At 50.1% G+C, this 70,565-nt stretch overlaps 1 protein-coding gene and 1 long non-coding RNA gene across 9 annotated transcripts; one reads left to right on the forward strand and one right to left on the reverse strand.

Annotated features, from left to right (window-relative positions):
- The first annotated feature begins 16,002 nt into the window (after window positions 1–16,002).
- On the forward strand, window positions 16,003–44,264 carry LOC118261295 (uncharacterized). Of its 8 annotated transcripts, none has more exons than XR_007708497.1 (6): window positions 16,022–16,241; window positions 17,118–17,379; window positions 19,061–19,169; window positions 41,699–41,802; window positions 42,085–42,433; window positions 43,637–44,264. It is a non-coding gene; the product is annotated as an uncharacterized LOC118261295 (long non-coding RNA). The 8 variants fall into 8 exon arrangements; XR_007708498.1 differs by having other exon boundaries at window positions 19,091–19,169; XR_007708500.1 differs by lacking the exon at window positions 41,699–41,802.
- Window positions 44,265–50,526: 6,262 nt separating this feature from the next.
- On the reverse strand, window positions 50,527–53,998 carry ARL4C (ADP ribosylation factor like GTPase 4C). Its single transcript, XM_035572062.2, has one exon. It carries the CDS (start codon window positions 53,784–53,786, stop codon window positions 53,208–53,210), a length of 579 nt encoding a protein of 192 aa, XP_035427955.1. The 5' UTR covers window positions 53,787–53,998; the 3' UTR covers window positions 50,527–53,207.
- Between the last annotated feature and the right edge of the window lie 16,567 nt (window positions 53,999–70,565).

Consider the following 70,565-nt stretch of genomic DNA (forward strand, 5'->3'; position numbering starts at 1 on the left):
AAAGAGGCTTCCCAGAAGATGCCTTTCACTTTAAATATTAAATAAATGGGAAAACAGCCTTCTGTCTAGCTCAGGTGGTAGCTCAAGAGGAGATCTGAGCAGAGCCAAGTGGATCAGCTAGCTGCTGGCTGTTTCCAGCCGGTTTGCTCCTTCTCTGGAGCATCCTGGTGCGTGTCTGGGAGCCCTGCTCTCTGCAGGGCTGGGGTGCTCGGAGCCACAGGGAAGGAAGCAGAAAGACAAGCCCTCATAAGGTGCATTGCTGCTGCAAGTCTTGCTGGTCCTTGGATGGAAAAAAATGGTCCTGACCGGCTGCCACTGTGGGAGACCACTGCAGGCACAAGTCACTTCAACTTGGACAGAGGTCACGACAAAAGAACAAAAGACTCACCTCCACATCCTCCAGCAATAACTCTTCACACCAGGAACAAGTACACGACTCCTGTCTGCAGGCAGAGGAGGCCAGAGCTGGGAAGTTCAACACAGAGGCTGCTGCTTAGGCAGGAGCAACGTGTCCCTGGGAGCTGGCTTTGGGCTGGAGGGGCAGCAAGAGATCCTGTACCAGGCTGGGGTGCTAGCAGGCCTCTCGCCCTCTCAGCCAGAGTCTTGTGCAATATGATGTCCCTGTCCTTCCTCGCCTGAAAAGGCTTTAGGTTTTAATCCCAAAGTTAGCATCTCAACAAAATTCCAGTTTTGAAAACATCTGAAGGATGCTGCTTTCATTTCAGACAGAAGGAACCTATTTAGAAACCTCAAGAGCTGCCATGAAATGGGATCATCATTTGCCGGAGAGCTCCAATGCCTTTTGTGCCTTTCAGCAGTCATAATGAATTCTCGTCCCAGCCTGGCATTTGTGCTATATAGTGCCATTTGTGAATATTGGGATGTTAGCTGAAATCCTCATTTAGCAGTGCAGGCTGGATTTGCAACTCTGTGATGACTCCATGGCAGTTTTAGTGCTCAGGCTTTTAACTCTAAAATCAGACAGCAATGTTTATCATATAATGCACATTCCCACCAAGGCTTGGCTCATTTTTTTCTCATCTTGCTGTGCACAAATATTGCTTTTTCTTTTTTTTACCTTTCCTTCTCCCCACACCCTGTCTCAGTCTGCATTTTGCCTCCATCCCCATGCACATGAAGGCCAGTATAACCTTATTTCCAGTATATTGTTCCACTCCACAGTCACCTTTTCATGCTTTTGGTGGGCTCCAGTGGGCCTGAAACACCCCCTTTCCACTTGCCTGCCCTCCAGGCCTCCCCTTCAAGGTCAGATGAGGAGGAGGAGAAGGGAAGCTGGAAGCTGCAGTTCTCCCAAAGATAAAATGTTGCATCTGAGCCAAGCAGCTTGTACTGGTCCAGTCTTCCAGCTTTTGAAACTATAAAAATCTAACAGAAAATGATCAGAAACCTACAGCTGCTGTAATTCATACGCTCCTTGATACCTTCAGCTTCCCGGCCTCTTTGCTCTCTGGGCTCCCAGTGGAAGCTGCAGAGATCAAAGAAATCTGACTCATGCTGAAAACAGGCCGGTTCCCAGGTAGGGAACTAGGTAATTTCAGGGTTTTGAGGTGACTGAAGGTCACAGATCATTTCCCCTTGCCCTTTCCTGTTGAAGACCACAGCCATGTTGCTGCCACTGTAGCTCACAGTTAGGGGCTGGCAGCACTGCAGGGCAGACAGCGAGTGTCCAAGCCAGATGCAGGTCACAGGTGCAAAGCAAATGGAGTTAAGCAGCACTTTTTGGAGCAGATATCCCCAAATGACAGTCTTGCAGCAGATGCATTTTACTGCTGCTGAGCTGTTCTGCACCCCCCTTCTCTGGCAGCAGCGCAGCCTGTTCAGAGAGGGAGGCGTGTGACCACCAGAAAATGCTTGTCGTGCTGGGAATTGACTCAATGCCACAAATTTAATGAAGCAGCATCAGTTGGTGAATGGAGAAAGAAATGGAAGGGAATTGAGGGGGTGGAAGGGTTGGAGGGGTTACTTTCTCTTTTTTTTTTCAAGAGGCAAACAATTATTTTGGAGTTTTAATACTTATTGACAGCTTGGTAGACAAGCAATGTCTTAGCAGTATGCTGTAAGCTATTCAACCAAGGTATGCTACCAAATAGGTTTTTTTCTCATGCTGCCTCCTTTTTTTCAGCCTTCACAGAGCAGCAAGCTATTCTCACTCCCAGCCCCGGCATTTTGTCACCACGGGTGATGTGGACTGATGCTGATGTGGACAAGGACACAGCAGTTTCGTCCACTGGCTGGACGCTGCAGAGCAGCAGCTGGCCATCGCTCAGGGACAGCGCGATGCTCTGTGTGGGTATGGCAGGTAACAACCTCTGAGAAAGGGCTTCCAGATCTGAAACCAAGATCCACAGACTCGTCTGAATGTCAGCCTGTATCACATCACGACAGATCAGACAGCATCGGGCTGGCTTACAAGGCCAGAACCCTGCCTTGGCATAATCCATCCCGCTAGCCATGCATATGAATGAGAATAGGAAATGTTATTTCTATGGTGACACATCCTTGAGAGCACCTAATCTGGATTTATTGAGGTCATAAAACTGACTTAGCGCTGCGGTACCCAGACTGTAGGATAAATAGAAGTCTTCTATTTATAATGCTACCAATCTGACTCCACTCACAAGCACTAAAAATAAAAAGTTTTTACAAAGCAAGCTGAATTAATGGGTGCTCTTTTTGCACTTTCTATGAAGAGGGAGGCCTAGCAAAAAGGGATTTTTTGCCCAACTCATGCTTCTGGTTTGCCGGCGTGAGGCCGGATTGATTCAAGCTAGCACAAGTCGCACCCTCCTCTCTTGCTCACCCTGCTCGAGCTTGAGCACTTTGCAGGGTGGCTGCTGCTGGAGGCAATCTGCTGACAGCAGAGCTGGGATAACAGCAGAGCTCAGCTTTCCCACAGCAGCCCGCTGGGCACGGCAGAAGGCTCCCAGTCCTGGTTACCCATGTGGGTTTATAATGCTGAATAGCTGCCCAGCTTTCTTCTCTTTGATAGAAAGCAGAGACCTTGATTTTATCATTAACGCCGCTGTGGACCAGATCATAAGGCAGATACCCTGCTGTTGTGATTTAGCACCAGCCTGGCTTCCTCTACGATGTTTTCTGGTTTTGTGTTTGCTTTCAAAGCAGACAGGGCTTGTCTTTCCTGTGGTTTCCACCTGTTGGAGTCTGTGCTGCTAACTGGGCTGGCAGGGTTGCGTGGAAATGTACCTGTCATGCTGGGAAGGGACCGGGAGCACTTAGTAAAGGGCTTTGCCAGAGCTCTGGTACACAGAACAAGTCCTGGTCACCAAAACCTGGCATTTGGTGCTCACTTGTCTTCTATGGACAGGACGAGAGTTTGGGGTTGGAAGAGCAGGGATCAGATCTCAAATACCTCAAACCCTCCTCATTGAGTCACAGCCATCCGTAACCCTCGTACAAGCAGCCCTCAAGCCTTCATGACTTACCCACCCTCAGGCAGAGAAAAGAGCCTTCTTGCTCCAGGAAGGGTTGTTTTCTCAAGCCACGGTTTCTTCCCACAGGAAACCTGCCTGGCAGAGCTGACACAGTTTGGAGCAGGGTGTGGGCATCGGACATGATACAACATGATGTGGAAGTAGCAGATGTTGACATGATCAGGTTTGTTGGCTTTCTGTTTTGTCTTTTCCTACCTGTGACTTCACTCTGTTTGGAGAGAGCACATGCCAGACGGATGGAGGGGAAAAACCATTCTCAAGTTTGCACTGAATTTGTCCCAAATAGGTTCTCATTCAGATCAGGAGCGGCAATTGGAAGACCTCCCAAGGAAATATCTAACCTGAAGACTGTCTCTGACTTATCCTTGCTTAGAGCTAAAAGTCAGGGAAATGGCATGGGCCCGGCTCAGCCAGGATCTCAGGCTCAGCAACGCAGATCCCATCAGCATCAGGACAGCATGGACCTGACCCCCTGTACCCACAGAGCCAGCACAGAAGCATCGCTGTGGCCCATGCAGAGGGTTGGTCCTCTGCTGTCTTTTGGCCCGGAGCTCCTCAGCAGGGTCTCATGACACTGATGGGCAGAACCTGTCGAGGTAAAGCTTGGTCATTTCCTATCTGACATTTTTTCCCCCAAAGCACTGTCCCAGCTGAAGGTGAAGGATGCTGTACCCAAAACAAGGGAGCTGCTCTTTCACTTATATTGGTATTTGACAGTGCTGTTCAAGGCATAACTTCCTTGAAACTTTCTTGTGCTGGGTCTTTGAGACCCTCCATCCCTTCCCACACACACCTGTCCTGGTGCTCAAGCTATCAACTACATACCTGCGGTGTCACCTGTCTGAGAGCCAGCCAGTGGCCACCCTAAATCCCAGGCAGAGCAGGTTGAAAAGGAGCCGTAGCCCTGTAAAACATCTCAGATTTCCAGTGATTGTCACTGTCTGCCTGTGGCTCTGTGAGGTTTCTGCCCCAGGAGCCTGAATGTCGGTGGGGTTAATGCAGAGGTGGGTGAGATCGGTAAGACCCGAGGTGAGATAAAGGCAACGCTTTTGGGTTGTTTTTATCTGGAAATGGAGTTGCCTGCAGGAGTTTCAGACCCAGCGAGCGGGGCAGTGCTTGCCAGGCTGGCAGGTGGGGGCTTGGTGGTGATTGCACAGTTGTGCAGTCTTGGAGAAGAAAGCCAGAAGGCCAATTCCAGCACAGTAAGTGCAACTAAGTGCTGCCATATGGCACCTTTTGCAGAAGAAGAAGCACACAGGGAGTGAGCCATCTCCACCGCTTCTCCTTTACAATGAACTTTCTAATTCTCCTGAAAGTACAGGAAGGACTTGATGATCTGTGGGGTCAGACCAGTTGGCAAGGTGTTGTTGGAGAGCCCTGGGAAAATGAGCAACAGGGAGTGCAATAATTCCCCACAGATAATATCTCCATGGTCTTTTACGCTGCCCCATCTACATCTGCCAGAAGGCAGGTGGTAGGAGGGCAAGAAATTTCTAAAATAAGCTCTAGTGGTAGGGAACCTGAGGTAGACCAAAGGAAAGGGTGAGTAGACTGTATCAAGGATGGGTGGTAAAACCCTGACATGCCAAATGTGCAAGAGAGAAGAAATGGCCACTGCTGGCCAAGAGGTGCTTTGACAAATACTGCTGCCAGGAAAAAAAAGAAAAGAAAAAAAAAAAAAAGGTTTGGGTGTAAGTCAGGAGGAGATAGGCAAGTATTTTCCAAAACCTTTTTTTTAAAAAAAAAATAAAAAAGCCTCAAGCTATTTCTAGCTCATGACACCCAGTCTTCCTTGGATCCATGCCTTCCACCAGCTTTCAAGGGCTTTCTGCAGACTCAGGGCTAGCAGATTTGCTGAAATACTAAAGAAATCAGCCTAAGGCTTGTCCATAGTTCCTGGGGGGAACACTGCCAGCCTCACAGGGAGCTCTTAGTCAGACCTAGGGGACTACTACAGATCCATATTCTCCTCTTTTTAAAAATGAGCCATAGCTACATGACCCAGCAGGGCAGAGCAGCATGAAGGAAGAAAGGATTAGGATTTTCTGCTGTATTTAATAAAGCCATTTTGTGCTCAGTGTTCCCATGAGTGCCTCCACGAAGCACGCTGGCACAGGAGCACCGACACACGCACAAACCTGGGTTGCTCCAGTACATCTCTGCGGACGGAGAACTAAAGGAGGAACAAAATAAGAGCCCAGAGAACAAAAGGTCCCTGATCCTCAGGGATCATTTCTTCACAGAGACAAGGAGGGTGTTTGGGGCAAGCTCTTTTGCTTCTCGTTTGCTCTTGGCTGCAGCGGGCTCGCACGAAGGGATGGAGATGTTCCAAGAGACAGCCGGCAGGTGGGCGGCGGGACGACGGGGAGCTTGCAGAAGAGCAGGGCACCAGGAAGCCAGTGTGTTTGCAGGGCTGTGTGAAGGATTTTACTGATTTCTAGCAACTGGGATCTCCCTGGCAGAGGAAGATGTCTTCTCACCCATGCTGAGCCTCTTCCAGAACCAAAAGCCAGCATTGCTAACAGCCCTTTGCAATAGTTTGTTGTCCGTTTTATTTTTCTCAAAACCTCAGCTCTGAAAGTGTGTAATTGTACTACAATACATGCTTTGGGCTTTTCAAAAGATTTTTTTTTTCCAAAAAACATTTGTGATGAACCCCATTGGTGAGAGGGAAGCTCAAAAACCATGAAAGCCCAGAAGGCAGAAGGAAACAACTGTGAACAATTAACAAACCCTCTGACAAGCCATCATCTTTTGGGGACATTCATGCTGCTTGAATGCATGTGGCTGGCAGCATCACGAATCCAAACCACAGCTGCTAGAGCTGCTGAAAGAAACATCGTCATCTCCATTGCTGCATGCACACTGGGAGAGTTAAAAGTTTGCCTCTGGTACACTTCCCCCTCTTCTCACTCCAAAACTGGCTATTTTTGGTGCAGCCTATAAAAATCACCTTTTTTTACATGAGTGCTGCATGCAGCTGGCTGTGACAGGGGGTTTGCAGGGGACAGGGGTGGTGAAGGCCACCAGCAGCTCCCACGCTGGCCGGACAGCCCTGAGACATGCAGCCAGCTCCCAACGCAGCCTGTACACCCTCTCTCCCTGTGCTTCAGTGGGACTGGGATCTCAGGTTTCCATCCCCAGGCTGTGACCTCACCCAGGCATTTTGGTGTCTCTTCTGTTTTTGCAGTCCCTGGGGACTTTGTCTGCCCTGAAGGTGTGAGAGCAGGAAGCCCACCAGCTTCTTACCGCAGTCCCAGGGTGATGTCCCAATGGGGCTGCCAGCAAAACCCAACCTTTCCCGTAGACAGGACGTGCTTTTTATCTCAGGTTATTTCCATTGGCAATATATGCTTTAACTCTTCAACCTGCAGCTGCTGTTTAGCTGTCAAAGCAAGCTGGAATGATGCAGAGGCTCTCTCTGAAACCCTGCCCCACGCATGTGGACTCTTACTGTCTCAGCAGAGGACTTGGAGGCTTTCTGTGCTGCTGACCTAGTCATTAGTGGCTGCAATAATAGCAGGGGAGCCCCCGCATGAACTGCAGGGGAGGCCTTGCTGGATCTAATTTGTGGGACTGGGCAGGTTTCTTCCTCTGAAATTGTCCTCGGTGAGGTTTGGATAAGGCCGAGGGAAGGTTGCAGTGAGGGTTTGGTAGCTGGAGCAGGAGCTCTCCTGCCTGTGTGTTTATCTTCTCCCATGCTGGGCATCCATCACCTCTGATAGGAGTCCTCAAAGCCAAAGGGCAAACTGTGCTGTTGGTAAGTTATCTGTCCACTGCATATGGTGTAAAAAAGAGCAGACGACCGGTCTGATCATCTGCAGGGGCATATCTGAAAGGGACAGAAGAGGGCCCATCTGGGAGAGGAGGAATTCAGCCCTGGATGTCGTGACATTTACTCCCCTCTCTTTTCTCCTGTCAACCATTCATTGAACCTTCTGATTCCTTTGCAAGAAGGAGGACTCCATTCATTCAGCACCACCCTGCTCAGTTTAACATTTTTATTTATTTTTTATTGATATTAAGTCTTTTTTTCTGGTGGCCTTTCAAAGGAACCCAGCCCCCATTGCTTCTAGTGAAGGCATAAGGGCTACATTTGGTTTTGGCACCGTACTTTGCGGGGTGCTAGGGGTTGTTTCTTTTGCATCACGCCCTGTTTCCAGGTGATTTAAATGCATATAAGCAAGTACATCACCCACTAAGCAAACAGAAAGGAGGAGGAAGGAGTGTCAAACACGTCTGGTATGCAGTGGATCCGTCACACAGCAAAGGTGAGGACTTCTCCCTTGGGGAAAAGGTTCTGGGGTGACAGCCCCAGGTGGACCACAATGACCGTGCAAGCAGCATCTAAGGGAGCTGCTCCTTGCCGGCAAAGAGGCACTTGATTGCCGTGTTGCTCTGAGCCACAAGTCCATCTCAGTGACCACCCACACAGGTTTGGGATGCTCGGCACCTCATTGAGCCCCTGCCCCATCCACGTGTTTTTCCTTGAACTTTCTGTCCTGTGCTTAGGGGAGGAAGGGAGACCTTCGCTGCCACCTCTGTCTGGCAGACATGAGGGAGTGCATTTTGTTTCTCGGGAGAGATCAGGTTGCAGTCAGCACAAACATAACCCCCTGTGCTCTGTGGGCATGTTATCGATATCGGCAGCCTTCAGAAGTTGCTGGATTTTGGAGCTCTTTCTCTGGCAATGGCCAGGCATCCAAGCACAACTCTTGGGTAGTTATCTTATGAATAACTATGTAATGAACAGTGCAATCACAAGAATAGATCTTGCAGATAATCTTCTTCCATGGCGGAAATATTTCACTTATTTTTATCCTTGTTTCCTGCCTGTTAGCCAGTTAATTATCCCTTACAGGACTTTCTCTAAGACTCTTTTGGGAAGGAAACTTGGCGAATGCTGCTTAAATATCATTGTCCATTTAAATGAGAACAGAGGATTCAATTTTAGTATCTTCTGGAAAAAAAAAAAAAAAAAGAAAAAAAAAGACTTTTTCTTTTGTGAAACTGTTTGGTTGTTTTTAACCCTGACTCTGATGAGCTGCCAGTAACAGAGCTCTTTCCTCTGGATCTTGATCTGCCTCTGGATCTGGATCTGCCTCAACACGTGCACAAGCAGCCATCTCTGCAGGGGGAACACGAAGAGGAGGCTCTTGCACTCCAGCATTGCCCTGCATTAAATGATGGGACTCCTGGGCTTGCTGCTGAGCTGCTTGCCCTGTGCCAAGGCCCTCAGTCCTGCCCCACATCAGCGTCGCATCCCTCTGTTCTCCCTGAGATCAGGCTCTTTAATGGATGTCCTTGCGGAAGCATTTAAAAATGCAAACCGTCTTCGTTGCCATAGTGACAACTCTTCTGGAAATGGGGAAAAAGCCCTGGGAGGTCAGAGCCACACTGTGTGCTGCTGCAGATTCGCGTTGGGTGCTGGCAGCCGGGTCACCCGTGCTCCCCACTGCTGCTGTGGGGCTGTGGGAGTCCCACTGCCAGGTCTGGGTGCCCCCCCAAGGGGCTGAATTCACAGCATCTTTGGGCTCCTGCAAGCTCAGGCTGGGGTTTCAGGTAGTAGCATGGATAGTCCTGGCCTCCCTTCTGTTTTCTGGGTGCACATATGCCCTGCAATGCGTCCCTCACCCCATTGCAACAGCGCAGTGAATCAGGCTGTCCTGGAGGAGTATGAGGAGCACCTGCCTGCATAGGATGGGAGAAGTGCTAGGAATAGCTACAACATTACCTAGGGCCATTTCTGTGGCTGTTGCAGTTCATCTAAAAGTAGAAACTGCCAGGAGGGCATCCTGCCCATCTCTGCGCAGTGCTGCTTGTATGTCTGTCCTCACAGGCCTCTGTGTGTCCTACCCCAGTGCCGGGCTGCAGGTGAGCTCATTCCTCAGCTGGAGGCAGAAAATATCACAGGGATGGCAGCTGAAGGGGTTAATGGAGGAGGCAGTAGCTCCCAGCACATAAAATCAAGCTGCTCGGTTGGAAAGAGTGTTATAAAAAGACAAATCCTTCAGGACAAAAGCAGGGCAAGTGATGCAGGGCTTCCCATCCACCAAAAAGTTTTGGAGTCCACAGTTCCCTGAATTTCCAGGAAGAAAGAAGTCCTTATGGTGGAGATCAGCTGGATTAATCTTGAGCAGCTTGTGGATATGGTTTTTGTGCAAATATGTAAGGAAAGCTGGGTTATCCTTTTAGGTTGCTGGCACCACAATAGGAAGCTCTGCTGATGGCGGATACTCAAATACTCAAATACTGACTTTTGGGGTTCTGTCCTCCACCCTGGCTCTTCTCATTGCTTCTTAGGAAGAGATAGTCTTTCCTCAGTGAGTTTATAGTCTGTGCACATAACCCAAGAGGGAATCTGAGTTGCTGCCTGAGCACAAGGACAGGGGAAAAAACACCATAACCCAGGCTGTAATTTTCCATATGTTAGGCATTTACGGTGCTTTCTGTGACAGTGATATATCAGCAGCCAGCATGCAGGTTGCTGGGATTTCACGTAAAGCTAAGGAGGACATCGGTCCTTGGCTTATTCTTTTGGCTTCTGTCTCTTATGTGGCTTCACCAGACATTGAATGCATCAAGGTTTGGCTACGCCTACTCCTTCCCTGTCTTCAGAAATTATTTCCAATGTTACTTGACACGAAGGTACAGTTAGGCAGAGCCTGGAAGCCAACCAAGTCATTGCACCTTCACGGCTTACTGAGCCTAAGTGAATCCCAGCAGTAGGAAGCGCACATGCTGCTAGGCTGTGGGATGCGTGAGGTAGAAAATGCTCATTTGAACCAATTGCATAAAGTTCATCTTATCCTGCATTGCAGAAGGGTATGGGCTCAAGCAAAGCTAGCGCTGGCAGAAGACCAGACATTTCTTTGCCACTTGGTCCTTCATCTGCACGCCAGGTCAGACTTGCACAGCAGCCCTACGTGCCCCAGGGAGCTTATACAAAATTATATGAAAAAGGATAATGTTTGCTTCTAGAGGTTCATAATCTCTTTTGTCTCCAATATGTTGAATTAGCACCTCTCTGTCTGATAGGAGCTTCTGCTGAGTTGTCATTATTTCAGTCATGGGGTGAAGGGGAATGCTGGTTCTGTTGAAACCAGCGGTGCTGTTCCAAATGGTCGAGGTCCTGCTTCTTTTCTCCCTGAAACACATGACACTGTCCTTGCCAGAGTGAGGTAGTTTTCCTGAAAACAGTAAACCGTGTTATTGCTCATCAGCGGTACACTAACCTGAGACAGATTTGGGTAAGTTTTCACTTTAGAAGCTCAGCATCTGTTTGAACCTGTTCTAATTTGGACTAGGTGACATTGGCTGTGCCAGAGATGTTCTTTGCACAAGAATATGTCACTGGCATTTGTGTCAGAGGACTGATGCCCATTAATTTCCTTTCCATTTGTAGACCCAGCTTCTTGTTCATCTTTTAAAAGCAAAGGTCGAATTAATGTAAAATTTTCTTCCCCAAATGTAAATGCATCACTGTGTCCTACATATACCTGTTCACATCATTGCTTCCACCCACTTCCACAGTCCAAGCCATGGACAGATGTCCTTTTCTAGCCCCATCTCGTTGTTTCTGTCTCCTCTGACCTACTGGCCAGACTGGTTAGATGAAAGGACCTCTTTTAATCAAGGTAAGCTAAGATAATATTTTGAGCGCAATGTGAACATCTCGGATGAACATCTAAGTTATACCGCAAGCTTGAACGGATGAAGCCAAAGTAACTCACTACCATTTTTCATAAGTTATTTTTCTTTCTGAAGAAGTGAACAAACCTGAGTATTACTACAAAAATTTCAAGCAGGTGGGAAATGAGGTAAAAGAGAGTCAACAGGATGTGTTCAGAAGTGAACAGCACTGCTCAAGGATTCACTTTGGAACCTGTCCTCGTTAACATCCTCTTTAATGAGCTGAGCATGCATGGAAGAGCGTATGGATTGCTTCTGCAGATGAGACAGTTGAGATCATTGCCAATGTGGAAGAGGATCTCAGTGTCACACAGGAAGCATGGAGTGACTTGGGGTGCCATTACAGAAGCAGTATGAGATATCACAGTGTATTTGGATCTATTAATAAAAACTTCTCCCATTAGCTGGATGCTCAAAATTACTAGAGGAAGAGGAAGTGGGGTAATAACTAATTGCAGGATAACTATAGGCACAGGCGGATGTTACTAACACAATCCTCAGAGATGTACTTAGCAGAGAGGGATGTATTTCTGCCTTTGTATGAGGCTTTGATTACACCTTGTCCTGCGTGTTGCTTATAGCTCAGGAAGAGCAAACTGCCAATGGAAATTGTGTGGAAGAGTAGGCAGTGGAGGCATCCCTGTCCTACACAGGGATGTGAAACAGTGGACATGTGAAAATAGAAAACCATATACGAGTACAGTTCTGACCCTCACCTGCATCCCTCATGGGATATCAATGAGGGAGAAAGATCCACACATTAGGACAGCGTGCCTCAGGACAGATTAACATGGGCTGGATATGGATCAGGCATGGGATGGGATCTCAGTGTGGTTCAGAGCCATATGGGGAGGAGAGAGTTTCTGGACCAACACTCAAACAGTCCCATGCCATAGGAAAATTATGAAATATAATTTCTTCCTCCATGGGTGCCTGCCTGTTTTGTTATTGCATTACTTCCAACAATAGGAGCTGTGGCAGGTGATGCACTTTTTCTCTATGTCCAGAAAAGAGAAAAGTGAGCAACGTCACAGGCTTGGCCCCTTTGGCAGTGTTTCATTGACACTGTGCCTAGAGAAGCTAGACCTGTGCTTCATGCACAGTGGAAGACACCTACTGCCCTACATGTCCTATCCTCCTTAGCATGAGTCCTACTAGCAGCACAGTGGCCAACCACAGCATTTAAAAGTTCTTGAGCCAAATAGACATTCTCCAATGATTTTTCGTGCAGTCATTTGGGGCTAGTTTTGCTAATTATATGTAATATTTCTGCTTAGAATGAATATAGTCTCTTCCCTGTCCTCCTACTGAGGTCATCGATGTTGTTCTGAAAGTGCTGTACCCATAGCACAGCTATTCCCACCCAGGCAAACTACTGTCCTAGTCCAAAGGGCATGCCTAGGGCATACTGAAAACTGGCAAGAAAGAAGATTGCATCCTAATGGTTTCACTTTACCAGTGCGACATCTACGCCCGCGTGTGTGTACTCGTCTGTCTGCATGTATATCTCCTCTAACCATCTTAGCTGGCTCCATTTCCAGCCTCCCTAACCCTGTAAATTCTCTGTTAGCTGTCTTCCCAGCTTACCACACAGGAACACCATTAAGGTTATCTAGGCAAGGAAATGATCCCACGTCTTTTGCAGATTAGGTTAATACTGGAGTATCTAACTCATGTAACCCTTAAAGGGAGTGCTCCAAGTGCCAGAAGGAAGCACTTTAGTGGTCTAACATCCCACCATCAGTGCAATGGTTGAATTGCTCTCCATAGGAGCTTCAGGCCTGGGGCTGCTCAGCAGTAGTACTCCTTGCCTTTGGGAGGGAGAGGATAGGAACAGGGTAAGAAGTGCACTCTCAGCAGGTAGCTTGCTTGGGAACTGTGTACTTGCAGCTTTGCAAGTCCCTCTGCACTGTGGGACTTGCTGAGCCCAGCCCAGGACGTGCCCTGACATAGGGCTCCCTCCAGATGCCAAGTTCTGAGCGCAGATGACCCTCTAGCAAAGCAATGAGTTTTTTGGACCCTTCAGAACACACAGAGGAAACCTTGTCTTTCGGGGAGGCTGGTCTGCCCTGGAACAAGACTTCCTAACCATCATTGCTCTTTGGCACATCTTCAGAGCTCTGTGTTTAGCACCCATACCTCACTCCAGCAACCAAGGTTAATACTGGCAAGCAAAGACATCTGTTATGTATTTGCAAAACGCCTATGGGCAGGCACTACCTAATGAATCCATAAAGAAAGATTATTTTTTTTTTCAGTAAATCTAAACGAACCCTCGCTGAGGGCCCACAAAGCGGAATTGTGGTTCCCATTGCTTTGAGAGTTTGGAGGGAGGATCTATTTTTCACAACATGCAGGCACCAGATATTGTATCCAGTTCAAAGGCGGTAACATAAATCTCGTTTTCCACTGGGGTTGTTAACATAATCAAATATTCATTTATAGCACATATTGGCAAATAAAGGCTTGACATGCTGTAATTCACCCCTAGCGTGTTCCATTTAATGTGATTTTTCTTCAGAGTAATCAAGCCTCCTTTGCTTAAGCTGAACTTCTGATACGAACCCATGCACACCTGCTGTGGCTGCTTATTTCCTGGGGAGCTGTGCCTCCAAGGGAGCACACAAAGTGGGGAGCACAGCCGGATGAGCCCTGTGGTAAATCTGCCAGCCACACTCACCTGCTAAGCACCCAGCCCTGAAAACTTGCCTTTTGGCTACATTTGCCCTGTGTTCATTTCTCTTCAGGAGCAGAGAAGCTCATAAAGATGCAGGATCTAGGGCAGGTTTTAGGAACACACTGAGCAGGCAAGTTTCTGGTGGTCTTCCTTGAGTGTACTCGTTGTTCAGCCCATCTCCCTGCTGTGGGTGCCTTTCTCCTTGAGGCAGGACCATGGGGAGCTAGCGGTATTGTGTATTCTCTGCACAACTGGGTCTTTGAGTTCTGGCTCACACCCTACAAGCTGCCCTCAATAGCTTTTGTAGGCAATTTCAGAATGAGCGTGTGGACCCTTGCTCTCTTCCACCTGCACGTCCTGGAATACGAGGGGGGCTTCCCCTCAGCAGCCCTGCTCTGGGTAACTTTTGTGGACATGCTGGGAAAAGTCCAATAGAGCACCACCGAGATGCTGAAGGGCCTGGAGCACCTCTCCTATGAGGGGACGCTGAGAGAGCTGGGGCTGCTCAACCTTGGGGAGAGGAACCTCAAGGAGGGAGCTCATCCACGTCCACAGACACCTGAGGGGAGGGCACAGAGGACAAGAGTCAGGGACATGGGGCTGGGCACCATGCTTGGGGTGTCCCTGCTGGAATGGGGCTGGGATGGGTGGGCCCAAGGGTCCCTCCCCACCTCAGCCAGTCTGGGACTCTGCAAGAAAGAACATGGGTTTTATTATAGTGACTGCAGCGCTGCAGGTGGGCTCTCATGAGAGCAGAGCAGAAGGGGAGAATCTCCTCCCTTGCCTTGCTGGCTGCACTTGTTTGGGTGCAGCCCATGACACGATCAGCTTTCTGGGCTGCAAGCGCACATTGCTGGCTCGTGCTCAGTCTTACATGCTCTCAGTCCACTTGTCAACCAGCTTGGATTCATGTTTGGGATTGCCCCGGCCCAGGTGCAGGACCTTGCACTTGGCCTTGGTGAACTCCATGAGGTTCACACGGGCCCACCTCTCAGGCCTCTCCTCTGGATGGCATCCCTTCCCTCTGGCATGTCGACCGCACCATTCAGCTTGGTGTTGTCTGCCCTCTTGCAGAGGGCGCGCTCAATCCCACTGCCCATGTCACCGACAGAGATGTTAAATAATAGCGGTCCCAGTACAGACCCCTCGGAGACACCACTCATCACTGGTCTCCTCCTGGACATTGAGCCATTGACCACAACGCAAGAGTACAACCATCCAGCCAATTCCTTACCCACAGAGTGGTCCATCTGTCAAGGGATGACGGGAAGCTCCATCTTGCACATGATGGTCCATTCTGGCCCTTGTGCCATCTGCCTCGTCAGCAAGCCTTGCTTGGGTGTGCTTGCCAGTGACAGAGCAATCGGCATGGCGAGCGATGAGATACCCAGACATACTCCATGGGCCTGTCCCCAGCTGTGGGCAGAAGGAGGTGCTGATGGAGAATACAAATATCTCAGCCAAATGTCAGGGTCCTTCCCTTACCTACCATGTCCACTCCAGCCAGCAGAGCCCCAGGGACTTCCTGAGCCTGGGGTGCACCCAGACACTTGTTGGCTGCCCAAGGCATGCACCTGACCTCTCCCGTCCTGTGAGCATTGCCAGTTTTCCCCCAGTTCTGTGGCTGTGACACGCACAGCTTCTTGTTGTGCCAAAGACCATCTTTTTCAGTTTTCCTGCCCAGTGCCCACCTCATCCTCTCAGAGATCTCATCTCCCTGCGTGCTCTGAGGCTTTGCCATGCTGCTGGCCTGCCCTCCGTCAGCAAGACACCGAAGGGCCCAGCATGTGGCAGAGCTGTGGGCAAGGCCCAGCTCTGTCTGCATTAAGGATGAGACTCCAAGGGCACGGAGGAATTTAGCTGCTGTTTCCAGACAGGCGTCTCTTTCCCTATCCATGATCCAGGCTGGCTTTGCCCATCTATTGTGCCACGTCGGCCCTACTTCTCTCCCATTTCCCCCCCGCAGGCAAAGGGTCACGCTGTCAGCTGCACAGAAGCAAGCTTGTGACTATGAGACATTTTTCGTTAGTCAGCAACAACCATCTCGGGTTTCAAACCGGCCAAAGCAATGAGTCCCAGCCTCTAAATATTTACAGGGGAGGCAGGAAATGAGGGCAAATCCAGCTAAACGGACAGGCTAACGCTGACAGCTGCTGGGGTGGGGGGGAGGGTTGTAGGTATGTTTTAGAGCTGTGCAGGGGGAGCTGAGGAGAACTGCGAGCCTGACAGTGTCTTTGAGGTCCTCCAGGAGGGGGGAGGCCTGATCCTGCCAGGGGTGCAGGCTGCCAGCTCTCCTCACACTGGTGATTATTCACCTCAAAGCACTCAGCAAGGGGCCCGGCCCCGCACCTGCGCCTCTGCGGCCTCCCAGGCTTGTGGACACAACGGAGCATGGACGGGTAAGCAATGCCCCACATGTCCCAGGGACTGGTAATTGCATTTGCATTCTTGTCTTGCTGGTCACCTCAGTGAGCATAGCTCGACCATAGATTCCTCAGCAGTTGCAGGACCAATGCCATATGTGTTCCTGTAGCCTAGTATTTTATAGTTTGTTGCTGGCTTCCCCTAAGCAGGAATCTTCTGGCCAGCTGTGCTCTCCAGTGACATTGTCCCAAGCCAAATGGTCGTGGAAGGTGCTGGAGCAGATTAGGTCAAGCTGACGGTTGGACTTGATGATCTTGAAGGTCTTTTCCTACCTAAATGATTCTCTGGCTCTCAGCAGAGCACAAAAGTCACCACAGATCTGTGCGAGTGACTGACTGAGCTGGCAGCATTTTTACCTTGTTTAAATGGTGGACGACGCGTTGTGTTCAGCGTCGTTTCCTACCAGGTTGAACAGTGTGGTCTCCATCTCTCTGTATTTTCCTCAGAGACAATCTGACCTGTCTGCAGTTTGGAGGCTACAGTCAGAGCTGGGATCAGTGTCGTGCTGCCAGCACCAGGTGCCTGAGTCCCTGTCTCCTTGCAGGGTCAAGAGGCCTGCCTGGAGGATGGCAACGCATCCAGTCCAAGCTTATCCTGATTATCCCTACCAGCATATTTCCCATGCTCTTTTTGCAAGACATTCAGTGATCAAGCCACTGTAAAACATGCAAATCATGTAAAGCGATTTAAATGACTTAAAATGTGAAAAATGTGTAAATTACTTTTCCAGCTTCTGTTTAAGAACTTGTCTGAATGAATACCCTGACATGCATAAATATGGAGAAATAGTGTCTGCAAATCCAACCCTATGTCTAATGTCTTTCAATGCAAAATTTTAACTTCCCTCAAAGGCAGCCCAAGGTCCAAGGGAGCAACAAGGCAGTTCGTTGGAAATGACTTGGCAGAGAAGGTGGGAATGTAGCAGGAAGAACTGAAATATCAAAACGTAAACTATAGAAAAGGAAGTTTGGGCTGATGCACACAAGGAGCTTCACAGTGCTTTGGGAGGACCTACTACTCGCATCCTATGTGTCATTCACTGTGGGTGAAGGTGGTTTTGCCTTTCTGGACAATAATAAAGGATCCACTCTGCGCTACAGGGCTGGATATTTGGTGAGTTTACTGTGGGTGGGTGGGAGGGGGGTGAATAATCTGTGTATTTATGCTCTTCTCTATGCTACTTCTCTCTTGAGGCTTTCAGCACTGACCAATGAACTGTGTCAAATCTTCCCTCATCATCATTTTCTTTAGTGGGATTGTAGGCAGTTTGAAGCCACGTCAGCTTCACTTGAGCTTTTGAGAGCAATGGGGGAGAGGAGGCAGTAGCAGACTTCCAGTCATTTGCTCTGTCCCATGTCTTAGATGTGCTCATGCCTCTCACCCAAGAAAGTGTGCAGAAGGCACTAATTTAGGAGACTTAACCTGCTATGTGTTCAGGGCTTGTGCCCTGGGAGATGGGAGAAAAGTGTGTATCCCTTGTAATGATGTGAGGTTGCAGGACGATAATGGAGAGCACTTGACCAATCTCTGTGAACAAGGCTGACCAGCTTCAGCTGACTGCTGAAGCCGCAGCACCCGAGACACAACAGTACAGCCAACACTACTGTTGGACCTTGTCTGATGCAAGACCTCTATCCTGCAACCCTTGCTGAGCTGCAGAGCAAGAAGAGTCTGTGCCAGGCACTTACAGCTCTCTTGTTCTAGCCCTTGGACTTGCTGTCTCCTGAGTTTTGGCTTCCAGCACAGCCTGAATTTTCTCCTGAGCAGACCTCATATCTTGAGTTTATCCAGCTGTTATCAACATATGTGCTTCCTTGGTGACTCATGCCCTGTTCCCTAACCACATCCCCTTCTTTCTTATGCCCCCACCCACCACAACTGAGTCACTTGGCCTCCCATGACAAGCCAGGAACCTCTTCCTTCAGTCATGCGTGTAGAAACTTCGAGCTGAGTCCAACGTAAGCACCTCTGGACTTCCTTTTTCAAAGCAGGCTACAGAGCAAGATCTCAATTGCTGTTAACAGGCTGGTCCTGACCTGCCTACATTCAGTGTGCAGTACCTACACCAGATCTATACCCACACTCTTTTGCTCACTGTGCTTGCAAAGGGAACACTTTAGAGCAGTGTTGTCCTCTCTACGGCTCTTCGGTTCCCCAGAAGGACCAGTCTATCCCTAACTGATGCGGAAAGAGAGGTTGCTCAACAGTCTTGGCTGGCAAGACAGAAGTAGGTGGCTCAGTGGAGGTGGGAGCAGAGAAAAGGTCATTGTGAAGTCTTAGTCTTCCTGATCCCAAACCCTTTCCCATCTTTTGACTCTTCAGTAGCTCACGGGAAGTGACTTTATGGTATTATCCCATGCCCCAGTAGCTGAAGAGCAGCTCAGTGTAATTGCCACCGAACCCGGTCTTTTACAAGCTTCACTTCCCAAGCGACGGGTTTATGCACTGTATGAAACACAGCCACTGTCAGCTCACTTTGAAGGTCTGCCACACAGCCAGAAGGGTTTGGATCTGTGGTTAACAAGCCAGACCAAGCTGGTATTCAAGCTGAGTGTATATTGGTAGCTATTTTCCTTAATGCTTCCTGTTTATGGTCAGTAGCTCCATCTATCATATTAAGCTTTTGTTAGACGTTTTCTTTGTCAATGGACAAACACACAGGGTTTTAATCACCATCTTCTCTTTATGCCAAAGACTGTTCATTTCTAACCTAAAGTAACTCATTCAGGGCTGTGATTTTAATGAGTGCAAATTTAGTGGGAGAGGAGCTGTATTCTTCATTTTTTCCCTGTAGATCTGAAACATTACCTGGCTTCTTTCCCAGTGTCATCATCTTCAATTAAAGGACATTTTCATCTGCTCGTGGAAGACATTTTAGCACAAGGGGAACACTGAAAAATGAGGTGTGTATTTCCTTTTACACACTGATGAGAGAGTTGCTGTTGGGCACCTTAATTTAGGGCTATCTCTGCCCCTCACTGCTACATAAGATGAGATGTTGGTGCAATGTCTCATCTTCACAGGACCTTTGTGAAGCAATGCAGTGTAACTTTTCAGGCTGGGAGGTGTACAGTCAAGATTAAAACATAAATTTGTCTCTATAGGAAGGTAATGGTATAAAATTAGATGAATCCTAGGAGGTATTTAAGAGATGTGTGGACGAGGCACCAAGGGATATGGTTTAGTGATGAGGCTCAGTAGGTCGGGTTGATGGTTGGACTTGGTGATCTTGAAGGTGTTTTCCAACCCAGGTGATACTGTGATTCTATTTTTACATGGGCATCACAGCTCCTGGGTGACTGTCCTTGGTTTGGGGTAAGGTGTACTGGCAAAAAACAACGCACAGAGCCTTTCCTTGGAGGAGAAATACAGTGTAGGTGCATTTCTGGGCTGCGGAAAGCTGTGTGAAATGCTAGACCTTCTGCTTTAGTCATCTTGAGTGAGCAGACTGGGCCATGCCTACCCTGAGGTCAGACACGGTGGAGGAGGAAGATGGATATCTTGTTGGCCATGATACTGATGACTAAAATGTAATAATATTCCCCCACACACCCCACCAAAGTCTTTCAGACGAACTTGGACAACTTTGGATGTTTCTCATAAAACCAGAATTGTGTTTTTTCTGCTTGGCACCAGATGAGGTGGGCTGGCTCTGTGTGCCTGTGCCCTCCTTTGAGTGAAGCAGAGCTTCCTTCAGGGAGCCGTGGCAGGACAGAGAGCTGGACCCCAGTTGCCCATCATGTCCCTGTGTTCTGGGAGCACTGGTCAGGAGCACCAACATAGACTCAGGACCAAGATGAACTCTGTCCCGTCCCAGATTTATGCCAGAAGAAGATCCTCCTGCTGTAAACACCTTTCTGCTGAGAGACCCAGGCTAATTACCATGTTGCTGCCCTCCTTTGTTCTCTCATTTTCTTTTTGACTTCCCTGCTGCTTCAAACATGCTTGTGAGCTCCCTTTCTGGCAGTCAGATCTGACAGCCTGTGGGTCTGACTTCTCTCTCAGACTGGAAGGGCTTTCCAGACGTGTGCACAAGATGTAAATACCACCTCAACACTACCACAAAACATTTCTTCATGCAGAAAAGGAAAGCAGAAATCCAGCGTTTTGGTTTCCTGCTGGAGGAAGATAGTGCTGTATCCCTCCCAAAGGCAGTTGTTCAGCTCCAGAAACTATTTAGGATGACATAGGAGTGGGATGTTCCAAAATTCTTGGAGACTTGATGGAAATGCAGTTGTGGGAAACCAATCATTGCTCAGAAATGTCTTTTGTTTTACTGGTGATATTTTTTCCTCTCTCTCCTCAGCTTGCCTTATATAATTATAAGGGTGGTGAAAGCTCAAAAGGCAAGGCTTGATTGCAGCAATTAACTTCCCCAGACACAGATGCTGAATGATTGTGAGCTTGGGCCTGTCTCTTGGCTGCTACAGGCTACTGGAGTGATTGCTGGCATTCACGAGTGAACCTCACTGCCCACCCCAGCATGTAGGGAGGGATGCTAGAGCCCCATTACCAACAGGGGACAGATATGATCACCAAGATGCACTAAGTGCCCAGGTCGCCACAGCACTTTATGGTGTTTAGAGACCCAGCTCCCCTTGGTTTCAAGGTGATTGAGTTGCTCATGATTCATCTCCATGTTTTCTCACTTTGACCAGAAGCACTCAGTAGGGTGAAAAGTAAAGACAGGTTTCCCCTTTTTTGTGCTAGGGACCTGAGCACAATTTCAATGCTAGCTAGGATCTGTGAAGAGCTTTCTTTGGAGAGCAGAGGAAGGATCAACAAAGTCTGTCTGTACCACATCAGATCTGGGAGCAGTAGTGCAGGTTTACAGCTCAGGAATTACCAGCTATATGCAGCACCAGTGGAGGGATTCATGGATGGTTTGGGCAGAGGAGGTCTGCTAGGAAAGCCAGAAATGCTGCAGCGCATGTGTGGCTGGAGGAAGCAGAGAGAAGTTGTTCATGGGAACAACACTTGCTTGCAGGCTAGATCTGGGGATTTTGGAGCAGGGAACTTTCAGCTGATCTTCTGCTTCTGCTGAGTGCACTGCACAAGCAGTTTCTCTATAAAAAAGAAAACTGGTGAGAAGAGTCCTGCCTGATGCTTTGCAGACCAACTCAGCGAGACCTGGGTTTCTCCTGGGCAACAGGACATCAGCAGGTCTTACCCAGGATTGCCTTGGGTGCCAGCAGTGGGAGTGTAAATATTTTGAGGCGGTTTCCTACAGGTACACTGGGCAGGCTGGGCTTGCTCAGCTTCCAGGATCAGGGCACTGAATTCATCGTGGCTGAGGGCCTCAGCTAAATCGGGGCAATTTTCTTCTCCTTGGGTTTTGAAGCACCACGCTTCAGCCTTTGCATAAATAATTTGAAAGTGGAGGAGGAGGGTAGTCCTTTGAGGAAGGCAGTATCAAGTGCACAGTAAATGATAATGATAAATGTCCTTCAGGAGGAACCAGCAAGGATGGCATCCAGATCCAGTTTTTTAAGCTGAGTTTTTCCATCCCCTCCAGCTTTCAGCTTCTGTCCGTGCCTGTTGTCTACCTCCTCTGAAGACATCAAATACTCGGGCCACTCCAATCCCTCCCCCAGCTGCAAGTCTGTTTGGGAACTCAACAGTGGGCTCTGTCACAGGGAAGAGCAGGATGCTCAGCCACAGACAGGCCGTGCTGAGCTCGGGGCAGTGCTGTGTCCGGGAGGCTCTTTCCTTGCCAGGGTAGCAGGATCATTCACTACACCTGCATTTATTACAGCTGGCAGACCCTTACCTGGTTAAGTGACACCAGTCCAGTGACACCTCCTGGGGTCATTTCCATGGCACGTGTCCTGTACAAGCATCCAGCAGTGGGAACTCCCCATGGCCAGGACACTCAGAGATATGTCAGAACTGCTTTCTTCCTCTTGGGACTTCCCTTGGGGCTGTGAGTTCTTGCTGAGGCTGTGAGGAGCGCAATGGGATGCCCCCGCCCTGCCTTTTTCCCTGCATCAGGACTTTGTGCATGCAGAAGCAACTGCTTGCCAGCTTTCTGCATCCCAGGGCCCCCTGTACAAAGCTCCCTTTCACCTTGGAGCATCCGGAAAACATAATGGGGCAGCAATTACTGGGGCGGGTGCAAACTCAGCTCTGGGAGATACATGGCGGGGAGCCAATTATTGTTAATTAGGCATGTTGCTGTTGGCTAGCCTGGGCTTTTGCTGCTGTGCAGGAGTGTGTTTGCACCAGGGGAGCTTTGTGGCTGGCTGAGCTGCTGCTGGGAGTCACAGTTCAGGCATGCTTGGGTCAGGGGCTGGCCAGAATGGCTCCATCCAAAACCTCACGTGGGGCAGATTTCACACCATGCTTACCCTTCGTGCTTTCTTCAAGAAGGAGATGAGGCACCAGCCAGGGCAGCCGGGAGCTCTGCAGCCCGGAGGTGATGGAAGCGCAGCTGGAGGTGGCTGACCACTGCAGCGGACATGTGCTGAGATCCTCCTGGACAGAAACATCTTGCAGCTGTTCTGCACTCTCTGCTGGACCCAAAATAGTCTGCTTTGTGGTTTCCCTGCCCTGTAGTTTCTGCACAGAGCTAGGGAAAAATCAGACTGACACGGTAAAATGAGGAGAGCTCTTATGAACCACCAGAACAATGTGTCTTCTGGTTTGGCTCCAGTTTGGCACAAAGCTGGGTATCCAACCTGTCATTTATTTCAAATAGCTGCTGAGCTGTGACAAGGACAGCCATAGCTACCAGATCTCTGAAGCCCTTGGGAAAGAGCAGGGTGGATTTCAGTGTGAGGAGGGATTGCCCCAGCCTGGCTGTGCTGCCCCTGAAGGACCTGCAAGGAGCAGAAGTGAGGTTGCTGAAGGAGCACCCCTTGAGCCTTTGCTCCTCAGTGCCCCAGGCAGGGCCTTTGCAAGAGAGACACCCGGCCACCCCTGGCCGAAGGAGGCCTGAGGATTGCACGGGGATCATCTCCTTCTCCTCCCCAGAGTGCTGTGGTCTCCAGGGTAGGCCTCCTGGGGGAGGACGAGAGGACGGCAGGCAACAAGGACACTGCCAGCCTCGCTCGGTGAATGGTGGCACTGCAGGCCGCCAGCAGCCTTCACCAGCCCTGTGGCCAAGTGGAAGAGGGATTATTGGTAGCGCTCTGAGGTGATGCCCCATGCCATCCCCACCTACACTTGCAGTGGATATGGGGGCATATATGGGGGATCCCCCCTCTCACAATTTGGGGGGCTGCTCAGCGCTGCCTCCTTCCTCAGTGCAGCTGGGGAGGTCCCAAAATCCGAGGGCAAGATCTCTGCTCATGGGATGGTGTGGGAGCAGGGTGCCAGGACCCTGCTGTCGGTACAGGGAAGGGCCTACCCACCAACAGCACAGCCCTTCAGCAGATCCCTGCCTTGGTTCAAACTTTTGCTTCGTTTCAGTTCTCCCACATGGAAGAAAATGTGGAGCTGAGGTTTCCACAGCCACCTCCTGTAGGACAAAACCAGAGCTCGGGCCCTTGTTCTCCCCACCAGACAGCACCGGGTAGCCCTTTGCTGACAAATATGAGGCCTGCAGTCTTGGAGCTGATAGTAAACCCACGAGAAGGAAAATTAAGACCTATAAGGGGTGGAAGAGCACTGTACTCCTTGCTGTAGCAGAGCAGGAGCAAGAGGGTCTGGGTTGCCAGCCCAGAGAGAGCAGCCAGACACCCAGCCCTGCGGCCAGCTCAGGAAATGGTCTTTTTGTTAAGCAGCTCTACACAGCTCTAATTAAATTACGGGATTAGAGCCATCTCATTCCTCACTCATCTGGTGCCAGGCGCTTGTTCCAAGGGAGTGCTCTCCATTAAAGGGAAAACTGCCCACGTAGCACTCTGCGCGGTCTCATCAAGGGGCCGAGCTGCCACAGAGTCGTTCCTTTGTCACACTGCATTGCAGCTCAGCTGTTTGGGGCTGTGTTACCATGTCTCGCTGCCTGGCAGTCACTTAGGCCCTGAAGCTCTTCGCTTCCTTGTTTCAGGACCTCCAAGTACTCCTTGATGGGTTTTCTGAGCAGAGCTCCCTTCGGTACTTGCAGCAAGGTAGTGCCTGGAGAGAACTAGTCAGATCGTCAGTTTCCAAAAGCAAATTTGTATGTGGCCTCCATCTTCCTCTCCACGCTCTGGTTCTTGCCTGTGGGCCTTCCAGGATGCTTATGGGATGGATAATCCTCTGCTTGCTGCTCTTAGCTGTGTGCAAGTCTGCTCAGGGTGCACAGGGTCGATCTGTGCATAGCAGCAAAATTCATGCTTTATGGGATGGTCTCACCCGAGGTTCTGAAGAGGACAAAGGCTTTGATCTGCGAGATCACAGAGTCACAGGAAGGTTTGGGTTGGCAGGAGCCTTAAAACCCACCCAATGCCTCCCCCGCCATGGGCAGAGACCCCCTCAACCAGAGCAGGAACCATCTAGCCTGGCCTTGGGCACCCACAGCTTCTCTGGGCAGCCTGGGACAGGGCCTCATTGCCCTCAGAATGAGGAATTTCTTCCACAAACTTAATCTAAATCTAGTCTCTTTTAGTTTAAAGCCATTCCCCCTTGTCCTATCACCATACTACCTGATAAAGAAGAAAATATAACTCAGAGCAGCCAGCAAAAGAGGAAGCTCCAGGATGCAAAACAGAGTTCCCTTGTGTTTGTTTTTGTTGTGTGCAGTTCTTGGTTACACAAATTTCCTGTCCAAGGGCAGACCTCTCGTTATGCTGTGCTTGGTGATGAGAGATTTGGGCACTTTTTCAGCTTACATTTTGGCACTGTTTTTCTTCTGTTGCTTCACAAAGACGTTGCCAGGGAGCCTTAGTGCTGAAGGAAAGGCTGTTCTCCTTTCACCACGCTCCTTATGACATGGCCCCAACTCTCGTGACTTACCACCATGCTTTGAGGAGCCAGTCAGACTGCAGCTTGGTGAAGAAAGATCCCTTGCCATGGCCCACGCACAGAAAAGCAGGGACTGTCCTACACAGTGGTGCCTCTGTGCCCTCCAATTTATTAAGCATAAACACAGCGATAATTAAAATTTATTCCTTTCGCCAGGGAGAGATGTGTAGGTGATTGGATAATGAAAGCCTTTTGGGATAATTGGATGATAGACAGTGAACATTGCATGGATAGGGAGGAAAGGATGAAAAGACAGATGGAGTTTACAGGGAATAAAAGATGGTAAATCTGCTCAGAGGTTTTCTAGAGAATGTTTTTTTCAGTAATTTCTAAAGAAGTTGCTGGAAAAATAAGTGTTTTATACATCAATACAGAATATTTTGTTTTGAAGGTGAAGGGAATTCAACGTCATTGGCTCTGTTTGTGGCCATGTTGACTCCAAATGAGCTCTTTTGTGGTTTTCTTTCTCAAGTTCTCCTGCATGTGCCAGGTTCACTAGCCAGATACTGCCTCCTGTAAGGTCCTGCACTCTGTCCCCAGATCTGTCCTCCTGCACCCAAACCTGGTGCAGGAGCTGCATGCACAGCCAGCACTGGGAGAGCTGGAACTTTGGCTGGGATGAGGAAGGGCCACAAGGCACCCCAACGAAGAGTCCCAGAGGCAACATGGAGGTGGACACTGGACATCTTCCAGAAGCCACAGAAATTGGCAATTTGACAAATTCCTCCTCTATTGTGATTTAGAGACAAGTAGAAACAGGACAGTGTGTCTGACTGGTGTTCTGGACAAACTTGACACTGCCCAAACAGCATGAGGACAGTACAGTTATCCTTGCCTAGCCATCGAGGGAAAGCAGGCTGCATTTGGCATGGTAGAACGGGCATCAGCATGGTCCTAGTGAGGACTAATAGGAGAACTACATCTCTTTGAAAGATTTCTGTAATATTATTTGCGAATTCCTACTTCCCAGCATTGCAGTCTGCAACAGCAAGGCCCATTGCTGCTGCAGAGAGCACACAAGCCAGCTGCAGGGAATGACTGCAGGCTTCTTCCAGCTTTAGGAACTGGCTGTTTATTTGCAAGCCAGACACTAAATTTCTCATGCCCTTTGCAATGTGGCATTTTCCCCTGCTGCTGACCGAATATGGCCATTTTGGTGGGGTCACTGGAGTAGATAAAACTCAAGTTTCTCTTGCTCATTGCCTAGCATAAAACCCCATACAAGGTCTTCTTGGCAGTGCTGTTGCCAGAGGGTCCATAGCATGAATTTTACCTCAGCTGTCTCCTTCATTCAATCACTAAGCTGCATAATTAGTTTTGGAGAAGTCATTTTTCCTATCTTGTGCCCTTTCTTGGCTGGAGGCATACCATGTCTTAGTTTTAATATGCTGCCTTCTCTCCTGGACAAACTCTCCATCTCTTCTGCTTTTGTAGAGTTAAGTAAAGCAGAGAAAATCCTGCCTGAAATGAAGCATCTTCCCACAAACTGAGTTCATCCCTCAAAATATTCAAACCTCAGCTGGATACAGCCCTGAGCAACTGGATCTGGCTGGACCTGCTTCGAGCAGGGGTTTGGACCGGTGGCCTCCAGAAGTCCTTTTAAACTAAATTACTCGAGCTCTGTCATTCCAGCCTCCTGCAGAGCCACTTTGCTCCCCTTTTTCCCCTCTCCTCTGCTCTGTCAGTCCTCAGCAGTGACCTGAATCAGGGGTGAAACCCTTTGCCCAACTGCCCGGTGTGGGTGAGGGCATCCCCCCAGTGCTGCTGAGCCTCTGATCGTGGCTGCCCTGCACACAGGGCGCAGGAGGGGAGCCTTTAGGCTTCACAGCCCGGACCAAATATTTACCCTCTGCATGGTGTGTCACAGGCAATTAAGGTAGCTGAGCCAAAAGCAGAGTGATGAGAGAAGCTGTTTGCTTTTCAAACCGGACCAGCGACTGCCTATTAAATTATCTGAATTTCAGATAATATTTAGCCGTAAATCTTGTTAACAGTGTTCCACAGTATGGAGATGTGAAGGAAGGGAAATAAAAGGAAACAAAATGAGGAGGGGATGTTTTGGGAATGGTAAAGAAGAAAAGAGGCAAATGCTGGCTGATAGCTTAGGAAGCGGTTTGCGGCTGATGGTTTTATAGGAAAGGCTTCAGCTCCACGAGGAAATCAGCTGGAACAGGCCTGGCAGGACAGCTCTCCACGTGAGAGCTCCTCTTGCAGAATACCAATGAGCTGAATCCAAAACAAAGTGGTTAGAAGAAGCTGTTTCAGGAAATTTCGCTGCACCAGGGCAGGAATGGGGAGGTGGAGGGAGCACACTCTCCTCAGAGAAGAGGAGCAATCTGGAAAGTTTAAAGCCAGCTATTCATGCTAGTTTTTCTTTGTGTCAGAATAGCTGGGGTTTCTTTTTAATTTGTTACTTTGCTTGCTCTATTGCCCTACTTATGATATAGGGACTGACCACAGTGGGTGTAAAATAATCTTAGGGTTTGGAGGGTGTACATTTTGTTAACTTGCCAATCTGTAAGGAAGAATCCAGATCAGCTACCTTATGCCCCACTTGGAAAGTGCACTGAGGAAGGCTTTGGGAAGGACTGGAAGCAATCAGAAAGAGAAAACCACTGTTTGCAGAGGGCTGCCAGTTTTGCAAGCTGTCCGTGCCTGTGCTGGGGCTCTCCCAGGTATGGCCTTTTGCTGATGCTCTCTGCTCTTACTGCTGGCAGCCAGAAACAATTAACTAGCAAATGGAGTGAGGACAGAGGCTAGCATGAATTACTGCCTCACAGGTGGATGCCCCCAGCCCTTCTGTTTCCCAGCCTGAAGGATTTGGCTCTGGGTTTATCTGGCGTGCACGCCAGCCCCTGCTACACCCCTGCTATGTGGGGTGTGAAGCAAAAGCACTGCTGCTATGGGCAGGGGTGGCTGCAAGGACGTCACACCGGCCAGCTGGCGGGTAGCAACATTGCAGACATACCCTGCTTTGCCGTCGCTTTTGTTGCTAAATTTTGCCATGAGTTCAGCTGGCTCTTTCGGGAGGAGCCCGGCCGGGTGGTTTCTGTGCTCAGCAATGGGCAGCACGCCACGCACCAAGCTGTCTCGCTGCCAGGAGCAGCAGGTCCTGGCAAGGGGCTGGGGCACGGCCACGCTTCCAGGCAGCCAGGCGCTGCGGCAGCCTCCAGCCTGCCCTCCTCACAGCATCACCTTCTGTGTGCGCCTTCTCCCTCCCCAGGCACCGGCTGATGATGAGAGAAATCACACCTCGGGCATACTGTTTCCCAAGAAGCGTGGGAAGAAGGTTTTGCAGACAGCGAGGCAGTGCCCTGAGACATGTTTCCAGCTCCCCACAGTTGCTTGCCAGCGATGCAGATTCCCTGGGCTCCTTTGCTGCCGTTGTTGCAGCAGCCTCAGAGCTGCCCTTCCCACACCTCTGCAACCTCCCAGCTGGGTCAGGGACTGTCTGCGCTTGTCCCAGGGGCAGCACATGCAAGGCACAGCTCCACCTCTCCTCTCCCCTCACCTAAATAGGGAAAGCGCTGCCCCACAAAGCTGCCGCCTCAGGTAGCGTTTTGCCCAGGTTGCAGAGGTCCCACATCATCACCCCCTTTCTCTCCATCATGCCTTCTAACAGGCAGGTTTTGAAGCCTGCAACAAGGGCGTGGGCCCCGTGCTGTCAGAACTCAGCTTGTGTTTCCCTCTCCGATGGCCCCGGGCTGAGAGATTGGGTCCTCCCCATCCATGCAATGCAAAGAGGATTTCAAAAGCCTGCTTGCAGCTCCAGCCCAGGCTTTGCAAGAGAACTGCCAGGATACATCCAGCCAGGCCAGGAGAGTACCTGGCCATGGCAGCTGGGAGTCTTTCAAACAAAGATGATGCCCACATCCATCCTGGCCATCTGTGTCATGCAGGACATGGCTATCAGTCCAGGACACTGTTAAACAGTGCCATGGCAGCCATTTGGTTCTGGTTATCAGCTGGTGACAAGGGCTGATGGCAGGAGGAAAGCCGGGATTTAGAAGCTGTGATCTGAACCCTGCACTGCTGTTTGTTTCTGGGTCACGCATGAGGCCATGCAGAGCTTATTTCCAGATTCTGGCTTAAAGATGCCTGAAATCTGATTCAGTTTATACCTGGGGAAGCCACAGATCATGGCAGTGACAGCTCCTACTCTGGAGGAATTTGGGGGAGGTAGCAGAGGAGAGAGGATGATCTTTAAGGTCCCTTCCAACCCGAGCCATTCTATGATTCTAGCTTGCACTTGATTTTTCTTTCCAGGTGTAGTGAAATTTCACAGAGATATTAGCCTTGCTTCATTAGTGAGTGCTAGGAAATATTTCTGAAAGCCTTCCTTATCACCATGCTGTTCCTTTCCAAACCTTGCCCCTGCATCAGCCAGGTGTGCATGCTGCCTGCAGTGAAGCAAATCCAAACTAAAGCCTCCTAGACATCCCAGAATAAACTGGCATGGCCCTGGTTGGCTCTTTGTCCGGGAACACAAGTGGCCCTCATGGCTGATGTGGATGACAGCTTGCTGGATGCGAGCGGCCGGCCATCAGCCGGGCTGCATGACCGCGTGCTGGTCACAGCACATTAAATAGCACGGTCCCCTGGGCATCCCCTGCTGGGGACCTTGCTGGAGCACAGCCATCGTGGTGCTGTGTACCTCAATGCTCTTCATTAGCTCAGCTTCAGAGCACAGGTAAATCTCGGTAACATATCTCCTCCTCGGGGGCAGTGGCTGTGGGCAGCAGGACCTGGACATCTCCCCACCCTGCTTGCTTGCTGAGGACCAGCTGCCTGGCTCCTCCATGAGAGGCTGCAGAGAGCCACTGGCTGAGGATGTGGGCATGCAGGGACCTTCTCCTTCCCCATCACACTCCCCAGGCTCCTATGGTACCAGGTATTTCTTCCCTGGGTAGGATTTTCCAACCTTGAAGGCTTGGAGATTAGTTGGCTCCATTGAAAGCTGCTGGGTCTGGGTAGAAAGCAAGTTAGGAAAACATCTTTTAATGTGTTTTGTTGACATGTTTACCCTAATTTTGTCAAGCCCCAGGGAGCTGGTACACAACTTAAAACAGCTTCAGTTGTTTTTAAGTTCCTCAAGGGCTGCTCTAGGCTTGCACCTTCAGGAAAGCTGGTCTGAACTGACTTCTCAGTTAGAGTAATTAAACACACTTTAATTTTATCTTTGGGGGAAGAGTCCCTGGATGGATGATGCACTCAGCTCAGGCTCGTTGTACCAGGGCAGCCCTCATGCTGTGGTCAGGACGAGATAATTTGCCACTGTCACTTGAAATTTCTCCCTGCTATCTGTTTTCTGTGAGTGGCAGTGTGTGCCTGGGAAGCTCCCTGTCATCGTGACATGCTTTCAGTTCATGCTGTAGTTTGTGACTTCTACCCATGCCTGCTTGGTCTCACCCAGAGATACCGGTGCCTGTTTGATCTAGCTTACCTCACTTTGAATCACAGCTGCATTAATCCTTCTTAAGCCTAGCCACAAAGAGACTTAAAGCAATTTAACTGGGAAGCTTTGCATTTAATTTAGGCGAACATTTCTGGGGCTCCCCGTGCAGGACGCCTCGCTGTCCTGTGGCCACAGCCAGCAGCCACATGTACAGCGCTTGTCTGCATGGGTTGCAGCCTTGGCCTGGAGCCAAAGCATGAATAATTCCTGCTGCCACATTCCCTGTGGTCCTGAGGAAGACCTGCCCCATGATGGGTCGTGGATCTGAGCCATGCTGGGTGCCAGGGCAATCCTCTGTGTGCAAGCTTGCTATTGCACGTCTCTGGATTCAGGGAGTTTGTGGGATCGTGTTCCTAGGGTCTGGGAAAGACAACAAAGAAATACCGATCTGTGCAGGTCATGCTGCAGTTGTATAACCACATCCCTTCAGAAGAGGTCTGTGTCTCCTCTGCAGAGCTTCTCAGTGGTCTGTGGACAGGTAAAAAAACAGGCTTGCAGAGAGGATATGTTTGACAAGGCATTTTGGGGCAGCATTGGCTTTCCTCCAGGCCCAGCCATCCCAGTGTTCATCCCATCCCAGTGTCTGTATCAGCAAGCTCCTGTGCCCTCAAGATCAGAGCTTGCAGGGTGTTCAGATCTCTTCACTGTCAGAAATCATGTGGATTTGCTGGCTTGGAGTGGATTTAACTGGGAAGTGGCTGAAATAGAAGCAGGTTGGTATTGATGTCAGTCTCTTCTGGCCCAAGTTCTAGATCTGCATGTTGAATGCATGAAGATGAGTGTTGCATTGCATTTGGCTTGCAAAGTGTTAGGAGGATTCAGCATTCCCCTGCACCCCTGAGGCAAGGAGTACATCTCTGGGAGCAAGGTGGGGTTTCAAGTCCTTCTGACACTGAACATTTAAAAGTGTCTGTCCCTGGGAATGTTTCTGTTCCTCTGACCTGTTCCTGATCTTTCTCAAAGAGGTCTTCAACCTCAGATAAGAGAGGAAGGGACCTTCCCGTGTCTCACTGCTTCCTCTTGCCTTTGCCACTGTTACTTTCAACATGCTCAGCTTGCAGGGACGTTCAAAGAGGGACAGGAGAAATACCCTGGCACGTGGTTGTATTGGTTTTGAAGCCTCTGGCTTTGCTGGAGGACTCTCAGTAGACCTTGTGGAGTGGTTTTGCAGAATGGACACAGGCCAGAGGCAAAGCATTTTTCTTTCTTCTCCAGCTCTCTATTTTTAAGCAGGCTCTGAAGACCTCTCCTGGGTACTCAGATTGCTGTTTTGTTGGGTTTATTTTGTGATAACTTTTCACTGCAGCTATTTTGGGGTAGAAATGTGATAAAAGGGAAGAGGAAGGAAAGATTTGTTTTCCAATTCTTTTTTTTCTTAAAGCCAGAAGTGAGAAAATGGAAAATATAAAAGAATATGAAAATGCCCCAATTCTTTCAAAATACTCCTTGCTGATTTCCACTCTCAATTACAGATTTTGTGCATCAGAAAAAAAAAAGAAAAAAAAAAGGAAAAAAAAAAGGTAAACTGTAGCTCCTGTAGAAATATTGGGGCATTTTGGTTTGTCCGCTCTGGCTAGAGTACTGACCTGGAGACACAGGGGGAATTTTCTTTGACTTCAGCTGCTTTGAAAGACCCGTTGTTCCTTAACAGTGGTCGTTTATGCTGACGTACGCATTTTGTGTGCATCTGTCAACAGGGGAGGAGGAAATTATTGAAATGGGTAATAAAGGAGATGAAAACAATCCATGCTGGTCTCCGGATAATAACCAGCTGACATTAATACTAAGCCCAGCCGATTACGGTTAATAATAAATGATCATTAATTAAAGCTAAATTACAGGGGAAGGTGAAGGCTTGACTCTCAATCCAATTAGAGGCCTGTAATTCATAACGGAGAGAATCTGTCCAGCTGGTAATAAATGATCAAAGGCTAGCAAAGTCAACAGCAGGACTGTGTAATGGTTTAGATGACGTGTCGATAGGGAAGAGGCCAGGGAAGGATTAGCAGGACTGTGGCCAGGCGTCTTGTTTGGTTTGCCATGCAGCGTGCCAGCGGGGTACGTGGCAGCGCACGCGCGTGTGCCCGCATGCGAGGGCCCAAAGACAGGCCACAGCCTGGCTCCAGAACCCCTTGCAGCAGGCCCAGAGGGATGTATAGACCTGGTAGAAGGAAGATCTTCGTTGTGAGCCCCCAGCAGGGACAGCTGGAGGGAAAAGGCCCTTGGGCAGCTGGTCGGGTCTCTGGAAGGAGGGCCAGAAGGGCGTTTAGACAACCGTCGGGGACACACCATTAAACAACAACAAACAACAAGCAAGGAGGTTTTGGCTCTGTTCAAAAGCCTCCACTGCATCTCAGAAAGTCATGGCCTCACATGCCTGAGCCTGACTGACTTCTACCTTAGCGTTTAGACAATGGCATAAGACAGGGCTGCCCCTGGAGCTGCCTTCCTCCCAGACTTGCCATTCAGCTCCCAGTCTCAAGCAGCTCCAGTCCACATAAAAGGGAGCCCAGCACAAAGCCAGGAGGATTACCCAAGCCAAATCAATTTTGAGGGCCCAGGAATCATAACTTTAAAAATGTGGATTTATCAGGGCTAAAGGGAAGTGCTTACGCTCGTCCCCTCTCCCCAGACACGGCTGGGGCCCAGCTGGCTCCCAGCCCCTCTTGCAGCACCGGAGGCTTTGTGCCACAGTGTGTGAAGTCCCCATGTCGTGTGAGAAGAAGAGGAAGATGATGACAGCCACTTGCTTTGCTTTCAGAAGCAAAACCGAAGCTGGTACAAGTTCAGACCTGACTCTGATGTGTCATGTGTGTGAGGATGGAGAGTCAGAGGAGACATTCATACCCTCAAAGTTGATGCTATCATTGGCAAGGGAGCAGTTGTTCACTGGGAGATGAGAAGATGAGTCAAGAAGAGGCTGCCAGTGGAGCAGAACATGCAACCATCCCTGGCAGCATCAGCGATGCTGACAAACCAGGGAAAACAGGTTACGTTCATTGGGGAAGCATTAGGGATAAGCAGGTAATGTGCAGAGGCACCCAGCCAGCAGTAGAGGATGTGAAGCCAAATAATTCCCATTGTATTTCCCTCTTCTGCCAATAGTCTGGGAACCAAACCCATTGCTCAGACTGTTTTGAGTAGGTGGAAGCCCTCTCTGCTTCCATGAGTGGTGATCAGGGAACTTTGCTTACCCACGGTTTACTCTCTGTGCTTCAAGTGCTACCACCTCACGTAACTCTGATGGAGTCAGAGAGCAGTAGGAGCACCATCCTAACCACAAGCCCCAAGGTCTTCACACACTTCAGGGCTTGGATTCTGGGGAGAGAAGATTCCTTGTTAAACCTCGTGGTGGTATAGAGAAGCTTTAGATCATGCCATCTTCCAAGGGCCTCAGAACTACCAGCTATGGGGAAATGCAACATTTTGAAAGACTGGTGTGTTTAAAGCACACTCAGACCTTCAGATATGTCCCTCAAATGATCCTCAAATAATTTGTAATCATGCTCTGAAAACACCGTTCTGGTCCAAAGAAACTCTACCTATGTTTTCTGCCTTTTACTTCTGTGTCTTAGCTTCACAGCAACTGATCCCCAGATGTTCTAGACTAGATTAAAGGGAATGCTCTCATTCAGGAATAAACGTGTGGGTTTGATTTTTTTGTTTTGTTTTGTTTAATGTAGTGAAGAGAAAGCCTTTTTGCATTTTGGCTCAACGCAGTTTCACACTGCCAGTATCCACATAGGTAATTCAGAAAGATGCTCTAGTTTGGACTTGTATACTGTATAATTAACCACCAGGTGTAGACCCATCCTTGTGGCACCCCTGTGAAGTGTGAGCTGGAGGATGGCTGACACAGCTGAGGCATTGGGGCTTGCTGGGACCAGATGAGTATCAGTTTGTGCCAGCACTGGGTACAAGGTAGGAGCCAGGGAAGAGAAGCTGGCAAAGTTTAGTCTCTTTGCACAGCTTTATGAGAGGAGGCAGTTACTGACTGGAGGCAGTATTTCCTAAACTGCACTGCCCATGCTTTCCAGGCCAGTATGTGCATGTACCTGCGTGCAGAGCAGCCGTGGACAAAAGAAGCTCCAGGTCTACAACATGGCAGTGGGCAAGGCTGCAACAGCTACATCATGGCTTTGTATCTTCAAGAAGAAGCAAGAGGGAACCTGATCCTGCAGCCAGCCAAACAAAAATACAATTAAGAAGAATGAGATGAGCCTGGAAATATTTGGATTACCTTTCTCCAAACAAATTCTTTTTTTTTTCTTTTTTTTTTTCTTTTTTTTTTTTTTCAGAGACTTGATCTTTCCATGTTTCTAGGCTCCAGACCTGGGTGCACAGACAGCAAGAGCAATTTTTGGGGGTGTTCACAACAGACTGCCCTACCCCACAATTCCCACAATGGATTGGCACCCACACCTGGTGTGAACGTCTGGTTTGATGCTGAAGGCAATGTTTAAAGAGCAAGCTTCTGATCTGAATTTCCTTCTAAATGAAGCTTCTAAAGGCTCCAGCACAATATAGCAGGGTACAGTTATGTAGGAAATTGCCTTCAATACATTTGACTGTATCTGAGATGATTTTTTCCCTTCCTGACCTCCAGAGGTTATTCTGGAAAACCAATCTTCAAGGTGCTATGGCAGGAAGAATAAAAATAGCCAAACAGATGAACTGATCTCTCTGAGAGTGCAAATACTTCCAAGTGCTTATAGTTCAGAGACCATGAAGCCTGTAGCAGGAAGCAGAGGGAATCCCTATACAAAAGAAGGAAATTTGGGAAGAATGACTTAATCTAAGAGAAAATTAGGTGCTGTGGCCTGTTGCTAGCAAGGCAAGAGTGTCTCAAAGCACCAAGCCCTTGTGCGTGTCATGCAGGGTGCCAGAGCACAACACCCCTGTACAGCTGAACCTTCTTCGTGGAGCAGGGCTGCTGGCATCTCACAGGGGTTTCAGAGACAGGCTCTGGGGACTCCACCATCTGAGTACTCCATCTGAAGAACAGTGTGGGATGAAATTTGAAAATACCTCTAAAATTGCCTCTCAAATGCCAGCCTGGGAACTGCTTAAAACCAAATGTCATCAAGCTGATTTAGGAGGGAAGCCCAATTTAATCTTCCAGCACTGGAAGCTATTGCTTTTGGGAAGTGCGATCATGGAGAGCTTAGGCTTAGGCTCCCAAGCTCTTCTGTGGGTGTCTGCTGGGCGATGTGATCCCCTTGTTGTGAGAAATGCCTCTCAGAGACAGCAAAGAGCACACTAAGCAAATACTCTTCTGATCCTTTTACCCCTCCCCATCCATCCATCTCCCCTTTTCTCTGTTGTGTTAGCAGCACTGCCCTCCTTTCCCAGGGCTCCCCACCCTCAGGAATTTCTGGGGAGGGGAGATGTGTGGCTTCTGCTTTGGCTTCAGCCATTAGCTACCAAGATTATGCTGGGGTACAGTTTGACCTTTTGGTGGATGAGGGCTCATACTTTAAAGATGACTTGACTACAGCACTCACAGGGGCTTGGAGAAATGAGAGAACAGATAACAGAATAAGGAGGAGTCAAAAACCAGATAAGACTCAGAAAAGCCCTCAATATCATTTCTACCTAGAGTAAAAGACCTGGTATCGTTGCTTGAGGCACGGTGGGGAGAGACTGAAAAATAAGCCACTAAGATTTTTCTTGCAAAGATGTGAACTCAGCAGGTGGAACAAATTCATAAGGATCCTCCCCCTTCCACACCTCACAGCTTTTAAAAAGCAGGGCCCCACAGATTTACTGTGTGTCACACTCCTGATTGTAGACCATGGAGGATTTGTAGAGCTATGGACACTTGCCCTCAGCCTTACACAGCACTGGTGGCCCACTACGCTCCTGTCAATATTGTCACTGCCCATGCTTCCTCTTGGCACCCTTGCCCACGTGCCATGCTGCTCTGAGTCTGTTTCACCTCTGCACACCAAAAGCTTGCTGTGACTGCCTTCAGGTGGGACCTGGCTGCTTCAGCAGAGCCCTCCAGCACAGGTCAGAGCCACAGCTTCAGACCTGGTCACCTTGCCGTATGTTGGCTCTAATTCAGTGAGGGATGGATGTGTGCCGTACCCCACACTGGGGGTTATCTCGGGTATTTAGGTTATGCTAGGCATCTGCTTTATCTCAGTGTTCAGTATCCAGCCCCTCCGGATCCTGGACAGTGAGAAACTGGAAGATAGTTTCACCCCCACTGCTTTGAATTTTTAACTTTTAGCTGTCCCTTGTCTCCTGACCATCACATGCCAATTCCCCCCAGCACACCTCACTTAATTTCACCGTAGTCACTGAAAAGTGGTGTAGGATGTTCATTTGGGCTACTAAGTTATCATGCACTCAAAATGCAATGCTCAGGGTGTTTTGTTTTTGCTTGAAAAAGCTCAGATTTGGGAATGGGCTTTGGGCAGGGTGCAGTGACAGCTGTCCTTGTAGCCACTGGCCCAGCTGGGACTTGAGGTTGTTATCCTTACCCGTCCGGCCCCTGGCTGCTTGAGTCCAGCCTATGGGGAAAAAAGAAAACAAGGCACAGTGGGAGCCCATGGAGGGAGGGAGGAGGCTGGAAAGTCCCTGCAGGCTTGTGATGCTGATTCCTCTCTTCCATTTTACACATCCTAAAGCCATTTCCCTTGAGGCTGAGGAAGGCAGATAGGCTTAAGCAGCTGCTACTCTTCAGTCTTTTAGAAGCAGAAGCCCTTGTGAGTACAGTCAGCATCTACAAAGGGAGATGTTATCGCTTTCCAAACAGAAAGAGATTTTTCCCTCTGCCCCCAGGAGATGTTTCCAAAAGGGACAGGATGCCCCCTGCGCAGCCAAAGGCAGGGGATACATGGTCCTGAGAGCTGAGGCACAAAGTTTGTCTGGGTCCTCATGGATTTCACCACCGTGGTTAGAATTTTTGATATCTCATAGGGAATGATTCATGCTTGGGCCTCTCTTTGTGGCAGGGGTTTTCATAACAGCTTTCTCTGATGCATATCAAGAGCTGAGTGAGCGATGAATTCTTCCCTCACTCGGGATATTTATAGTGTCTTTCTTTCTTCTCAGGCGAGTCACCTATTTTCGCAGAGCTTGTAGGCGCTTCGTGTCAGCGAGACTTCAACTCCTCTGCCAAATCTAGGGGAGATTGGCCAAAGGGTTCAAAAGTTTCTCAGAACTGGGATGATGGATTGGCTGAGGTTGCCCTCTCACACACTTTTACTTTAAACCCCACCACATGAGCCTTGCATCTTAAGAAACCGAGCTAAAAGCCACGAGACTACACATTTCAGCCTTTATTTTTGGAGGCACCTAGGGCTACGTTTTCCATCTGTTTCTCCACAGTTGGGCGAGCTAACATTTTGTTTCTCAGTTTGCACTGGAGCTGGGTTCTCAGTATTTTGCTGGGGAAATTGGAGTCGTGTCGGCAGCATCTCTTCCAGGGTGCATCGGCTCTGATCGGACCAGGTGGGATCAGACCCACAGCATCTGGTGTGGGTTTATTATAGCTCTGCCTGCTTACACAGAATGGATGAGGACCAATGTGTGTTTCTTTTCACCAAGGGCCTATTCTGCACTCTGGGTGGGCAAGCATAGCTGCCTGACTGCTTTTCTGTCCCCAAAAACATGTCTGAAATCATGTTTTCATCTGGAGGGCTCAAGAAGGGGGGAGAGCAGGTTGATCTGACCAGATGAGTTGCCAAGATGTCCACCCATCACCCTTAAGCCGCTGTTTTGTAGTCTCAAATAGGGAACTGGGGCTGCAGGAATGAATGTTTGCACAATGGCGATTCAAGCCTGGGGGAGGTTTCCTGTCTAAACAGAAAAAAATATATGCAGTTTTTAAAATAGTTTTTATATTTATATATATATATTTATTTATATATGTTTAGTTTTGTGCCTTCTCCTTCACCAGTGAATACAACCAACCATCTCCTCCCATTGTTGGAATAAAAAAAATAAATAAATAAAATAAAATAAAATAATGAGCAAAACAAAATTTTGAGGACTTCTTCTGTAGGTACTTATTCCACTGATTCTTTATTTTTTTCCCTATTCTATTCTATTCTATTCTATTCTATTCTATCCTACCCTATCCTATTCTCTCCCTCTCTCTCTGTAGATGTTGTCCCTATGATCCTACTGCCTGTGCCGTGTAACCCCCCAGCCCCAGGCTGCTTTGTAGCCCAGGTTAGTGTTCACGTGCCACTTCCCGCTGCCTGCGATGCCTTGCACCATCCTCCAGCAGCTCTGTGCACTTGTGCCCTCCTCCTCTTCCCACAGCCTGATTTATTGGCTTTATCTTTCCCTTTTATAGCCGCCCTTTGCTGCACCTGATTGCAGTGACCTCCAGTCCCCACATAGCTCGCATTCCTCTGGGGAGGGCTGCAGGCTCTGGAAGGGCTTTCTCCTTCCCAGAGCCCCTCCAGAAGAGATCGGTGTGTCCCTCAGCCATATTCGTTGACACTGGAACCCAGCCCTACACCATCTGTAACCTGCTGATGGTGGCTCTGTTCATGTTCACGGCCTGCCGTAGAAACATTCTGCGAATATCAGCAAAACTCGACGAGAGCCTGAGGGAGAAGAGGTGTGGGGCAGGCACCAAGTTATCCTGCAGCTGCGGTAGCTGGCAGAGGTCAAGCTGGCAGGAGCCTAGGGAAGATGGGGTGCATTTCTGAGGAGCAGGGAATGGGCGAGAGGGGAAAAAAGCTCAAAGGAACTGTCTGGGAGGTTGGCCAGACCCAGATCCTTCAGGGCCAAGGCCATGCAGCGGGGAAGCCGTCCATCCAGCTATCTTCTCTCCTCCCCTGGGGGTGCTGAGGTGCCATCAGCCACCCCTGTGGTGAGCCCCTAATCCATACAACCATAGAATCATTTAGGTTGGAGAAGAGCCTTAAGATCACCAGGCCCAACCCTCAGCCTGACACCAGGCCAGGGAGCCAGCAGGAGCCATCTCTCCCCTAAGCCTCACTGCCCAGTTGTGAGCTGAGACACGTTCCCCACAGAAAAACAACAAGGGCTGGGCTGACGCTGGGCCAGGGATGAATTAGCCCCTCCGTCCCTTCTTCCCCTTCCTTCCAGTGATCCCAGTCTGTGCTAGCAATGGGAGAAGTCACATCAGAGGCCCAGCTGATGGGCTGACACAGGGAGGGAAGCTCGTCTCTTTGCATCGTCGCTGGGAGCTGTGCCTCGATGGAGTTAAGTCTTCCCCGGGAAAGAGGCAGATGAGACAGTAAAATGGTCGCTGAAGGTTTAATTAAGTTCTGCAAGTGGAGACCTAGCAGGGTGGAAGGGTGCCCGCTATTTCCCAACACCACACTGCAACTCTTGCAACAACTGAGATAAATTAAGCTGATGGGCACTTCTGTGCTGGAGGCACAAGGCTTTTAGTGTATCGCATTTTGTCTTTGTCATTGCACAGTTCAGGGCAGAAGGAGATGAAATAGCAGCTGATTAAAACAATTACAACCCTCCTGCATCGTCACAGCCTGCCTGCCACAGACAGCCACACATTGCTGGGCTGTGACTTAGAGAGGGAGATAGCATGGGCATTAAATGGGTGCTCGCTCTCCACTTGGTGTCCTCTGTGCCAAAAACAAACAAACAAACAAAAATATTTTGTAGGTTGGCCGAGATAGGCTTTACCAGACCCTCTTCTAACAGGGGTTCACAACCAGTCTCTTGCCCTCAGTTTTGTTTGAGGGCATCTGAGGTCTTGGACTTCTTTTTTCCTTCAGAAAGGAGAACTTGTGACCTGCCGCTGTGATGTTTGACTCTGCAGCAGTAACTTGGCTCTTTTGGAGTTGCGTGGTCCTACATCCCACCCTCAGAACATACATATACAAATACAGTCACTTATTGCAGACAGTCTTGGGGTGTGTTTATGCATTTGAAAGCAAGAATAGGGACCAGGAGAGCTGGGTTTTTGTTTCACTGTGGGTGGAAAACCCCAGCCCTCTCGGGTTCGGTCCCTGCAGCCTTCCTCTATTTTCTCCTTGTGACTTCCCTAGCGTTTCTCATGTATTTGCATGAAACTTCTGCATAAATGACTGCTAAAGGGACTGCACCAACTCTAGCAGGCAGAATTAACCTCCCAGCAAGGGTTACAATCTCCCGTGTTATCCAGCCAGACAGCCTGATCCACTGTGACTGCCCTCAAAGGCACTGTGTTGTACCAGTTCTGGAAAGTCTTTGCTCTGTGAATCCTCCACAGCTTCAGGTCATTACAAGAGAGGATCTTGCTGGAGGTCTTTAAAACAGGAATTGGGCACGAGACGCTTGAAACACTGGAAGTTAAATCTGAAGATTTAGGTTTTACCTTACGTTTAGATTTAGATTACCTTAAACATTAGGATTTGAAGTTTCTTGCAGGTTATGAGATGACCCAGTCTACGTGACAGATACGCAGAGATAATTGATAGCAAACAGCATTGCCAGATCTTTTGCTGCATGTAATTACATATCAGCACATACCCCAAAGTGATTAATTACTGCCTGATGCGCTTTTGGAGCCGAGGGAGCCCCTCCCTTCCCCAGCTTCTTATTTGTTTCCTTAGGAAGGAGTCTTGCTGGCTTATAATTGGGGACATTTGAGCCAATATTAGGAGAACACCATCCATTGGGAGTTGTGCCCGCTGTCCAGCTGCGCAAGGCATGTGGTACACACACACACACACTCACACACTCACACATGTGCACACCGATCTGCATGTCCCTCCTGCCCCGTGTACGGAGCCAGAGCTGGTGATAAGAGAGAGGAGCTTGAGAGGAGGGCTGGTCAGAAACTGTCAGGTTTCCCAGACTGTCAGGCGTTTCTGCCTTTGTTTTCTTTTAATAGAGCATAATAATAATTTATTGGGATAGGAGAATCATAGGACTGATTCAAACACACCCCTGTTTTGGATGCTGATGCAACAATCCTTGAAAAAGGAATGAAGCGCCTCTGATACTGTCTATGAATCTTCCTCCTTTCTCATCTTGGGGAATGGTTGCCATGTGGCTTTCACGTATTTTTGGCTGATGTGATGATTCTTGATGTCGCAACCTTAGGCTTTCTTGGTTTCATCCACACGAACGTAAGTTCTTATTTTTTTTCAGCAGCTCGCACCCTGCACTAAGAGCATGTCTCGCAGCCAGCGTGGCATGGAAAATGTGCGTGTGATTGATTTTGTTGCCTGGAGCCAGTGTTGATTTGAGATTCTGTGAGTGTTACGTTTTGTGTATTGATATATTTTTAATTTGTCTGCAGTTAGAGCTCTCTACTTTCCCCCAAAGATGCTAAGCCTGGTACAAAGTTGGCTGAAAGGGGGCCTGAACAGGGCAGAGCTGAGCTGTGTCGCCCTCAGCCCTTGTAATAACAAGATTTTTTCACATGTTTCCCTTTCCAAAAGGGAGTGTTTTTCGTGCCTTCCAAGGATTAAAAGGAAGGTGCACTCCAAGTTTAGGACTTTTTCACCCCATCTGACTTCCATTTTCTCTTGCAGAATTTGCTGCAGCGAGCCGAGCTTGGGGACTTTGCTGCAGCCAAGCCAGGGCTCTGCAAGGACTTTGGTTTTATTTCCTGCTTTTGCTGAGCTGGGAAGCACTGGCGGAGAGAAGGATACCTTAACGCAGCAGGAAAGGAAAAGAACCCCTCTGGGTCATTGCCAGCTGAGAGCGGGGTTGCCTTTGTGCACAGGAGGGGACAAGGAGCTCTGCCCTGGCCTCCTTGCTGCTGTTTGCTGAGCACAGCTGGGAGAAAAAAAATAACATTTTCCCCATCCCAGCCACCAGCAAGCCTGCCTCTGTCCCCATCGCGAGACCCTCATATTTGACTTCAGGGGAAAATGAAGGGTAAGAGAGGCTAGGTGAGGGGTGTGAGGCTGAAGCTAGCATGCATGAGGAGGGTTTTCAGCATGTCTTTAGCCCTGTGCACATCAGAGGCTTGACACCTGGCTTGGGTGGTCCTCCAGACCTGGTCTCAGGGGGGCTGAGAGAAGGGACAGCACTGTGGGACTGCCCTATTCCTCCCGTCCTTGAGAGCCAGAGTTTGAGATATCACCCTGCAGCTGCTCTGAGTGACCTCCCAGGCCTTGATAGGAGGTGGCAGAGTCCTCACCTTGCCCTCCACACATAGTCACCAGCTGAACAAATCCTCCTGTATTTGGGGAAGTGAAGCTTGATAAATAACTTCACAGCACCCCAAAACAAGAGCTTGGGGCATCAGGTCAACCTGAAAATTGTCTGGAAAACCAACACAAACACCCTGAGAAATTCACCAGAAGCTGCATTGCTCTGACTGCTCAGGTAGACAACAAGGGAGAGCCTTGAGGTCAAACCTGCAGGGCTGGGATTTAAACGATCTGCTGACTGTCACAGCTTGTAAGTGTCCAGAGCTTGTTTGTGAGCAATTAATATGGTTGTCTTAAGCAGAGCCATGGAGAGCACAATTAAGTCATTAATAGTAATTAAAGGGACGTTATCCGTGGCCATGTTGTCCATGTTCATCCTTCACAGCCCTGCGTCAGTGACTTCCCTATGCCAGCTTCCCCAAGCAAGGGCAGAAGTCAAGGGGAAAGGGCCTGGGTGGGCACCAGCATGGGACCAGCCCCACGTGGGACCAGCTTGTCCTCTCCATCAGCCCCACAGGACAGCCGGGGTGCCACCAGAGCCCCCTCCCTGCCACCACCAGCCACCCAACAGGTGACAGTTCAAGGCACCTGGGCTCTTCAGCTGTGGTTGTTCAAGGCAGCTGGCTTAGTCTACGCTAGTCTATTTAACTGTGGTTGTTCCTAAACTTTAACTGCTCCACCCCTTTTCAATCAGTAAAGACATAACTCTCAGGGACTTTGACATTTCCACCATTAATGTGGAACTGCCTTAAGGGGAAGTTTCAAGCAGGAACAGAAAAACAGCCCCACTACCACCCTATCCCCACCAGATCTGAGCAAACTTCTGCTAGCGACGGATGTTGAGGACTGGGAGGAGAACATGTCTCCTTGTGGGCTGGTTTGTTTTGCTGTTGTTTTATTATTACCTTTATTTTATTTTTTCAAGCATCCCAATCAACAGCAAAGTCAAGACAGGACAAGAAAAAAGCAACGTTTTGGGATGAAGCGAAGAATTCAGCTTTAGGCTTAACACGCACTGCTCTTCGCTTTGAAAACCAACAGATGAATCCCCTTTTGAGATGGAGAGGGGGAAAAATAATGTTTGAGCTTTTGAAAATTTTCCCTGTGTTATTTGCTGAATTTGACTTCAAGCTGCAAATATTCCGCTGTCCATAAAGGGCATGCATCTTCTTAAGCAGGTTTACCTTTCAGCTCTAACCACCGCTTGTCCCTTGTGCTTGCAGATACGTTTCGCCGACAGGACCAGGCTTTTCAGGAACGGCCTTTAGCAGTGTCCTGGGAGCTCACATCAATAGGAGAAACGTGCTAGATTCTCTCTGTTCTACTTCTAAACACCTTCCCCTTCCTTTCAATGTTTCCCCCTGCCTCAAAGAGTAGCTGAGCTGTAGATCTTCAATTATTTTGTGTCTTTATCCTATTTATGCATTGCAGGACATTAGAAACAACTGAGAACTGAATCTGTCTCTCAAAGTCACAGCATACAATGTAAGGCCCCCAGACATTTTCCTGCAGTCAAAAATCTGATATTTCATATATTAAATCAATGTATTGAAGCTGTTCTTTTGCTGTTACATTTTTTCACAAGCTATGTATTTACCCTTGCTAGGGCTCCTCAAAATATGTGTCAGGGCTTCTGGCTCATGCCAGCAGTGTGTGGTTTCTTGAGAGTGAGTCATTGCATTTGCAAGGCTTGAGCTGGAACTGGAAGCTGGATTTCTGCGCTGTTCCTGGGGACTTGCCTACAGCCAAAAACTACTCCAAGGTATGCAGGGAAGCAAGGGAATACAGGTCTTGGGTGGATTGGAGGAGAAAAGTATTTGTTTCTTCCCCACTTAGCAATTGCATCCACAGTGGATTGCATTAAACCAGAAAAGGAGGCTCAGCTTACAGGGTCAGAGGATGGTCCCCACATGAATTAGGCCACCTGGGATAATCAGGAGTGGCTATTCTCGGTACAGCAGAGCCTCAGGAACAGCACTGAGGAGAATGAAAGACAGATTCCCTTTTCCTCTTGCTCTCTCTCTCATTATTATCTGCACATAAATTATTCACATTCTTTGCAAGCCGAGTCCTGTCTTGACTGAAGGAGTTCAGATTAGTAGAACCCAACAATTTTCTGCATATTTCATGATAAAAGAAGCTCCAACTAGGCCAGAGATTAGGAGCAGGAGGAAAAGGGATAGGATTTCTCCTGATGAGAGTTTCCTGAGATTTCTGGACTAGTGATAGCAGGGACTCCTGGATACCCAGCCAGAAAAAGGCCACGACATGGAGAGGATGGAAGGAGATTCCCACTGGGCAGCATGTGGCAGCGTGAACCCAGGAGATGGGGAAGCAAAACGGTCCTGCTTACCCCTTCCTAGAGCCTGGAGGTCCGTCCACAGCCCTTCCCTTGTCATCAGAGAAAAGGCCATTTGTGTCTTTGCCTGTCCTGTTGCCAGGACAAGCCATAAGGTGCCAGGGTGGGCTGCTCTCAGGGAGCAGTGCTGCCCGGGGAGGAGGTGAGAGCTGCCACGCAGACAGAGGTACGATGCTGTGGATCACACGCTCCCCTTCTGCCCTGCTCAGATGTTAAGGTAGATTTCATTATATACATTTAGTAACAGAACCTGCCTTAAAAATAATTCCAGATGAAGAGCCATCTCAAAGCAAACATGATCCATTTCGGCACTGCTGTTTCAGCATTATCCAAACAAAGAGGTCAGTGCTGCTTGATTCCTCCCCGCCATCCCCCTCCACCTCCCTTGGTGGCGTTTTGCCATCAGCATTTCCATGGAGTGGCTCATTTTTTACCAATTATCATTTTTGGGTGGTGAGGGAGGAGGAGCACCAGATGGTTTCCAAGCAGCTCCGTTACAGGCACCAACATTTTGGGCAGGGCATCTCGCACCCTGGTTTATTGATCACCAAGCATATGGGGACCCCAAATGCAACAGAGGCTTCCAGGCCCCATTTCAGTGCAAAGAATGCCAGAACTCAGTTTTACAGAATTCACAGAAATAGCTCTTTCTGTCTAGGGGAGATTTATGTGGTCTTCCCCCCCCCATCTCCAACATGCATATATGCTCAAGCACAAGTGACCCCTAAATACACCTCGGCTGTCCTTCCGGGTACAGTCTTGGCCCGATCCATATATATATAATGTACCCTGGACTAATTTGCAAAGTTATATAGCATAGGAGCAAGGAACTTGAACCCTCATCCAGGAATAAGGCAGCTTTTAGCTTAAAATAAGCCAGTAAATCATAGCAATGCTCTGCTCAGCTCAGAGCATCCTCAGAGGTTACAACCCCTCAGACCATAGCGATAAAACTCCAGCAGGGCTCACAGTTCCCAAAACAGCCCCATCAGTGACCTCCCAGCAGGTTTATGGCCTTATGCTCCACTGCTCCCTTCAAACACTGTCCCACCAGCACCTCTCGTCTGCAATCATGCTGGTTTTCCCCCATTCCACCCTAGCAATTGCTACGTACACAAAGCAGCCAGCCTGTAAAGAAGTGCTGATGCTAAGGTTCAATAAAACAGCTTTACTCCCTTCCCTACCTTCTTTGCTCTAATTGAGTTTTACAGGGAGCCAGCAGGGGAGGGAGGAGGGGGCCCCAGACGAGTTATTTGTCCTGCTGAGGTTTTGTGGCTGATGAGGGGTGATTCATCATGGAATTATTTCATCCCTTTCCAGCCTAGACTTATTCTTTCCATAACACCCTTGTGACGAAAAGATGATGATGGGCAGCACCTTAAGGGACGCTGGGCTGGGTGGGAAGACAGCTGGGTTTGGTGCCAAAAACTGCAGAAAAATTGTCAGGGGATGGGGTTGTTCAATTCCCAGTTAACCTCAAGTCCCAGCCCCAGATGCCCTGGGGCTGCTGGAAGTCCCACAAGAAATGCAGCAGATCCCAGGGCCAGGCTGACCCCAGGAGCCATCCCCTCCTCTCATCCCTTTCTGATACCTGGGAATTGCACAGCCAAGGCCAAAGGCCATTTCTTCTGGGGATGTGGCTCACGAGCTACAAGGCCTGGATGGAGAGCAGCAAGTGCACAGGACAAGAATGGTGTGGTTTATCATTATTTTTCCATTTTTTTCCTACAATCCCTTGTCATCTGGGCACCCACCACCTTCTAACAAATTCCTCCTTCTCAGGTGGTTTCTAAGGCTGGCTGGGAAAGAGCATGGTCCATCCTGGGAGGATGCAGTGGGCAGGAAAACGTTGTAAAGCTGCAGCATTGCCATTCCTCCTCCTGCCTTTGGAGATTTTACATGGGCAGCAGAAGCCAGAGAATGGGGAAGTTGCCAAGTAGTTGAAAGGGTCCCCTTGTTAGAAGGGGTAGAGAGTGCAAGCAGCAAGGGAGGGGGCTTTCCAAGAGCTGTTTAAACATTAGCCAGCACAACAATTGCCCTGTGTTCCCATTTCCCATTGCCACTTTTTTTTTTTTCCACCTCTGTGCTCACTCGAAACCACAGTACGGCTGAGCAAGCTGGGATACCCTCAGGCAGCCAAGTGTGAACGGGGAATGTCACATTGAGCACCATGGGCTGGAGCCACAGAACGGGACAGGACCGAGCACCAAGGGCGCTGGCACAGCAAGGTGACCACCATGGTGCCATGGTGGCACGGCATCATGGCCAGTGACCAGCTCTGCTTTCCCTGGTTGGGGAGCCACTTGCACTGGGAGGCTGGTGGGGTTTCAGAGAGCCACCATTCGTAAAATAAAGTCAGCGTGGCATGGAGATGCTGGGGGTTGAACCTTGACGTAGCTCTGCTGCCCGTAGTGCAAGCAGGAATGCCTGCAGAGATCTCCCACTGACCCAATACCACTCAAACCCTTTCCCCAGCGTATGAGAGACATAAATCCTACGCATTACGCATCTTTAGGATGGGGATATGAGTATCGTGACACCACCCATTTATTTTTTTTAGCTTTGGGAGTAAGAAAAACTCTAGCAACCCTCCTTTACAGACCCAAAGCAGCGCCGGGTAGGATCAGGAGCTTCACACAGTGCACCTGTCTCCCCACACACCAGCTTTCAGGAATCCTCCAGCCCCAGCACTGGGTCACAAGAAGCTTCCCAAGCAGACAGTAGCCCATTTCAGCTGCAGAATTTGCAAAACACTGGGCCAAAGTAATGCTAACAACAACGCAATAATAATTCTGCTGGGTGAGATGAGCTCTGCCTCCCATTCCCCGGTGTCTGCAAGCGCCCCATGACCATGGGCGCAGCAACACTTCTGGCAAACTCCTCATCCTGAAGCGTTTTTGCAAGCAGCTTTCCAGGAGATGCCATTAGTCAAGACTGTCAGGGAGGGAGGACAAAGAGGTCGTTAGTGCTGATTCAATGCCCCAGGGTGCGGGGGATTATTTCTGGTCACCTGGCGGCTGGGTATGGCTCCAGCGCAAACACCTGCAGGATCGATGGGCTCATAACTCGCCTCCCACCAATATTTTAATGTAGTTGCTGGAGAGCTGCTTTTTTTTATAAGCTTTCCTCACTTAAATATTTGATGGAAGCAAACACAAGCTAAGCTGAAATAAACAGAGTTGTTCATTACAGCAGATATTCCCAGGCTATTCTCTCCATATTCCCTAGTCATCACAAACTATATTCATTAAGAATATGCTTGTGCTGAAATGTCTCAATTTTGTCCTAATGGGCGAGTGCTGTCTCTTTTTTTTTTTGCATGATATACTTGCAAAGTGCCTGGTGTCCTGCAGACCTGACTCACCGCAGTGACCTTTGGCTGCTCAAACAAAAATCGGGGGTAATTCACACTGAAGAAGCTCCGGGATGAATGAAAGCAAAGCAAACAGGGCCTAAGTTTGAATCAGCAGGTTGGTTTTCTTAGCCTATTTTCAAGAGATGGTCACCCTCACGCCACCCAAACCTTGAGCAAAAGTACCTCATGCTGTGCAAAGAAATATCTCTTTGCATTGCACTGTGCTCCAAAGCTTCAGTGCTCTAGGAATTACATTAACCAAGATGATCCCTCTAAAGATACTTGCTTGGGAGCAAATCCCATTTGAAATAAAGCAGAGGGATTTAGCTTAACAAGGCAAATTGGGGAGGGAAGGAGGGAGGGAGGGATGGAGAAGGGTGTGCTCAGCTGAGAGAGCAGGAGGCAAGGCACAGGCAGAAAGTGCAGAAGAGGAGCTGCAGGGCTCTTGGGATGAAGGAGGCATCATGAAACTATGTGCAGGAAAATGTGGGGCACGCCAGGCTGTTGGAGGGGTTTCTGAAGCAGCTAGCTCATCTCTGAGCTTATTTCTGTCCCGAACACCTTCAGCTGGAGCAAAGCCCACCGAGATGGGACACTCTTTGCAGTTTCTTGCCCTTTGAATGGCAGAAGTCACAGGTCCCTCTTACCTGCTGGCAGAGACCTGGTGCAGCAGACACCCCAGCTGCTTCCTCGCTGCTTTTTCCCCCAGGGGCAGCACCCTGGGGCACTGCCTGGTGTCCTGGGCCCCACACACCATCAGGGTACCAAAACATGGTGCTGGGGACCACAGCCCCAGCGTTGCTGGCTGTTTTGCTGGCCTCCCTGCTCGGGGAGACAGTGCAGCAGTATAAATCAGGGCCAGAGTGCTGCTTCGGGGCACTGCGAGGTCAGGGAGCTCCTTGTGCAAGGTTTTCTTGACAACTGGCCTAAACACACAGACCCCCTGCTGACAAAGGCACTCTCCAGCCAGGAGGAGAGGCTGCGCGGCCTGAAGGAGGATGTCCGTCCTTACAGCTCAAGGCACAAGGAGCTTTGCTTGCACGGAGGCACAGCCCCCTTCCTGCAAGCCAGTGGCTTTTGGGTTAGATAAATTGCAAGACACCCCTACTAAGCCCCCCTGCTCGCAGCCCCGGGGCGGCAGACCTTGTTGAAGCCACACACCAAGCCACAGCCTCTCAAAACCTACAGTCCCGACCCTTCTGGCTGTTTCCATCGCAGAGCCCGGCTCAGGGATGGCTCCTTCCCTTTACACCAGGAGGAAAAAAGCCTCCCCCACGGGCCTGATCCTGCAACGCACACAGGACGTCCTCGCACCCAGGCACGCTGGAGGCCATGTGGGATGAGCCTTGGGCAAACCTCTCGCAGGGTACGTGCTCTATACATGCCCCATCAAATTGCACCATCACCACTTCGACTCATTTCCTCGCCAGCTGCAAAGTCACCCTTAAAAAAAATAAATAAATAAAATAAAAAGTCATTTACCACCCGCTCTGGCTCTCATCTCCGAGATGTCACCCAAGCTTCCTGTGTCAGCAGCCACCCGGGAGCAGGGGCCGCCTGCAGCTCAGCTCAGCCCAGCAGCATCCTGTTCCCAAATGCCTGCCCGGCGCCTTAACCCCTGCAGCCCCAGCTGTGCCCCTGGCTGCACCACAAAAGCCCCGACCTCCTACATCGAACAAAAGCAAGACCTCACTCATCTAAGGGCCGTGCACAGGGTACTTCACGTAGGTTTAAAATAAAAAGGGAGAGGGGAAGAAAATACCCACGGCAGAGAAGTATTCTCCCCTTTTACACACAGGAGCGCAGATGCTGAAAAACTAAGTGACTTGCCAAAGGTCTTGGATTTCATCCACTGCAGAGCTTTCCATGCTCCTGATGCCCCAGAGATGTCCCAGAGAGGACCCTGATGCCCCATGCTCCTCTGCCCGGGTGGCAGAGGATGTCCTGTCCCAGGGTTTGTCCTTTGGGCTGCTGGCCCAAAGCAGGTCACTCCTCTGTCCCTGTGCCCAAGGGAGGCAGGAGCAACCTCCTTCGTGTCGAGCTCTGGGAACCGGCTCTAAAATGCGGTGTTGACAAGGAGAAATAAGCGGAGGGACACGTGTTGTTTTTTTTTTATCAGGCCCTTTCATTGTATAAATAATTTATTTCAGTTCACAGCATTATGTCTGCATCTTTTAAAAAAAGAGGAAAGACAGGAGGGACAGAGACTGACGGTCAGTGGCAGGGCTAAGACACAGGCAGCAGGATTTCCCAACACTGATGGGCACACGGCGAGGTACCTCATGGAATGAGACCCACACCTCATGATGTCTGCTAAAAAAAAGGGTCATTCAAACAGATTTAGAGGACGCACAACCTTGCGAAACGCTCGGCTCGTTTTCAGAGCAACAACACGGGCCGTTTCCTTTAACTGCTGTTCTCCTGAAGCACCTCTTCTTCTAGCCCACCGTAGGCGATGCTCATCTTCATACGGGAAAATCAGCACACAGTCGTGAAACGTTACGGAAATACCACGGAAGCCATTAGCTACTAATTGGAGAAGTACTTTTAATTATTGCAGAAAGCCGAGCTGGTGGGAATGGCACCACGACAGCATCCCACCTGCCTCAGCTGAGCCTTCGAGCACGCGAGCAAAGCGCATGCCTGAAAGCTTGGCCAAAAAGCAGTCACATCTCAAAGGGGATGCTTGGTGCCAGCAGACCCAAGGTCCACACCTTGACGGCGAGGAGGCAAAACACACAACCAACACCTGCATTTGTTCTTTTTAAACCATGATCGCTTTTGAGGTGGCGGGCAAAGGGAGTTCTGTGTTTTGCCTCTGGAACGGGTCACTCACCAAAAAAAAGGTTTAAGCATTTGGCTTCTGTGGCATCAAAAATAAATATTTTTTTCTCTCTCCCAACAGCAAGTACCAAAGTGTTCCGGGTGAAGACAAAGCAAAGGAAACCCAACGAAGCAGGAACAGAGCCTCCTAAGCTGATGGGACCAGCCCACTCGCTCCGCACACAAGTCAGGACTCGTGTAGGAACTCAAATCCCGCAAAAATAAAAGAGACGTACTGCTTGGCTGCAGCTTTTGTTTTCTGACAAAATGCCATTGGAAAGGTACCGCGCTCATCGCTGCAAGAGGAGAATCAACTCCCTGAAACCTGAGGGCATTTTTTTCTTTGTCTGCTTGGTGGTTTCCTTGGCTGTTTTGGGGAGGGTTTTTGAACAGGAAGGCTGGTGAAAAAGCACCACAAACTCCTGCCTGCCTGTGCAGCTCCAAATTCGGGGCATTTGGCCCCGAGGGCTGCCCGGGTCTCCCTCCCGTCTGTGGGCAACGTGGGGAGCGGGGACCCTGCTTTTATCCCGCAGAGAGCTGGTTCCTGGGCCAAAACACTGACAGCAAATGGCTTACGGTCCCCAGGGCCCCCAGCCTGGCCTGATCCCACCTCGGTGCCCAAACATTCACCTGCTGGCAACCAGGGGCTCTCTGCTTTCCATGGGGTTTAAATCTTCATAAAAAAATAACCTCCTCCCTGTCCCATGTTTCCCCCCCGCCTCACCCCCTCTCTCCACACCCCATCGTTTTCCCGGCACTGCCGAGGCCCTTTTTCCTGATGCATTTTGCAATCTTTTTGCAGGGTTTTGCAAGCTTTGCCCATTTCACCCGGCAGCTGTCTGTCCTGCCACAACCTCCCCAAACTCCCGTTTAACAAGCGCTGCCCCAGCCTCCCACACCAGCCGCAGAGCAGCACGGTGACCAGTCCGCCCAGTGGTGTACAAAGCTTTTTTTTTTTTAAAGTAATCTGTATTTTGGGTCACCCCTATTGGAGCAAATTAGCACCTTGGAGCATGCCTGGGCACAATGAAGACCTGCTCATGGCTTTGCTTCAGGAGAAGCCACAACCAAGCCTTTGAGAACGGAGACTCCTGGATGCCCCTCACTTCACCCTTTTCTTTTTTTTCTTCTTTTTTTTTTTTTTAAGCAAACAGCTTAAAGCTCAGCACCAGTCACCAGCTGCTACACACCCCCAGCCGCTGCGGCATTACTGAAGGCTGCCTGCCCTTGTGCTCTGCACTCATCTACTCCCAAAAACACCAGCCCACGGGGTTTGGATTTGTCCCCTCGGCTGGCTTTTGTCCCCTCATCCAGGTTTTGTCCCCTCGGCCATCTCGGCCATCTCCCCCATTTTACGCTGCTCCAGCCCCCCGGCGAGGGATGCAGGCAGCCGAGAGCCACCCTCCCCGCCGGCTGACCTTGCATTAAAAGCTCCAGGCGCGCGTTTGCCCTCTCTCAAATGCACTTTAACAGGGTCCTGCCCTGTTCACCCCTTGGCCTCCGCACCCCACAAGGATGGAGGGGTGCTGGGGGGGCCACCCCGGCTCCACGGGCTCTCGGCCGCCCGCGGCGTCTTGTCCCGCTCAGAGCATCTCCAGCCCGGCCAGGGGGCTCAGGACATCTCCAGCCCGGCCAGGGGGCTCAGGGCACCTCCAGCTCTGAGCCCAGCAGCCACCCCATGCTCCATGCCGCCCTCTGACCAGGGAAAGGGTGGTGGGCAAGGGGGAGAGCGGGAGAAGGAGATCCTGGCTCTCTCCCGCAGTCAGGATCTGGGCTTGGCTAGCAGGAGCGGTATTGTTATCTCCGCTATTGTCGTCATTTCATTTGGAAAGGGACAAAAAAAAAAAAAAAAGAACGAAAAAAAAAAAAAGGAAAACACAAAAAACAGGATCGCTTTGGTTCTCTCTCCCCCTCAGTTCCTTTGTCTGCATTCCCACCCGTCCACGCGTCTGCGGGCTTCTACCGCTTCTTCTTCTGCTTGAGGGACTTCCTCCGCTTCAGGATCATCTCGTAGAGCTTGTCCATGCCCTCCGTGAGCCCCTCGCCGATGATGGCGCAGGCGGGCTGGATGTGGTAGGTGGTGGAGGGGGTCAGCTCGTGCAGGGCCAGCTGCTTCTCGATCTCGGCCACCGGCAGGGATTTGGGCAGGTCCTGCTTGTTAGCGATGACCAGCAGCGGCGTGCCCTGGTTCTCGGCGAACTTGGTCACCTTGTGCAGCTCCGTCTTGGCTTCCTCCAGCCGGTCCACATCCACTGAGTCCACCACGTAGATGATGCCATCGGTGCAGCGGCTGTAGGACTTCCAGAGCGGGCGCAGCTTCTCCTGGCCGCCCACGTCCCAGAAGTGGCAGCTGATGCCCTTGGCCGTGCCGTTGCTCAGCCGGATCTTCTCGGTGTTGAAGCCGATGGTGGGCACGGTGTTGACGAACTCGTTGAACTTCAGCCGGTACAGCACCGTCGTCTTCCCCGCCGAGTCCAGGCCCAGCATGACGATGTGCAGGGACTGGAAGGCGGAGATGTTGGACGAGATGTTCCCCATGGCCGCCTCCGGGGCGCCCCTCGCCGCCCCCCCCCTCACAACCCAGCGCCCATCGCCGCGGCCCGGCCCGGCTCGGCCCGGCCCGGCCCGGCCCGGCTTGGCTCGGCCCGGCCCAGCCCGGCTGGGCTCGGCTGGGCTCGGCTGGGCTCGGCTCGGCCGCTGGCGGAGCGGCGGGCAGCGCGGCTCCACGCCGCGGCGGGGCTCGGGGACTGCCGGCCGCCGCCTGCCGCCCCGCCCGGGAGGAGGGGCCGCGCCGCCGCCGCCGCTTCCCTCACGGCCTCCTTCCCTCCTTCCCTGCCTCCTTCCCTCGTTCCGTCCTTCCCTGTCGCCTTCCCTGCCTCCTTCCCTCCTTCCCTGCCTCCCTGCCGCCTTCCCTGCTCCCTCCCGGCCGAGGAAGGCAGGGGTGTGCGAGGAGGCCCAGGCACATTTCTTTTCGTGCTTTCTAAGCACCGCCGGAGCCATCTCCGCACCTCAAAGCCCTCCCGTGTCGGTGTGGGGACGTGGAAGCTGCCACATGCCTTGGGGACAGCCTGCCAGGCTCTTTGCTGTTCCTCCTGGCCTTGTGTCTGAGCCGAAGAGCAGCGGCGGTGTTGTTCCTGCCATGTTCCCTGTCCCCTCTTAGAGCATTTGCTAAACAGGCATCCGCTCGGTCTGACAGCTTAACTAAAAAGCCCCGGAGAAAGACGCGTACTGCAGAAGACTGATCCTGCTTTTAATTTAAGGCGCAGTGGGGATTGTCAGGCTGGAGCGGGATCATGTCTCCTATTCATATTTCATCCCGAGGATGTGTCCCCGCTGCTCTGCGCGGAGACGCGGCTACCTGCTAACACATGCCAGCATTAAAAATACAGGCAGCTCGGGAGGTGACACTGAGCGCCGTTCTCGTGGAAATCACCACGTGGTGACAACGTGAGAAGTGCAGGGAGCCCCACGAGCCCGGTGTGCAGCTGGGAGGAAGGCTTCTTGGCACGGTATCACCTCCACACGCTGCACATCCACTCAGAAAGCAAGGCACCGGCATCATGCAGGTGCAGGGCTGGCTGGAAAATAAAAATGTTTTGTGCACCAGGGTTGTTCTGCTCAGCTGGCCTGTGAGTTGCTGTGAATTTCAGCTTTTCTCCGCGACCACACAAAGGTAGTGAGCTTCCCAGAGCAAGTGGAGGATGCTGTGAGAGATCACCTGGCTGCAGGAGCTGGAGCAGTAAAGAAAAATGGCAGGGATAGGAGGAGAGCAGGGCTAAATTTGCAGGCAGTGTCACCACTCGGATCTCTTCTGCCTGAATTGCTCCAGCAAAAGTTCTTAAACGCTGCCCTTAAGGATAATCCCAAAGCCAGTGCAACCTGCCAGAATTAGTGGCTGATTTGTGTGCAATGGGGTTGTGAGTTAACTGCAGGAATTTGCCTTCGGGCTGTGAGCTCCTGGGTCCAGCACACCCTTCAGCCCTGCAGCACCACAGGGGCTGGGCTGCCCTTGCCTCCATCCAGGGATCCCAGCACTCACCCCTGCCAGCCGGTGAGGGACTCAGCACCACTTTCTACCCAGAGAGAGCACAAGGCTTGCTTCCTAGCACACAGTTTACCCTCCATCTGATATCACAGCCTTGTTTTGACCCAGGTGCTGTGTCAGCTCCAGGGGGAGGAGGTGATGAGGGGCCCCTCCAACCTCTGTTTCACTGCGCAAAGCCAAACCCACATGCTGGAGATGTCCAAACCAACACATCCTGACTGAGGGCTCAGCATGAGAGCAGAGCAGGATCAGGGGTGTGCCATGAGCTCTGGAAATAGCTGGATCTTACAGAGGGCTTACAGCAGGCTTAACCCCCTGTGTGGATGAAGGACAGCACTGCCAGCCCCAGGACACACTTTGGGAAGCCCTCTCCCCTCCATCACCTCTACTGCAGGAGCTGGAGCTCCCCTCCCTTGCTCCTCTTTCATTCCCACTGCTGGAGACAGATTTGAGGCTCAGGTTGAAAGGCTTCCCTATCGAAACAGGCCACCAAAATTTCTTTCCCCCAACAACTGAAGTCAAAGGGAGAGATGCCCCTCCTTTTTTCACCCCAGCATTGATTGTGAGTTATAAATAAAGGCGAGATTAGATAGACAGGCTGATCAAACCTAGGGGATGTTCTAAAAAATGGCCTTATATCAGATGATCCCAAGGGGACGGAGATAAACAGAAGTGTTGCAGTGGTGAATTATGCTGCAGCTAATGCCAGCTATCCATAAATAAGCTGTTAAGACCTCCGCTGAATATTAAGTGCAGAAATACCAGCGTTAATCGCAGCTGAGAGGAGTATGCCAAGTCCATTCAGTGGCAAATTTAGGGAGACGAAACCCATCTTTTCCATAAATCTCCCCCCTCCTCTACTTTCTATCCCTCACCCCGAGGTTATGCAGCCAAGGTTAAAGCCAGCATTAGCATCTAAATGTGTGTCTGGGAGCATCTGACAAAGGCAACGCTCGCTGGTCCCCAACATTTCGCTCCAGCAGCAAGAAGGCTGTTGCTGCCATAGTAACTGCTTTCAGACATGGCAATTATTTCTTCCCAGCCCCACCAACCCATCTCCCCTCCCCCAGCTAATCTTGTGCTTCGATGTATTTTTTTTTCCTTTTTCTTCCTTTTTTTTTTATTTTGGTGGCACACAAAGGGATGGAGACGGCACACATCCACCAGCAGCGTGCCCATGGACAACGCAGGGATGCTTCCTGTGCTTCCACTGCACAGGCACAGAATATCCCTGATGGTGATTTTTGATCTATAACCAATTAGCCCTGTATCACCTGGGCAAAAACGAAGCCCTGGAGCAGCAGATTTTGTCAGCAGTCTCTGGCAAATCCAGTGACCTGGGGGGGAAATTGGTTTGCAGAGAGTGTTGCAACTCCTAGAGCATGCAGGCGCCTCTCACCCATTTATTCTCTCTAGCATCAGTTGTCTTAGTCTGCTCCCTTTTGTTTCTGCCTTAAAAGCAGAGACACCAGCCCAAACAAAGTTAACAGGCAAGGCCTGTAATTAGGACTGCCCCTGTTCCCGGGGATTCTCTGAGGCTAATTAATAGCATCCCTGTGACTAACGCCTGGGCTGTGGGAACAGCTCGAAGGCTGCACTAAGAGACAGACCTCAGATAGCTTGTGGAGGGATGAGGCATGGGGCTGGCACCTCCAGCTGGCTTGGGGGACCCCCTGGCCTTCTGCCAGTGATTCTGGGGTGAGCTCTGCCAGGGCTGTCGCTCTCCTGGATGAGGAACATGCTGTAGGAAATCTCACCAGTAGCGAGCTCTGACAGTCCTTTGGGAGGCTTTTGGGGGACGGCACACTTGGACCTGTTGTGCTCAGCAACCTTTTCTTGCCCCCTTCTTCCTGCTTTCCCTTCTTTCCACTTCCCCTTCCTTCCTGAGGACCTGCCCAGGCTTGGCCACAGCCCTCCCTGGCTAATGAAGCCAGGTAATGAAGGTTCATTAAGGGCTGAACGTGTTCAACTCTCTGCGGACTCCTAGGACCAAGGAGGTCTTGTGGCTTAGAGGAGAAAGATCCTGAGAGGTCCCCAGGAGCTCCTTGGGGGTGGGCGGAGGGCTGGAGGGAAGGATGGATAAAAGCAGCATGATAGTGGGGAAATGACTGAATCCGCAAGTGCTCCTAATGCAGGAGTGAGAAATAATCCGTTCATCTGCAGCTCAGCAACTGAGCTCCATTTCATGACCTCAGATGCTTCTCCTCAGGCCAAGCAGAGTCCTTCAAGGACCAGCTTAAAGCCAATTGTGCAGCCTGATCTCCAGGAAATACTAAAACAGCCACAAACGAGGAAAAAAAAAAATTCCTTCAAAGGAGTTCATGTGAAAACAGCCCAGCACTGTGGCCCTGTAAGCAACGAGGAGTGGAGGCCCTTGAAGGAACACAAGAACAGGGCAGGTGTGTATTATAATCTTTGGTGTTCTGTTTTGTTTTGTTTTGTTTTTCTCCATGAATTCCTACCACCCGTCTCTGAAGCTTTACAAACATAGCCTTCTCTACATCCTGTGGCAGAATACCAGCACGTACCTATGTGCTGGACAAAGAGGGACCTCCTCAGTGTGAACCTGCCCAGAAATTGCCTCTGCAAACTCACACCAAGCACAGGCTTGCAGGTTAATGCACATGCAGTTGAACATGAGGGTTTTTTGACAGGTTATGCTGGGATTTGCACCAAAGACGACTCTCTTTTTGCGCTATGCTTGCATCAAAGCCCTGACTGTGCCTGTCACTCCCCCCCCAACCCTGCAATTCTGCAGGAGGAACAAAACCTTTGCCTGACTTGAGCAGGCACAGACAAAAGAGGAGCGCTCTGTGCCTTTGTTCCTGCTATTTGCTGAGATGACAGACGTCATTTTTGCACAGCGAGTGCTGGGTCCTACTGCCACGAGTGAGTGCACCGGGAGGAGAAGCGAGGCTGGTGTGCTCGCAGGGCTCTGCCAGGGACTGGTCTGGTGCTGGATGGAGCAAAGCAGCACTGGTATTTTGTGGTCACACAAAAAAAGGGCTCATTTGGCTGTCCCGACTGATTGCTTGGATGCCTGAGCCGGAGGGAATAAAATCTGGTGTGCAGAGGGTGAGCAAAGGAGGATGTCTTCCTTTAGGCACAGATGTGTTGTAGGGGTGGAGGATTCGGCAGCCTTGGGTTTTATCTGCTGCATCAGGGGCTCCATGCACATAAATTGCCCGCCGCCCTCAGAAGGGTGATGGGGACATTTCTGGCTGGGGTAATCATTTCTCCATCTTGCAGAAGAGGAGGAAAGGCCTGGGGAAGCCTGAGCCTGGCAGCAATTCCTGTGCAACCAGGTATGGTGGCAGCCTGGAAACTCAAAGCCTAAACACACCCACACAGGAGAAAGGATGCTGAATCTGGGATGGTTAGGCACACACAGGCAGGATGAATAAGGGTGGTTCAAGTTTGTCTGCAGACACAACCTATGTGGCCAACACACCCTCACCCTCCCTCATTCCTGTCCTTATAACTACGGGTCTCAGCCATTCCCTGCTCTGGCATCACTCCGGCCCAAACCTGCAGATTTTGCCCCATAATTTTTCTGCAACCCTGTTGCAGAAAGATAAGTGGATTAGCCTTGCTGCCGGCGATAAGCAGGAGGCTTAGAAAAACTATCAATTTCTCAGCACCCTTCCCAGGGCAGTAAATCTGGGAGCCTACCTAGCTGCAAGCATGGCAAAGAGTGAAAGCGCAGCGCTGGTGGGGATTTAGGGCTCATGAATCACTCCGTGCTCTCTGGTGGCATGCCAGCATCTCAGATTGCCTCCTTGTGTGATTTGCACCCCGAATTTCTGCTTAACCCCCCAAAATATCAGAGTACCCTATTTGCTCCTGCCCCCCTCCCACCCCCGCCTTTTTTTTCCTTAAAGGTGATTAGAAGGGAAAATCCTGTTCTGAGCTGATTTACCTGTGTTTAGCTGTTGTACAGTTGTTTACAGCTACTTTAGCCAGCTGTAGCCTAATTTAGAGATAAAATACACCAGGATCATGTTGGAAGTCAGATCTGGGCTGCTAATTCTCACCCGATTAATGCACAGCAGCCTTTCCCTGATACAAGAGGCTCGATGCAACCAACTTGTAATTAAGGTGAGTGGGGCCTGGGACATGTAACAAAGCATAGAACTGGGGCTGAGTGTGCACTTCACAAGGCTGCACTTCACAAGTGTGCACGCAGTGTGTGCACTTCACAAGGCTGGAGTTACAGCACGAGTGATGCTTTTGGGCCATCAGCCCATTCCTCACCACGGCATGCCGTCCCTGGGGAAGGGAGGCAGCCCACCCGCATTAGGAGATGAGCACAAAGGAGCATCAAAGGTCAGCCTTGGGAAGGCCACCATGGAGGGACGTGACCTGGGAAAGTGTCTGATTTAGGACTTAGTGGTGTAGCCATGCCCTGGGGGAGGTCCATGCTGATGTTTTTGAGATCCACACAGGCTGGCAGTGGGGAGAAAGCCACAGGCACAGAGCCATGGGGTGCTGTGGGCTCACCCTGTGGGTGTCCTGGTCCTAGCTGCACATTTCTGTCCCGGCCAGCATATCTGTTAGCTGGGCTGGGGAAGGAATCTGAGCTAAAAGCTGCCCTCTTTTGGCCTTTTATATTCACTGAACTAAATTCCTCTAGCTGGTTGGAGAGGCGGACAAAGAGCCCGGTCAGGCATTTCTTGCAGCATCCCGGGACAGCCAACACTTCATCACCCCAGGGCAGATGCTTTGGGGTCCCTCCCACAGCCTCTTGCTCCCATGGAAATCCTTCAGTTTTCCCAGCAGAGAGCAAAGCTCACAGCAGGTGTGGGGGCTTTGCAGCAGCAAAGGATTTTTACGATTGCTTTTCCCATAAGTGCTGTGTTATTTCCTAAGGAGGATGACAGCCCCTGGGGCATGTGGTTGGGTCACAGCCCCCTGTGATAACTGGCAAGTGAAGGACTTGAAAATCTTCGCATGAATTCTCCTTTCGGATTTGAATTTTCCTTTGGTTAAGAGAGATGACTGCAGATGGCACGAGCCTGTCATACTTCTCAGAAAGCCAAAACCTTTCTGGAAAATAAAAGCAATCTGAGTTAAGGCTCAGCAAGACTCGGGACTGACATAGGCTGTTTTCTTGGGCCACCTGGTGATGGCCCACAGACAGGCCTCACATATGGATTTTGGGGGCCCAAAGGAGCCCCTCGCACCTGGCATTACCAGGGGCTGTCACCTGGCAAAGTGCTGTCCCTGCCCTTCCCATCCCTGTCCCTGTGAGCCACCACTACAGAGTGTGAATCAGCAAGGGGCTGAGCAGTGAGGGCAGGGAAGGACCCACACTTGCCGTGGAGGGGAAGGGAGATAAGTTGTGAGCAAGCAGCCACGTTGGCAGCACCCAGAGCACAAAAACTCATGTTAAGCCTTGTCAGCTTCTCCTTCACCCAGCTGGCAGCATTTCCCTGCCAGCAACCACTTCCATCTCCCACCCGGCCCAAGCTGCACTTTGCCTGTGGCATTTGCACGTTTTTGCTGGTGCAGCTGTCACGTCCCCATCCATCTCCATCCCACCCCATGCACGGCGTTGCTCTCTGCTGTGCTCTGACCTGTCAGCTCCCTGGCTCCTTGTGCTGCTCCTGCACCTGCTCCTTTCCCTACTGCCTTTCCTTGCCATCTCCTCCTAGCCCTCCCTGCATCAGCTGGGATCTCTCGAGGTGCCAATGCCAGAGCAGCCACGCATTAATGTGAATAATAAAGGAATAACAAATGAACCACCCAACCTTATCCTCTTCTGAAGCTGCACCTTTGTAGTTCAAGCTCCCACCGGTCCTCGGGGCACAGCATCAGGAAGCCGGGTGGCAGAAGGGCTGTTTGCATTTCAATGGCCCTTGTGTCTGACTTGTGAAGAAACAAACAAACAAAATAACCAAAAGATAATAAAACAAACACACTAACAAAACTCACAAAACCATGCCCTAAACAGGGATATAAACTCAGCCCACGGTCGCTGCAGTTGCAGCTTGCTGGGGCTCCTGCTCTTGTGCTCTTGCGGCGCTAGGGGGAAGCGTTTGACTGCTGCATGGGCACGGTGCCGGAACGGGTCCGCTGCTGTCCCCGCAGGGGAAGCGTGGCCCCAAAAGTCTGGGTCACTGTTTCTTTTCCTGGCTCGGATTGGAGTTTCATTTTAGGGGTCAGTACCAGGTCCAGTCCTGATGTGGCCGATGTGGCAGAGGGCCCCCAGCCGGGAGGAGCGAGCAGAGGGCCGTGCGGCCACCCAGAGGGACAGGGACAGGCCGCAGAGATGGGCTGGCAGGAGCCTGGGGGAGCCCAGCCAGGAGAGGTGCAGAGTCCTGCCCCCGGGGAGGAGCAGCCCCAGGCCCCGGGACACGCTGGGGCACCCAGCTGGGAAGCAGCTCTGCAGGAAGGGCCCTGGGGTCCTGGTGGGCACCGCGCTGAGCACGGGCCAGCAGCGTGCCCTGGTCACCAAGAGGGCTGGCGGCACCGGGGCTGCGTTAGGCACAGTGCGGCCAGCAGGCCGAGGGCGGTGATCCTTCCCCTCTGCTCAGCGCTGCTGTAAGGCACCTGGAGCCATGGGCCCAGGGCTGGGCCCCAGCACGTCCACGTCCACAGACACCTGAGGGGAGGGCACAGAGCACAGAGCCGGGCTCCATCCAGCGGTGCCCAGCGCCAGGCCGAGAGGCCCTGGGCACAGCCTGGAGCCCAGGAGGCTCCCTCTGAGCACCAGGCAGCACTTCTGTGCTGGGCGGGTGCCGCAGCCCTGGCACAGGCTGCCCAGAGCCTGTGGGGTCTCCTCCTTGGGGAGCTTCAGGAGGCGCCGGGACGTGGGGCTGGGCACCCTGCTCGGGGTGTCCCTGCTGGAGCGGGGCTGGGGCGGGTGGGCCCGGGGGTCGCTTCCCCTGAGCACACTCAGTGGTATAGTCCGGAGCTCATCAGACGTTATTTGCTTTAATATCTGCATCTATTCTGTGTGACAAGCTGTAAAATGTCTCTCTTGATCCAAATTAACTACAGCTTTAACATTATGCCACAACGGGCAGCAAGCGCTGAGCACAGCTATGCTGAAAGCTGTTGTTCCACAGATTCCCGTTTTATTTAGAAGTTGCACACACACAAACACACATACACACACACAAGCAAATTCCCCTTCCAGGAAGGCGGAAATGACCCAAGATTTTAAAATAATCCAAGCAAATTTTACTACTCACAGACTGCAGCCACAAAGCACAGACTTCCATGTTTCCAAAATGAAGACAAGCAAATTGATGCTACTAAATGATACTTTAAATAAATTCAGCTCCCCCTCTTATGTATTCAGGTCTTGTTTAAGTTCCGCTGTAGATTGGGGATGCAGAAGAAGCAATTTAGATTGAGAAGATTAATTAATTAGTGTCAGGCGCACTGAGCCCATTCACCAAATGGAAATGCTCCAGAGAATTTAGAGTTGTTTCGGGCTTCTTTCCCCCTCCCTTTCCAAAGATGAGTATTTCTAGGAGGCTTGTTATCAATCAGCAATCTGTAACAATAAAGCAAAAAAACAGATCTTCTGAGACACAGAGAGTGTCACCACTATTTCTTACTTTATTTCTTACAGTATTTTATATTGTTCTGTAGGGTCTAAACCTTGGGAGAGGTGATTATTTGTGAATCTTTGCTTTCCTTGAAAAAAAAATAATAAAATATGGTTTTGGAGCTAGTTACAGAATAGAAAGGTAAGAATTGTGAAAACTGAATAATCCTTCAGGATTTTTAAGAAACCACCCCAGGGTTCTGAGGTGTTGTATGGTGTCAGTATCGCTGGTTCTGCAGGAGGGTGTAGGATGGCATTTTTCAAGATGGTTCAGCCAGAAATTTGCACTGAATTGACATAAATCAGTCCATACTTTTTTTTTTTTCTTAGACTGGACCAAACCCACCACTGAACTCTTTAAAACACACCTCTCCTTTTAAATAAGGAAAACAAAACAAAACAAAAACAAAACAAAACAAAAACAAACAAACAAACAAAAGCTTTTGTTAATCGCAGAGGAGAGGTTTTGGTGCCAAGGAGGCTGTGGTGCCTGACAGGGCTGGCTCTCATTTTCCAGACTGGCCCTTTCACCTCACCTGACAAATATAATAGCGCTCAGCCAGGATAAAGAAGAAGTGACTGCTGTTTTATAATCAAACTTTACATGGGTGACAAAAGCCATTTTGCACAGCCTGCCCTGCATCGCATTGCTGGCCAGGGGGAGAAGTCCCTGCCTGTATGGCCACAGCAAACACACCCAGAAGCAGCCACCTGAAGGGCCTGATACGTCCATTGCCCTGATATGCCTCTCCCAGAAATGTTACTTGACATGTTTTCCCAGCTGTGCTGCCATGGCATGCTGCTTATTTTTAGTCTCTTCTCTGTAAACACCCACCTGGGGAGATCTGGTGTGGCACACACCGCAGCTGCTCCGCTCCACACATCCGTCTGTCTTGAGCTGAGTGCCTGCCACCACTCCTCTCACAAGCTAGGTTTTTATTAGAGCAATATGGAAACACTTTTGCCTTTTTGGTGGATATTCCAGGGGCTGAGACGCATGACCATGGCAGGAAGGTGGTGGCAGGAATGAGTGATATGTCTCCCATGCACTCTTGCTTCCCCAGCCATTTTTAGCTCCCTGGAATTGTTCGGCTTCATTTTATTCCTGCCTGGAAACATCCAGTACATGTGGAGGAGGCAACATGTTTCCCCTCAGGAAAGGGCAGGGGAACAGACCCAAAAGCCCAGTAAATTGCCCGTGGAGGAGGAACTGGGAGTCCAGGTTTGCTGCCATGAAGATGGGAGGTCCTGAGCCACTTCCAGCTGCTGCAACAGCAAGGAAAGGCAGCTCCCCGGGGACTGTGTGCCAAGGTTGAGGGATTTGGCTACGTGGGGAGATGTAGGCTGAGTTTTATCCAAACACCCAGCATTATCTGGCATGTGGCATGGTCTGGCATCTTGTCTTCTGGAAATGGGACTGCTTCCTGCGTAGGTCACTGGGATATGAGACAGCTGGAATATGAGATCAGGGCTCCAAATCTGTTGCTCTGAGACGTCCTTTCTGATGTGCCCCTTAGCAAGACACTAGTCCCCACACAAAGATCCTGCTGGTATCCCCTCTTTGCCCTGCCACATCCCTGTCCCTGTGGTGCAGGACAGCCCCAGCACACTGCAAGGTGACCTTGAAGGCTGCATCTCTGACATTGGTGCTGAGCAGCAGGCACCAGGCTCCCAGCCCCTTGCAGGGCCATGGCAGTGCCATCTCTTGCAATTTTATTGTGAATCTCACCATGTTACTACCTAGAGTCCAGCTCATGCAGTCCTGGACAGGGGTAGCAGGCTTTTTTCCAGTCTACTTTTGTCCTATGGTCCTTTTGCCCTAGGATCCTGTTGCCCTAGGCTACTTCTTGCCATCTTCTGGGGCACAGGGATGTGAAGCCATGCCTGCCACATCCTCTGGAAGCATTGTGATCCTCAGAAAGGGACACGCTTGCTGAGCAACTTTAAAAATGAAAGTCTGCTCTAGGAGGTTTTTTTTTTGTTTTGTTTTATGTTTTTTGTCAAAAGAGAGAAATGTCCCAGCTTGTGCAGCAGGGACAAATGGAAGCAGATTGACCTCCCTCATTAGCACCACCTAAACTCGAGGAAAGAGGCTCTGAGAAGCAGCAGCCTGGTGACTTGTTCTCCTTTAAAAATGTCCCTGTCATCACACTCCACCACTCAAACCAGTGACACCACTGGCACCGAGCCTGGTCCTGGAGGACAAATGATGAGAAGTGCCCAGATTTTCCTGCTGACAGCTGATCAAGTCAATGGCCTTTGGGACCAAGGGCACGGGGCACGCAGTGGGTTGCAGGAGCACTTTGGGATCGCACAGGGTTTAAGGATGTCTAGTGGAGTAACCAACAGTGGGGAAAGGGAAGGACCTTGGGGATTTGGGGAGGAACAAGTGTGGGAGAAAGGGGCTCTGCACCATCACCTGTAAACCTTCAACTCTGATTTTTGGTAGAGGTCACCCGAGACACCAAAACCGGTGAGCTTTTTCCTCCTGAACTTTCTCAGCCCTCTGGAGCCAGCTGTGACTCAGCTGCTGCAGCCAGGAAATGACAGGGAATGGCAGGAATGCCTGTAGGGAAATACCCCCCGAAATATATTTCTCTTTAAAAAATGCTTTTGCTGTGACCTGCTCGCCTGCATGAATGTCTGTCGGCCAAGGTCTGTCACCCAGCCAAGTCCCAGACTGTGCTCTGCTGTTTTAAAAGCATGGAAAAGTATCACCTTGTCATCAGCTCTGGCAGGGCTTTGGGGAGATGCGGAGGTTTCCGAAACATCCATTTTCACTTGTGTCTCTGTAAGGGCTTGGGGCTGTTCAAAGAGGTGCCCAGAGCTCTTCCCTGTAGAAAGAATTATGTGCTTTCATCCCGGACCCTCCCGGCCTCTCTTGGCCTGTGTCCGAGCCGTAGTCAGGCCATCTACCCAGACGATCTCTCATTGTAGCTGGTGCCTTTGAAATATGTGGGTATGAGAACATATTTTGAGGAGGGCACATGCCCAGCCAGCCGTTTCGGAGGCTGCATTCCTGGCTGTGCCCTTGCACACTGCCGGCACCAATTCACAGCGCCCTGCCATCAGCAAGGAAAGCAGAACATAAAATGAGGCTGCCTGTGGGGAAGGAGAGGTGATGATACAGGATTCTGGGGGGGTAGCAGACAGTATTCAAATAGGTCATAAAAAAAATGTGGTAAGGCATCAGTCTGCTGTGATTGTTTTGTATATACATAGAAGTTGAAATTGCAAAGCAGGTCCTGGGGTAGAGAAATTGCACTTGGGTTTTTGATTTTAGACATATATTACTCTGTGATGGTAACAGAAGTCAGCTAGGAGGATATGTGGTATCTTTCTTGCCTTATTGTCAGAAAAGATTATTTAAATCACAGGCTCGCTGTTTCACCTTGTAATTTGAGTCGGCGGTTTAAATCTGTCAATTTTACTCTCACTTAGCATTCACCTCTTGGTGTGTGTGCATTTTTTCCCCCAAATATATAAGGGAATCTAGTTCCCATGCTACAATTTTGCAATTCTTATTGCTAGTGAGGAGGAGAGGCCTCAGCTATACCAGTGCAATTACAGCAGCGAGTGGTTGATCGTATATTCACGCTAACCTTTACTTATTGATATATTCAGCACTTAGATATTGGGCTGCAGCCACATCTCAGAGCCAGGAGTTTGGGGTCCGTGAGTCTACAGCTCCCATATGGCTTAAGGGGGCTCAGCAGAACATCCATGCCCAGCTCTCATTGCCAAATTCAGGTCATCTACTGACAGCTCATTTATGTATGAGCTACTTCTGACTTGTTTCTTGCTGTATTTGTAAGGAAGCTGAAATCTAGCTCCAATTTGTTGTACTGGACCATTCAAAGCTGGGTTTTCCAGGTGAGTGCTGTTTTCCATCTTTCTCTCTCGGATCACTACTTTAACCCTCTGGGAAGCTCCTGGCACGTTTGGCTGATGGAGAGCTGTGGGTCTCCGAAGTCCGTAATTCATCCGAGCTTTGGGAAAGCTGGTGAGGAGAGTCTCTGGAACAGTCTTCCAGCAGAGCAGATGTAGGTGCAATTAAATGAACCATGTTCCTCTTGGGTACCACACTCAGAGCAAGAGGATTGTATGTATCCAAACTTTTCCCAGATAGGCGAGTGCAGCCTACTTACAGCCATCAGATTTCTCCCATGAGGGTGAGACGTGACACCTCCATTTGCTGCTGTCTATGTTAATTTGAAATCTTCCAAGCCTGAGTTCACTTTAATAATTAAAGGGGGAAAAAAACCTATCACTGGAGTGAGTTCCCTGTCAATATAAATTACATCAGAAATGAAGATGCACAATTGGGTGAGTTCGTATGAATTTAGTTTTCAAAAGCTTATTTTTCTGTCACTCTTTCTCCGTGTTTTATAGGGCAGAAATCTGAAATCTGGTGGATATCCTCAGCTCACATCTTGATGAGCCTGCTGCCCATGGTTTCCGATCACAGCACTGGTTATGCCATGAGATGAGCTGCTGAATACTCCCATGGGAATCACAGAGATACCCGTGAGGAAGCTCCTCAGCCAGCCCTGCTGGGCCTCCCATGGCTTTTGCCAAAGCCAGCTGATGCTCACATCTGCTGGGCATCATCTATCATATTATGGACTGGGAAGACATTTTCTTACCTGTGTGCATTGTGAGGGTTTAAGGCTTTTCTATCTCAGTATTGGCAACTTTACTACCACCAGCAAATAAAGGGCCTCTGCTGTTTCTGGGGTTTTCTGTTTGTTTGCAATAAGCTCTTAGAAACCCTCCCACTGGCTGTCATCTTTCCTTCCGGGGTTTTTCCCTGCCTCAGAGCTCCTGTGGAGTGATGAGGACCCACTTGAAGGCACCCAGATTAAGGCTGCTTGAGGCAAGCTTTATCCCAGCACAGTTTAGTATCTGAACACTTGATGGTGCAATCCCGTAATGTTCTCTTCACCATCTTTATTTATTTATTTATCTATTTTCCAGGAGCGGGATTATATAAGCCTGACGCTAACTACACCTGCTGCTGGATAATAAAATAAATTGTTATATAAAGAGGGGGGAACAGCGATTTAGCTGCCTTTTTTTTCTTCTTTTTCCTTTTTTTTTTCCTGTTCATAATTGAAGCAACATGCAGAATTTTGCAGAGATAAGAGACATCCACCACACAACAAGCACATCCCAGCAGCTCTCTTTGTTTCCTGGAAACACAGGAGATGCATTAAAACCTGAGCACAATGTTCAGTGGGGAAAATACGATGTGTCCCCCCTCAGCTCACCAGCTGCCTCTCAGGGTGCCTGCACCCTATGTGACTTATGTCCCCACCGTGCACACCAGCTTGGAGCTCTGGCACATCACTCTCCATCCCCGTGGGCTCATCTTGGTAGCAAGTAGCATGGAGAAGACTGGCTGGGTAGGGTCAGCCCCAAAGCTGGTCCAGGCCAGGAGAACATCCCCCTGCAGTGTGACAGAGCCTGTTAAAGGATTTTGATTTGGGGGATCGCTTGTCTGGATGCACAGTTGGGAATAGCGGTCCCGCACTCCCTGTTCACCTCTCCCACTGGCTGTGATGTCCATGCCCTCGTGGTGTCTCTCCCTTCCCCGAGGTAAGCCCTATCTCCTCACCTTCCCCTCCTGGGGAAGCCAGATGGGTTGGATCCTCCCTGCTCCTGTTCTCGTTACATGTGGGCTGCAAGGGAGAGATGCCATCAGCCAGCATGGGCAGCGGTGGAGGAGCTGCATATGGCAATGAAAGCCTCGTGCAGGGCAGACACTGCACAGGGACAGCCAGGCTGGGCATGTCCCCAGGGCTGGACATTGAGCCATGTGTTTTGCCCCCAGGTGGACTGCAGGAGTCAGCAATAGGGCATCAGGGCTGGAGGTCTCTGCAAAAACCTGAGCTTGAGAATGGCTTTTGGCTAACCCCACCTGCTAGGGAGATATTTCTCTTACTTTTCACCTGAAATCAGAGCTGCTTTATTTACTGTGTGGTGACTAGCTCCTAGGCAGCCAAGCTCTAATGCATACTAATGAACAAAACAAATGTTTTCCCCTCAAAGTATCATGTGTTTTCCCAGACTTCCCTGCATCTCAGCCAGCGAGATAACATCAAAGTGGTACCATTTAATGAACCTGCTCCATTACAGGGGACAGCATGATTTATTGGCTGCTACGCAGAGGAAACACTGCTGTTGAGACTTTTCAGTGTACTCCTCTGTCTTTACTAGGTTAAAACTTACTGCAACCCATTTGACTTGTGAAAAGAATGTGAGAATGATAAAACAGGTATTCATCCCAAGCAGGGAGGTTTGTGGAAAAACAGACAAACAAACAAACAACAATTAAAAAAAAAAGTCGGAGCAAAGGAGAGCTTGGGATGGATGTGGCTGCAGGTCAGCTCCTGTTTGGCAATGGTAGATGACAGCATCGCCACATCTTTTCCGAGACAGGGGCACGTTGCTGAAACAGCCCGATTTCAGGAAGAAACTGTGACAGCTCGCATTGTAAGAGTCACAATGAGAGCAAAGTCCGGCACGACACAGCCTATCTCCTACAGAGCAGAGTGGAGAGGGAGGCTTTAATCATGCAGCAGTTTCCATGCCAACCTCCTCTCCCAAATGCCCAAGCACGAGGGCTCTCTGCTCCCCTCCTGCTCGGTCTCCTTTGCCTCTGGAACAATTACGGTGGCATAAGAGCCCAGACGCATCTCGGCATGGCTTGCACAGCCCTGCAATGGCACAGGAGACACTGCCCTCCCCCAGCAGAGCTCCTCGTTTTTGGCACCGGCGTGGGAGCCAAGTCAGCAGAGACCAGGGGAGCTCCCAGAGATGCTGTGGTTTTGCAGAGCAGGGACTGCCTGATAAAGCCACATTGCAACACCCTGACAGAGAAGAGGTAGAAGGAAGAACGGGCCAAGACCTTATCTCTGCCTCTCCCTGAAGTTGTTCCCAGGTTTATTTTCTCACTAAGTTTTGTTCACTCTTTTTCTACCAGGTTCCAGAGGAGCTGGTGCTTGTGTTTCTTCATCCAAGCCCTGTCCTCATGGCCACAATCAAGGCCAAAGGGATTCTGGTTTGCTTCTGATTTTTGCTTCACAGGGAGGAGCGTGACTTTGTGCCTGGGGAATACTTTTATAAACATGTTCTCCTTTCCTCTGGCATGGGAAAAGCAGGCAGCAGGGCTCACTGGGCAGCAGGCAGCCCTCAACAACTGCTCGCTTCATCCAAAGAAATCACGAGTCCTAAGATGACATTTTAGAGGAGGAGGAAGACATCAAGATGTTGTCCGACTAAAGGCATTGTTCTGTTTTCTCTGAGGCCATGTGAATGGCAAAACATTAATATTTGCTTTTCCATTTCCCTTTGGGCCCCATTGTTTGTGAGCTCAGTCCGGAGACAACTTTGCAGCTCACCTCTGTTTACTCTGGGTGTTGGCATTGCTGGCCATGTGCTGAGCCTTTCCCTTCCTTATATTGGCTCAGTGGGAAGGAAAGGCTGGCTAATTTTTCCCAACATGAGAAGACTTATTGTCCCTCTTGACTGGCGTTCAAGAACAGCTGTTTTTTTTATTATTTTTTATTTTTTTATTGTGGAGCTGTGTATTTTCTTTTTTACGGCTCAGCATTACTTAAAAGTCAGGCCTGGCCCTAGCACGTCTGCCAAATCAAATGGTTGGCTTGCTGTGAAATTCAGCCTTAAGACTTTAAGTGGGAAGTGGTCCAAC

This window comes from Cygnus atratus, chromosome 6 (genome assembly GCF_013377495.2).
Source record: "Cygnus atratus isolate AKBS03 ecotype Queensland, Australia chromosome 6, CAtr_DNAZoo_HiC_assembly, whole genome shotgun sequence".
Classification (NCBI taxonomy): Eukaryota; Metazoa; Chordata; class Aves; order Anseriformes; family Anatidae; genus Cygnus; species Cygnus atratus.

Bases quoted from the DNA above. Each gene is read 5' to 3' on its own strand.
- ARL4C (XM_035572062.2), bottom strand. From the start codon at position 53,786: ATGGGGAACATCTCGTCCAACATCTCCGCCTTCCAGTCCCTGCACATC.